The 66,171-nt window shown below is 42.7% G+C and overlaps 2 protein-coding genes across 2 annotated transcripts in view; both read left to right on the top strand.

Annotated features, from left to right (window-relative positions):
* The window catches only part of HOXD1 (homeobox D1), a 3,788-nt gene extending 2,043 nt beyond the window's left edge, over positions 1–1,745 (top strand). Inside the window, exon 2 of the mRNA XM_035112413.2 lies at positions 1–1,745. This exon is cut by the window's left edge and continues 556 nt beyond it. The gene's annotated coding sequence lies outside the window, so the exon portion shown is untranslated.
* Positions 1,746–19,128: 17,383 nt separating this feature from the next.
* MTX2 (metaxin 2) lies at positions 19,129–57,583 on the top strand. The gene is made up of 10 exons (XM_035134711.2): positions 19,129–19,372; positions 35,237–35,284; positions 36,357–36,403; positions 45,257–45,329; positions 48,832–48,908; positions 51,576–51,668; positions 52,066–52,104; positions 52,480–52,605; positions 54,452–54,528; positions 56,415–57,583. Exons 1-10 carry the CDS (start codon positions 19,141–19,143, stop codon positions 56,623–56,625), a joined length of 1,023 nt encoding a protein of 340 aa, XP_034990602.2. The 5' UTR covers positions 19,129–19,140; the 3' UTR covers positions 56,626–57,583.
* Positions 57,584–66,171: the final 8,588 nt, after the last annotated feature.

Genomic DNA, 66,171 nt, shown 5'->3' with positions numbered 1-66,171 from the left:
AGGATATTTGCTGCTTTTACGCAGAACTCGCTCAAGGCACAAATGGCACCGTCTGACTTGTTTACATTTTATTTATTTGCATTTCAGGGAAAAGCTGCTCTTAGGCCGCTGTGTGCTGCTAAACTTTGTGATTGGCCTTGCTGAGTTTATTTGACCTTAGGCTTGCTTACTCACGGGGAAGTCTCCTGGGAAAGACTAGGGGCAGAAGATCTTAAGCTTGCTCAGCTGGACCTCAGATTGCTTTGAATCTTTGTGTTTTCCTCTGTGTGTGTGTATGTGTGTGTGTATGTATGTGTTTTGGAAATAGAACCCAAGGGTGTGTGTGTGTGTGTGTGTGTGTGTGTGTGTGTATTGTACAAAAGAAACCAAAGATAGAGAGCCATGCGTTTCATAAAAGGGCTGCTCTCTTGCCTTTGAAAAGCCTTCCTTTTCAAACATTAGGCCTTGGTTTGAAATGTATTTTGAAATACTCCAGGGCTTCCCAGTGCTGCTGCTTTGAGGTGCCTGCATGTAAACGCAATCATTAGCTAGAAAGCAATCGTGGGTGACTTGAATTCCTTTTGGTTTGGGGGGCTCGGCTCTGGTTCTAAACAAATCTGTGGTCTCCAGAAACATCCAGCGCAACCAAGTGAGGCTTTCAATAAGAACGTTGGCTTAAGATGGGATTTCCAGTGTAATTAATGTCGTGCCAGTTTTTTTGTTTTTTAAATTTAAATACTGGTTTTAATTTTCCATCAATAAATGCAGTTTCTTGAAAGTGTTATGTAGCAAAGCAAAGAGATTCTGAGATGGATGGACTTCCTTTCCATTGATTGTCACTCTTTGCTTTTGGTTTTGTGTTGGCTCAGCAAAAGGCTTCTCTTAATTAAGTTTTCAGCTGGTTTCTCAAAACAAAGAACTTCTCTTTATGGTTCTTTAAATAGCCCGAGAGGTTCTTTCTTCCTTTCCTTTAACAACAACTTCTCATGAGGCCTATTTTAGTTTTTCATGGCGATCCTTCGTGTAATAAGAAGAAGTGGAAAAGAAGGTTGTGGAATAACAACCAAAGCTGGCACAGGGAGCTGAGGAGTAAGGAGGCAAGAAAAGGCCACTTTATGACTTTCAGGTAACTCCTAGACTTGGGTAATCTTAAATTGGCCACTTGATTTAGTGCAAAGTCTTCGACATTGCCCCTTAGGAATTCGAAGATAAATCGCAGAGTAATCCTAACCAGAACTAATCCTAACCATGTTTGACTGGGAACCCATTTATACGTATATGTCATTTAGTTATATCATTGTTGTTGTTGTTGTTGTTGTTGTTGATGATGATGATGATTTCTAAAGGCATCTGTACATCAACAACTGAATACTAGTCATTTTTTAAAAGAAGAACCCATGCCAGATTCTCAGGTTTTCAAGGGGTCTCTAGGTTCCCATTCTAGGCTTTTTGGAGATGGCAATGTTCCTTTGGAGGGGCACTAAGATCTGCCCCCAAGGGAACAGTTCTATAGAGCGGCACGACTCATGTCTCATGTAAGGAAGTCCAAGTCCTTGGATATTAACGCTGACTAACCTATTCCCAATCCATTAGAAAAAATATATATCAAATCCAAGTATTTTGGCACAGGCCTGCAGTCGCAGCGGAAGTAGGTCCAAGCAGATCCGTTTGGCACTTACTTCCGAGTAAACTTGAGCAGACTTGGCAGCATCTGGGGGCACCAGAGTGGAATCTGTTGCTACACTGCTGCTGAAGGCATGGGTATAGCAGGGGGGGAAGTAGGGGGTAGATGCTCCCCCCCCTAAATCAATCAAAACCAATACAAATCTGAGGTTCTGCCCCACCTAACAAAAGCCTTCTCCCCCAACAAAAGCCTGCCCCCCCCAACAAAAAACATGGCTATGCCTATAGCTGAAGGCCAGTCACACCTGGAAGAAGCTCTTCGATCTTTCATACCCCATTGCCTTAGTTGGTTGGAACTTGCTTAAACAGCTGGTGCACAATCTTTTCTAGAAAGAGGTTGCATGATCTGACTGCTACTTATATTCACATGCACAGCGCGATCCTAAGCAATTTATGGAGAAGTTTGCCTTACTGTGTTCGGAGGGGGGCATCATCGAGTACGGTTGCAATCCTAAACCACTGAACCATAGCTGCCAAGTTTTCCCTTTTCTCGCGAGGAAGCCTATTCAGCATAAGGGAAAATCCCTTAAAAAAAGGGATAACTTGGCAGCTATGCACTGAACTTAATTTTTAATGCTTGATGTTATATTATGTTTTTATATGTGTTCGGAGCCTCACAGAGTGTCTGGGGCAATCCAGTCGGATTTTTTATTTTTGTTTTTATTAATTAAAGAATTGTTTCTGAGGAACCTCATTTAGGTTCTTGTTGCCTCTAGCCTAGGACTTCAGCTTCAGATCTGAAATTACAGATATACCGTTGCCTTTGTTTTAATTTAGGGGAAACCCTGGAGCACAATCTGATCCTTCTGATCGCTGGGAGAGGCAAAGAGCAGACAAAGAGCCCGCACAATGTCTGCCTAAATGTAGCAAGAAAACGGGCTTTAATGTGCAGGGGAATATATTGTAAAATATACGACTGCTTTCATGCCGTCTTAGGCCCTTGAAGGAAGAGGGGTCAAACAGAGTTCATGCGAGTGAAGGGAGGGGGTAGGCTCCTACTCCTGCCAGTATTTCTGAATGCAAGCCTATGAGAGGAGCACAGGTCGAAAAGGCATTGGAGCATAAGCCCAACCGTGGAACCTTGCGTGTAAAGGTGTTTGCTTGAGCTCCGATGTCAAGAGAAGTGAAGTTCTTTCCCCACGGGGATAGGGACAGCAAACGGGCTAAGCCTGTTGCCCTCTCTGTCTTGCCCCACATAAAATCATAGCAGTGATAGGGGACACAAAGGCTCATCCAAACCCCCCGTAATGCAGGAATCGCAGTTAAGGAATCGCTGACAGGTGACCATCTACCTCTGTTTTGGAAAAAAAAACCAACCAATGAAGGAGCACCCACCACCTTCTGAGGTTGTCTGTTCCGGTGTCAAAGAGGCCACCCTAAAGTTCTCCCTAATGTTTAGTCGAAATCTCATCCTGCCTTTCTCTCTGTCATTGCTTCTGGTGTCTCCAGACCAGTCCATGATCCTAACTTAGCCTCAAGATGACAGTGGGTTAAGGGGATGATTTGGTGTACATTACAGAGACTTGGGTGGCCAACTTTTTTGGGGTGTGTGTGGACTTGACCCAGCTTTGCCCAGCTTGATATTCAGTACCCCATCTGTGCAGACTGGAGGGCTGGGAGGTGGGATATTGCAATCCATTCACAGAGCATTCATCTTCTTCATTAGGAAATCAGCCTACTTGGGAGCTGGGTGTGAGGGTCTGCATTTGGTGCTGGGTAAAAATAAATAAAATGGTGCTGTTAGTGTACTCCCCCTCCCACTGCCCCAACAGGAGGTCGTTTACAATGTGGTTTTGGAGGACCCTATTGGGAGAATTCACTGTCCATGTTGGAATGGCCTTGACTTGTCCAGCGCAGGACTTCATGGCCATGATGACAATGCTGGGGTGTCTCTGACTGACTCCCCCAGTAGGAGTGAAATCTGACTTTGCCCTGTACTAGCACTATAGAGGTGTAATCTGAAAACTATTTTATTTGCTCAGGACTTTGGGATATAAGTGGGTATTATCACTGACTCTGCTGCTTCTGTTTTTGAACTGTGGATGATAATGCTGTTTGTTTTTGGGTTGTTGTTTTTTTTATAAAAAAAGTTTTATGATTGTATTTACATTGTGGGATATAAAACTGATGAAATAAAATTAAGTTGCTACACAAATGAAGTGTCTTGTGCTGCTTTAAAGGTTAACTTTTCCCACTCTACAATTACATAGGATTTTGTGACATAGGCATAGCCAGGATTTATGTTGGGGGCAGAACCTCAGTTAGTTAAGTATTGTACTGCTCAGAGTGGCTAGGGCAACCCAGTAAGATGTGTGGGGTATAAATAGTAAAATGATCATTATGGAATGGGACGTCCCTATTTTCGTCGCAGAAATGTTGGATTCGCCGTGTGACAGGCTGTACAGCCAGCACATTCCTCATTTTGTTTCTCTGCAATTGCTTAAAAGCCCAATTACCACAATGCTACAGCAGACCTATTGAAAATGGTTTGGTAGGTACCTCACAATGGAACAATGACAAAGCAGGAGAGTGCTGAGATGTCTGGATTCACTTCAATACTCCTTGGCCAGGGCCAGCCTAACTGCATAAAGAGCTCAAGCAGTTGCTTGGGGTGGCAATAATGTTAGGAATGCTTATGCAGCACGATGCACTCTGAAGAACTGAGAGGGGTCTTGGGAGCTCATGGAGCTCAGGGTAGAATTCTTAGTATCACCAGGTGAGGCTGGGAAAGGCCCCTTTCTGAAACCCCAGAAAGCTGCTTCCAGTCAGCATTAACAGCACTGAACTATATTGACAGCTTCATATGTTCATACATGGCACATCTTTATGGGCTGGCAAAATACCCTGGATTAGTCTGGTTTGCATTTTGCCCCGTGGCACCTCACATCAACCCTGTATCTCAATGAATCCCTTGCTTGGTTTTTCCCATTTGATTCACCTTACTGTTTTTTGCCTTTATTGTTCCCAAGTGGAAGATCCACATAGGCACAAGAAAGGTTATGAGAACGGGAGAGTGGCATGCAGCACTGTAGCTCCCTACAAAGCGCTCTCCTGATCAGCCGCTCACAGTTGCCTACAGCCACTCTAGACTCTAGGCAATTTCCTATTACCCTGAGGGTATCTTTCTTCACTCTTTGACCTCAAGGCAGGATGGGAGAGCTGGTTCTCCAGAGTGCCCATTGAAGCACTCTGCTTCCAGAAGCTCTGAAGCACTTAACCCCCACCCCGCACTAAGGCTACAGTCATAAGCACACACTTTGGAATAAGTCCCAATGAAATAAGAGGAATTTCTTTATGCTAAGTGTTGTGGCCCACAGAGAAGTGCTTCATTAGTGCTTTGTACATGTGTTTCAACTGGGTTAGTGTTAGGTTAGCTGGGAAATTTGACATCCCTCAAACAGAAGAGCTGTGTTGGATCAGATTAATGGACCATGCAGCCCAGTGTCTTGTTTCCAGCAGTGGACAGGTTGTTGTGGAAGTCACAATTAGGTAACGATTGGCTTTCAGCCAGAGAATGGCTGGAAGTCATTGCAGGTTCTAGAGTCCAGGAGTCATGGACAGTTGCTGAGTGACATTGTTAGGTAACTTCCACACAGTAAGAGAATTATTATAATTGGAATCTGTTGAGTTTCTATTGAATTGATGAATAGCTGAATAGATGCTCTTCTGCCTTCCTGGTATATAGAGATAATGGTTGGGGAGCATTGGGAAATCTCTATGTTGCTTCCTCTGCTTTTCCATAGACCAGTCTCAAGTCTCCAAAATCACTCAGAAATTCATGTATTATAAACATTCTAAAAATATTCTTTGAAAATGATTGCTTTAAGCTTCGAAGATCCACTGGGATGCCCTTATCTTGCCGCTTTTATGGCTCATATATACATCTTTTGCCAAATGATGATTTGTTTTGATTTTTGTGTGCTGTTCTTCCAAGAAGAAAGTTGAGTTCAAAGCAGGTCACAACAATAATAAAGCACAAGAGAGGTAAATGACAGGTTAGTCAATATATCCATATGAACATATCAAATGAACAAGAAGATAGTGAAACAGCAACAGGCAATTTAAATACAAAAAAGGATGATCTCCGACATTAGTCATATTCAGAGTAAACCCAAGTTATTCAAGCTCATTGATTTCACTGGGTTTTACTCTGTGATTAATATCATCATCATCATAATCAATAATAATAGTAATAATGAAAAAAGAATGTATCATGAAATAAATACTATCATTTCTAATCAAAGAAGCTTAAAAAATGAATGAGAAGAACTGTAGAAATAATATAAAGTGGGGAAGCTAATGTGGTACCATTCAGATGCTGCTGGAGTCTAATAACTACAATTATCACCAACTAGCATGGCTATTCTTTTGCACAAGCACCACTGAACGGAAATAGCGCAAGAACACAGTAGACACGTTATCAATAGTGGGTTATCATGGGCTAGCTCTCAGATCAAAAGTGGAAACCCATTCATTTCTACACTGAAGGAAGTCCTTCCGTGGGGCTCACTTCCAAGTAAATATGCATAGGACTGCAGCCTTCCACTTTCCCTTATGGTGAAACAAAATTATGGTAGACAAAATTGAGAACTGATAGCCAGTAAAACTTGGCAAGCTCAGACAGTTCTTCCATTCATTTCAATGGTCTTGTGAAGAAGGGCCTATTTCTCGACTGTGACTATTATATACCACCTGTACTGAGACTGTTGCACAGACTTCATCTTGTACATCTTCCTAGAGTTGCCATTATTCCCATTTTACATTTTGGAGAAAGAAGGGAAAGGTATAATACAGGAATTTGCCAAAGGCCACCCAGTAAGCAGAGACGGAACCCTCAAACGGAGAAAGAGCCTTCCGACATGCTGCTCTCTCTCCCTCATGCCATATATTTCCCCGAATAAACAGATGCACATGTTGACCTTGTAGTGGGGACAGCTCTATATCCATCAAAATGACACAGCCCAAATATTGAGACTTGCTTGTAAATTATGACTGAGCCATGCAACTTTTCTTACAGCGGCTGGTGAAGGGATAAGGAATGAGAGAGGCTTTCGATGCCAGGCACTCCTTAAGGATAATTTCTTGCTATGTGATACAGGCAGTTTAATGAGGCCTTATTTGCTGATGAACAACCCAGAGAGTATAAGTGTTAGCTACTGCTCCTTTGCATTATTCTGTCAGCGAGGGGGGCCCAGAGGAATGAGATAATGCAACTCACGTGCCAATTCCTGAATAATTAAATAAAAAATGTCTGTAATATATATGGGCATATACACATGAGACAAATAAATGATAGATAAGGGTCTAGCATTCAATTCATACAACATTAAGCCCAGCAGTTGGGTGCCGCATATGTTCTACGGATGCCAAACAATTGGAAGCAGGTTGTAGGTTATGCTGCAAGGAATTAAAGCCTGGCTCAGAATTCTCAATGGAATTGGAACTCACAGAAAAGGCTTCTGCCACCATCTCCGTGAGTTCTTAACACCTCTTGATTCTCATGTTTATAAGTCTATAACGTCTAGTTGCTTGGCCTTACTTCCCCCTCCCCAGACGCTCTTTTTTTATATATAAAAAAAGCTATTTTACGTTAGGCTACAGCTTTCTTATATCTTACCAGATCACTCTCCTATGTTATACAGAATCATGGAGACACTAGTAAGAAAAGACTCAAAAATGATAATTAGGGATGCCTGAAGATAATAGATAATTTAGCAAAGCAATCTGGTCACTAGATGAAGTGAGAAACGCAGGCCAAGAGCACAGAAACAATAAGCATGTTCATGCAAAAGTACATTCTATTTGTATCAATAGATCTTACCTCCAAACATAATGTGTTTTAATAGCAAACTTGAGTGACTGAATGCCTATTGGTATGGAAATGTAATAGGGCAAATAAGAAATGAGGTAGTGGTTTCTGAATACCAGGGGAACATTTTAGATATGGAGAAGTACATATATATTCACATTAAAAGACAACAAAACATTTAGAACCCCCCCGAAACAACCTAATGATCTGTGAGCTTCCAGGGTTTAGGGAATATCAGTGGCAATTGAGTTTATAGAGATAAAGAAATACCCTTTCCCTCCTAGAAGTTTTGCCAGCACAAGAGGATTGAATCGTAGTACTAAGTGCCTGTTCTAACTGCAACACTTTTCAAATGATGGGAAAATACTGTAAGTTTCCACTTGTATAAACACTGAAGCAGCCTTATATAAAACCACGTTTCACATCTGAACAAGACAGTCCACACGCAGAGAACTGCATTTCTTTTTAGTACAGAAGCAGAAGGTCCTTTCTACCATGACACCGGCTAGAGTGAGGACCATCCTCTGAGAGTTGTCATAATTTGCTTCAGCAATAAACCTATGAGCAAGAAGGGAGAGATAGAGCAAGCAAATGGATGGACTGATGGGCAGCAGACAAAGGGAAAAGAAGGTAGAAGAAGAAAGAGATGAAAACAGAGAGATAGATGGGATGGCTAGAACCTTGGGGGGTCTCCTGTGATAGAGGCCTCCAGAGACACTTGATCTACAAGTTGAGACTTGTTACTTAGTGGTATGTTAGAGTACTCTATAATGTAACACTGTTTACGGAAATATAATTGTTTAAGTAACAAGATGGCAAATGTATATTTGCATCTAAGTCATCCTCAGAGTAGACTCACTGTAAACAATGGACTCAAAAGTTAGTCATGACTGTAATGGCTCTACTCTGAGTATCTTAGTCAGATGCAATCAATTACCTCCTCCATTGCTCTAATCTGTTGTTCCCTTCCTTACCTCAGTTTCTGCCTTTGTGAAATGGTTGTGAATGAAGAACTCTGTGATACAGTGTGTACCCAGTGAGGTGTAGTGCCTGGCAGCTCATCAACTAAGGAGATTCTTGCCTGGATGAGTCAAATCTGGATTCACAAGGACCAATCTCCAGCAGGAGATTAACCAGAAATTATTTATTGGCCATCATTAAAAACAACAACTGGGATTCAATCTCATACTGGCAAACTCAGGTAACACAATTAAACCTGATTTGTAGCTTTTGTACAATAATTCCCAGAATCAGACTTTTTGAGATAAGGAAAATGATGGGGGAAACCACTGCGAAGTGTGGGATAACACTTGCTTTGACACAATGTTGTCTAACCTCCCTGCAAGCGAAACAAAGTGAATGCTCATTAAAACGGCAACATTGTCTAACTTCCCTGCAAACAAATCGAAATGAATGCTCAATAAACAGGTCGTCTGGAAGCACCCTAAAATAAATTTCTCTGCAGCAAACTAGACTTTCCAAGATTCTTTAAGCCATGATAGATTGGTGCAGGGTTATTAATGAAAAGGGCAGCCTGCTCTAAAGTCCAGTTAAACTGAAGCACTTGAATTTGTCCCATCTGGACACTTAATTGTTACAAATTTGTCATTTTAGCTGGGAGAATTAAGTGAAACATTCAAGTTCCTCAGCTGATTGGCTCAAATAGTTTCCAGGGCAAGTAATATTTGAACATTGATTGTGACATACATTGATTAAACCAGTAAACTGGATTAAACAGTGTGTGTGCCTCAATTCAATGCACACTTATCCAAACTGAGTTCAATGGCGCTTACGACCAAGTAAGTGTGTGCCGCTATCAGGTGGCACCTCAAAAGGGCTTGAAATATATGAAGGTGTCTAGTGAAGAATGTTTCCTCACTGCTACTTTCACATATTAACATGCCTGCTGCAAAAAGCGAAGTTACAGGAAACCAGGCAGGGGGCCATCTTGGTAGTGGCACCCACCCCCGTGGAACGCCCTCCCACCAGATGTCAAGGAAATAAACAACTATCTGACTTTTAGAAGACATCTGAAGGCAGCCCTGTTTAGGGAAGTTTTTAATGTCTGATGTTTTATCGTGTTTTTAATAGTTCTGTTGGCAACTGGACAGAGTGACTGGGGAAACCCAGCCAGATGGGTGGGGTATAAATAAATAAAGAAATTAATAATAATAATAATAATAATAATAATAATTGCCAATTCTTAGGGAATGAGGGGTCTTTGACCCAACCCATAAAATATTTGAGGCCCCCCCCCCAAAAGTTGATAGGCATTGCCATTCAAATGCTGTGTGTGTACTGTGTCATGTGATAGATTATGCAGGCTTATCTGCACCCCAAATATTTATTCGTTGACACCCCTGTTTGTAAGTGAAACCCATCACATTTATTTCTCTGCAAGAACACTTAGCAAAGATTCCCCAGCTGCCCAAAACGTCTTTGAGCAGCGAACACACAGTGAAATAATAGGCAGCTGCTTCACATCATCCCTGTAAAAACACATGGTGACCCTATGGTGGTTTTACTCCTTCTGTAAAAGGGTGAGCTAGGTTTTATTGTGCAACTGCTTTTGAGATTGCAACGACTAAAGATGTGCCAGATAAAAGGAAGGGGGTTTAAAGCCATGTTTGTTTTCATACACATTCAGATGATCCAGAATAATGACTATTTCTTGCACACATTCAGATATCCTTGGAGCAATAAGCAATAAGCAGATTGCCAAACTGTTAAATTGTTTGTTGTTCCTTTGCGTTGTTCCCATGTGGCAGTCAGACTTAAAAGACACATTTGACAGGCCAATGGTGGATAACTCAGTGGGTGGAGAAGTTCCATAGTGACAGCAAAGGGAATAAACACCCACAAGGCTGGCCAAATGGCCACACCACAAACAAACACAAACAATTTAATCTGATTCAAAGTGGCTTTTTCTAAAAATACACATTGCAAACAACTTTATATATTATTGTGATGTAGCTTCAGATACATGCTGAACAGACGGATGAAATTTTGGAGAATCAAAATAATCTAAGGCAGATTATGTGAAATCAGCCACCAGCAGTCCTGTAATGCTAAATCTACACATGCAGTAGTCAGAATATGGATTGTTGCAACAATGTCTAAATTAACATATTATAGAAGAACAATTTATGATCAGCTAAATGGATTTTTAGAGCAATTGACTTTATTTGTGATGTATTGGAGCAATGCATTTCAGGATAACACAGCACTTCTGCATTACTATAATTATATATGTGTAGGATGCTCTTTAATTATATTTATGTATAAATTATTTTTGTATGGAAATCTTTTCTTCCTCTTCTAATCATAATCAAAATTCTTCTTCTTTAAAGGTACAACATGACTCCAGATTGCTTCCATCTCTCCAGCTCGAGCTATTATTAGTGAAAGTCAGTATAGCATAAAAGTTATGTGTGTCAGGCTCGGATGCATAGCTGCCAAGTTATCCCTTTTTTACAGGGATTTTCCCTTATGCTGAATAGGCTTCCTCGTGAGAAAAGGGAAGACTTGGCAGCTATGCTCGGATGACACAATGTTGTCTAACATTGATGGGTGTGTGTGTTTAAAGCCCCACTCAGCGATGAAGCACACTGGGTGACCCTGGGCTAATAGCCTTATCTCAGCCTAGCCTACCATACAGAACGCAAGAAGACTTGCTGGGCTCACCCTATCCTTTGGGCTATAATTTATTTTCACTGGTTTTAATGTTGTATTTTTAAATAACCACGACGCATCCCGGGACCTCATGGCAAAGGGTGGGCAAGAAATCTAACAAGAACAAGGTTATCTGGATAGCTCGGTTGGTTAGAGCACGGTGCTGATAACACCAAGGTTCCAGGTTCGATCCCCGAGTGGGACAGCTGCATATTCCTGCATTGCAGGGGGTTGGACTACATGATCCTCAAGGTACCCTTCCAACTCTGTGAACCTATGAACATAATAAGGCAGAGAATGAGGAGATTCAGGTATTAGAGGATTGGCAGGATAAGTATATAATAAATGAAGTATTGCCAGCAACGTAGTTTACAGTATTTGGTTTATACCCCACCTTTCCTCCAAGGAGCTCAAAGTGGCATACATAGTTCTTCCCTTCCCCATTTTGTGCTCACAACAACCTTGTGAGGTAGGTTAGACTAGGAGACAGTGACTGGCCCAAGGCCACCCCATTGAGCTTTATGGCTGAGTGGGGATAAGAACCCTTCTCTCCCAGGTCTCGAACCACTGCATCACACCGGAACTTCAATTTACTTACCTACTCCCATCTCTATTTAAGTGGCTCATCAGAACTTTTTCATATAATGTACCGGTAATCCTGGCACAGCCCAACCTATACACTTAAATGGCAGTGCGGGAATGATTAGGAACCATTGTAGATTACGGTACTATGGATTTAACAGGTTAACTGTAATTATTGGCACAGCAGTGAATCCTGGAGCTCTGTAGTACTGGATTCAAAGTATGTCATGATCAGATTCTGACTGCTGAATGTGCACTGCTTCACATGAAGTGGCATATTTCATTATTGCCAGAAATGCCTGAAAAAGAACTGAAATGAGGTAACGTGTCAGATTAATTTGATATTTCCAGTATAAACTATATCTACCATCTATGAGAAGTTATTGCAACTCCCCAGGGGCTCCCCTCACCATTGATCGCGATCCAAGATTTAAATTAGAAGAGATGAGCAGTTGGCTGAAAAGGCAGATGCTGATGATGAAGATCTTGACACAAGATTCCTGTCACATGGACAATGCTGGGCCTTTTATTATGTCTTTTTTTGTGTGTCAGTTGCAGTAGGAAACTGGACACAAGATATTATCAGCTGGGGGAAAAGTCCTTTTTATTCATGCCTGATCTGAAAGGGCGAACATTTAATTTATGTGATTGAATTCTGAGTGCCAATCTGGGATAGAGCTTGGTGTCAGGCACCCAGGCCTCGGGGCAAGCAGCAAACAGAGAGGCAGAAATCACACAGGCTGAAGTAAGTGCTGTCAATTGTTAGAAGTCAACAATTCTGATATGGGTGGAAGGGTAAAGCCCAAAGAGGGTCTGGGAATACAGGCAAAAAACAGTGCTATTTGGTAAGCTGAGGAAAGGACAGAGCTCAGCGGAAACTATGTGGTGTGGTGTAGTGGCGAGAGTACCTGAGAGACCAGGGTTCAAATCCCCAAACAGTCATGAAGTTCATTCGGTGACCTTGAGCCAGTCACTGTATTTCAGCCTATACCAAGCATGTATGTCATCTTGAGCTCCTTGGAGGAAAGCTGAGATATTAACGTAATAATAACATTCATCTATGTTGTGTGCAGACTTAAAAAGAGGGCAGGGAGGGGGGGGAATCAGCCTTGCACCTTGCTTTTCTAGCCCTGTATACCTGAAGGAGCATCTCCACCCCCCATACAGTAGTTCAGCCCAGACACCAAGGTCCAGCTCCAAGGGCCTTCTGGCAGTTACCTCATGGCGAGAAGTGAAGTTATGGGGAACTAGATAGAGACCCTTCTCGGTAGTGGCACCCACCCTGTGAAATGCCCTTGATGTTTTACTGTGGTTTTTTAAATTGTTGGAAGTCATGTTTAAATTGTTGGAAGGCAACCCAGTCAGATGGGTGGCAACTTCTTCTTCTTCTTCTTCTTCTTCTTCTTCTTCTTCTTCTTCTTCTTCTTCTTCTTCCTCTTCCTCTTCCTCCTCCTCCTCCTCCTCCTCCTCCTCCTCCTCCTCCTCCTCCTCCTCAACTGTAGTCTGATGGTGCACAGGCAAGACTTGTTGGTTCCTCTTTTCCAACAGATTGCCCAAGAGATGACAGCAGAGCTGGAACCTTTGTTAGCCAATAGCACCATGTTGGTTCTCTGCTATTGCCTGACTTAGTCCTGGCAGACCATGAACCCTGTTGAGGGTGGCCCAGATTAATAATAATAATAATAATTTATACCCCACCCTGGGTGGCTCCCAACAGAATATTAAAAACACGAAAAAGCACCAGTCATTAAAAACTTCCCTAAACAGGGCTGCCTTCAGATGTCTTCTAAAAGTCAGATAGTTGTTTATTTTCTTGACATCTGATGGGAGAGCATTTCACAGGGCAGGCGTCACCACCGAGAAGGCCCTCTGCCTGGTTCCTTGTAGCTTCACTTCTTGCAGTGAGGGGACCGCCAGAAGGCCCTTGGAGCTGGACCTCAGTGTCCAGGCTGAATGATAGGGGTGGAGACGCTCCTTCAGGTATACTGGACCGAGGCCGTTTAGGGCTTTAAAGGTCAGCACCAACCCTTTGAATTGTGCTTGGAAACATACTGGGAGCCATCGTAGGTCTTCCAGGACTGGTGTTATATGGTCACAGATAGAATTGCCTTACACATTCAATACTAAGCAATGTTGTGGCTGCGGCTGCTGCTGCTACTATTACTACCCACGTTTTATGTAATGCAATTAAGCAACAATAAATACTGTGTCCACAGAACTTCCCTGAACATAGATGTGCATGGACCAGCCCCCACTTTCACAGAAATGCAGAAATGCCTTAGAGCAAGCATCCCCAAACTCAGCCCTTCAGCTGTTTTGGGACTACAGTTCCCATCATCCCTGACCACTGGTCTTGTTAGCTAGAGATGATCAGCTGGAGGGCCGAGTTTGGGGATGCCTGCCTTAGAGTTCCACTGTTCACCATGACTTGAAAGCTTCAACAGAAATGGCATAATTTATATAGCCCACAAATTGCGCTTTATTCCACCAAGTGACACCTTTGTCTTTAAAAAACCCAGATATAAATACTGAGTGGAGAACAAACCTTTATTTAATATATAAATAGCTACTATCCATAAGGTCACATACCACTCTTCATGGTAGATACACAACCTGAGGTGAAATCCCCATAAAAATCTCTCATTAAATTGCTTCCTCCCTCTCTCCTTCATTGAGAGCTGCGAGATTAGGCCAGAGATAATGACTAGCTCACTGTGAAAATATAGTGGGGAAAGAGCCATGTTGAAATTAGATCTAGACAATGTAGTAATGAAAAGCACTGGCCAGTATTGTAACGGATGGGGGTATTTATCATAATTCTGTTCATTATGATGGATTGTTGGTTTGAGGATTAGCCACATAACTATCCAACAAATGGAAGCAAAGCATATGTTTGAAGGTGATGACATTTACAACGTAAGTCGTGACGGATGTAAAACCCGTTAGTAACATAAACAGTGTTGGCTTCTCGAATATTGCTGACAGTTTAATTCTGCTTCTGCTATTAAAATGAAATATGAAGTAAGAGGGATAGAAAGCCTGCGGACATTGGAAGTATTGGGGTATACAGCGTCAGCCATGCCGTTAGTCAATGCTGGTCAAAGTCAGATGCATGAGAGGTACTCTGGAATCAAGGTGACTTGATGTATACAGCTAAATCGTGCAGAATTGTAGGTCTCCAGTATTGTGGCTGTTCCGTAATGTGGAAGGAACCCATGAAATAATTATGCAGGAGCAGATTTTCACAAAGATACAGAACAACAAACTGTATGTTCTTAAAAAATTCAGTCATGCATCAGTGGTCTCATCAGCGCAGGACTTTGGGTCAAAAGTCGCAGGGCCCCATCAGTTTTTTTAAGGAACTGAAAATAACATTACCATCTAAAGAGCCTCACCCCATAAGACCACTAGGTTTCTCAAGTCAAATCTAAAAAAAAGTAGTATAAACACCGAAAACTAGGAAACACTGGCCTGTGAGCGCTCCAGCTGGAGAACAGCCTTTACCAAAGGTGCTATGGACTTTGAAGATGCTTGAACTCAGAACGAAAGGGAGAAACATACTAAGAGGAAGGCATGTCTGGCAAATCCTCACTGTGATCCACTCGCGCCTGGAAACCTAGGTGGAAGGACGTGTGGATCCAGAATTGGCCTCCACAGTGACTCACTGTTAAGACCGTATTCATGGAAGACAATCTTACTCAGCTACGAGTGATCGCCAAAGAAGAAGAAACCTGAAATTACTAAATTGTGTCATGATATGAATATAATTTGAGTAAAAGCCTTTTCAGATAATCACTTAACAGCACAAATTCAAGAAAGAATAGGTGTGTATGGCTTCTCACAGCTGAAGTCAATGGCTTTGGGTGTCTCACAGTGCAAATGGGAACAGAAAAGTGGCCCGCATTGGCAGTGATCAAGTTCTCAATGCAGCAATGATTCAGACATTATAAAGATACATGGGGGGAACAGAAAATGTCAGCCACTTTTCTGTTCCTGTTTGCACTGACTTCAGCCACTGACTTTAGCTGTGAGAGGGCACAAAGACCTATTCTTTTTTCTTCTAAGAAAGTTTTAATCTACATCAGTGAGTGTGTAGGGCATGAGCAGGACGATTTTACTCAGTGGCAGCCCCATAGGTTTATTATTTTATTTATTTTACAAATTTACGAACTGTTTTCCAGCCCAAGGCAGGGGTGTCAAACTCAAATTCATCGGGGGCCGCATCAGCAGTTTGGTCACCCTCAAAGGGCCGGTTGTATCTGTAGGACTATGTGTCCACTCTTTATTATCATAAATTATTGTCACTGCATTCAATTATTACTGTTTTTTGTAATAATGTAAGTAATAACTAGCTCTGAAAGCAGAAACATAGTCAGAATAATGGCAAGTAGATATTCAAATGTACAAATATTGTACAATTTATTGAAAAATGATTTTTGGTAACTGCACTGGGTGGTGGAGGCTCGCTAGGGTTTCATGCAGGACCTTTGCAGAGCTACTAGTACCTGGAGATGCTGGGGTCCTTCTGCATGCAGGACAGATGTTCTGCCAGTGAGCCACCACCCTTCACCAAGGGACTGGCTGAGGTTGACTCACTGAAGCTGCTCTCCTGGTTCCAGGGTTTAAGGGCCAGAAGTATAAAGCAGCATCCTATGTTTCTGAGGAGAGGGAGAGGGAGGGGAGGGGAGGGAGGAAGGAAGGAAGGAAGGAAGGAGGGAGTGGGAGGGAGAGAGGAAGGAAGGAAAGAGGGGAGAGAAAGAAGAGTAGGAAATAAGGAAGGGAATAAAGAAGGAAAGAAAAAGAAAGAGGGAGAGAAGACGGAAAGGGAGAAAGAAGGAAGGAAGTAGAGGGAAAGAAAGAATAAGAATGAGGGAGAGGAAGAAAGTTGGGAAGGACGGAAGGAAGGAAGGAAGGAAGGAAGAAAGAAAGAAAGAAAAGAGGGAGCAGGAGGGAGAGAGGGAGAGTAGGAAAGAAGGAATAAAGAAGGAAAGAAAAAGAAAGAGGGAGAAAAGACAGAGATAAAGAAGGAAGGAGAGGGAAAGAAAGAATAAGAACGAGAGAGAGGAAGAAAGAAAGGGAAGGGGGGGGGTCGCCGCCTTGATTCAGCGCCAGAAAAGAGCGTGAAGGGACCCAGGGGCAAAAAGCATTTCCCGTGCAGCGTGAGGCAGCGGGTCTCCATTTTAGGAGAAGTGCGTAAAGCCTCAGAGTTACACTTCGTGAGGCTGAGCCGCTGCTGAGCTCACGTTCATGAGGCTGAGCCGCGGCAGGAGGAGGAGGAGGTGAGGCAAGAGGAGGAGGAGGCAGCGGCTTGCCGGGTCGGTGCCCGGCAGCGCCGTGCAGAGAGTCCCGAGCCTCTGGGACGCAGCAGTGCTCTGTAGCACTTTGAATCCTCCTCCTCCTCCACGTGGCGCTGCTGGGTGCTTTGTCTGTGCTTCAGCAGCAGCAGCAGCAGTTTCCAGGCGCCAAGCCATGGCAGGAGGAGGAGGATTCAAAGTGCTACAGAGCACTGCTGTGTCGCAGAGGCTCGGAACTCTCCGTGCGGCGCTGCCGGGCACCGACCCAGCAAGTTGCCTCCTCCTTCTCCTGCTGTGGCTCTCGGCACTCTACGCAGCGCTGCTCCAGCCACCTTTCTACCCCCCCCCCCGGCCCCAGCTGTTTGTCGGCGCGGCGCTTCAGCAGCAAGGTCCCACTGCTGGGTACCGCTGGCTGGGGCGCTCGGCGGGCCACATGACGAGGTCTGGCGGGCCGGATTTGGCCCCCGGGCCTTGTGTTTGACACCCGTGGCCCAAGGCAACCAAGATAAAATTCAAAAAGAAACTTAAGAGAACAATTTAAATCATTTCTACACTCTAAAAAGAAAACCATTACTACATATGTACAAGTGATATTTCATAAATGGCATGATCACACCTCAGGAAAAGCCTTCTTATGCAGAAGCATTTTCAGTAGGTGTTTAAACATCATGGCACTGGGTGCCTAATTTTTGTTTATTCCAGAAGACCAGAGTGACAATACTAAAAGCCTTGTTTCTACTACAAACTAAATGCACCTATGGGGCATGGGATACTCTCAGCTGCAAGTGACCCACCTGGGGAGTGGAGCTGCTGAGCTGGCAATATTGGAACTCATTACCTAAAACAGGGGTGAGCAATTTTTTTCACCGAGGGCCGCATTCCCTTGGGAACAGCTTTCTCAGTACAACATGTCCGTGGTGGGTGAGTCCAGACCCAAAAGCAGTGGGGCAGTGGGATTCTTACCTTTGTACAGTAGGCTAAATTCTAGCCGCAAAAAACCCAGAGGTTTATAACCCCCCCCCCCAATTTCTCCATCTAGGCAAGCAAGTGGCATTATTACAGTTCCAAGGACAAAATCATGCCAGGCAAAAAGCTCTTGAGGAGGGGATGTAGCAGTGCCAGCGAGGAGTGCAACCTGGGGAAGGTGGCATGGATTGGGAAGAGTCCCGAGAGGTCTTGAGGTCTGCAGTTGGCCTGTGGACTGTAGGTTCCCCACTCCTGACCTTTTCATATTTTTAAGAAGTAACGTAAGGCCATCAAAGTTGGGATTCAATGTGGTGTTATTTCTTCAGTACCCCCTTTATTCTTGCTTTGCTTAATGACTGTTACATGCTTCAGATCAATGCTATTTTGTTATGAAGTTTTTATTTCTGGGTTACATTCTTATGGAGTGCTCTGCATGCTGCTTTGAGCAGCATATCCAGAACTAAAACCCAACTCCAGGCTTGCCTTTCCATGCTGAATTTCCAAAAAGGTTTGTGTGTGAAAGGGAGAGAGAAAGAGAAAGAGAGGATAAACCAGGATGCAAAACTTTGCTTTTCATCCTGGAAGCTTGCTACCGGTAATAATCACCGTCCTTTCCAGAGAGGTAGCTGAATTAGTCTATCACAGCAAAAACCAGCGTCTCGTGCCACCTTAGCGACTTAAAGAAAAAAAAAAAGGAAAGACATAAGATTTCATGGTCTTCATAGAATCATAAAATTGTAGAGTTGGTACCGGGGCTCCAAGGGTCATCTAGTCCAACCCCCTGCAATGCAGGAATAAATTCAGATATATAAATTGTTCTCAGCTGAGCAAAGACTTGAATTCAAAATCATGATTGGAACAGCTGAACAAATACTTGAGCGTACAGGAAAAACAGTGGGAATGTATTATTATTATTCATAGGTCTCACTCAGCCTTGGGGTTCCAGAAAAAATAGCTAATCATCATCATCATCCTCCCCGGTGTTTCAGGCAGGTTTAGCGGGCAGAGCGCCGTGGCACAGAGGGGGCATTGCGCTTTACTGCTGAAGCGCCTGAAGCCTCCCAAGGCAGCCGTGCGCGCTCTTGTCTCTCTCCCTCTCTCTTTCTCCAGGGCACCGACACCGCCAGCCGGGCGAAGGGGTGGAGCAGGCCCCGGATGCACTTCCCTCGCAGGGTTGTCGGCGCAGCCGCAGTGATCCGGTGGGTGCCCTTAACCTTGCGCGGTTTGCGGCGCGGCCCGAGGACCCGGGCGCACCGTGCGTGTGCGCGCAAGAAAGAGAGGAGAAGCGGAAGGCTACGTTCGCGGGGGAGCTGCGCCCGGCAGCCCGCCCGTCTCCCGCGTGGAAGCATGTCTTTGGTGGCGGAAGCTTTCGTTACGCAGATAGCAGGTGAGGAGGGGAAGAAGCGGCCGTAGCGGGGGCCGGAGTGAAGCAGCAGGGGCCGTGGGGGCAGCGCCCGGGCAAAATTTAGTTTGAGCACGGATAGAGGTGCGTTGCTCGCGTCCTTCCAAAAAGACGCCTTGACCTGGTGGGACTGGCTGGTCTGTGAAAGGCAAAGTGGACTCCCTATTTTTTTCTTGGGGTCTTGCTCCCTCCCACCTGGTCAGGCTGATTTGAGGGATCTTGCTTGAAAGCCTGCCTGCCTCTCCAAAAAAAGGAAAAAGGAAAAAAAGAAGCAACCGCAGCCTGACCATAGCATATCTTATAGGCCTTAAGAACTGTTTTGAGTTCTCATGGTTTGGTTGCCATAGCATCAGCAGGAACTGCTACTTTGTGGATGTTCCCTGGAGTAAAGTCATATGTTTAAAAGCTGGAGTCCTAATTTGTGGCTAGGGTCTCCTGTGACAGTGCTGGATTTATGTATAAGATAAACTAGCCATAGCTTAGGGCCCTACTCTCTTGGGGCCCCCAAAATATTTAAAGGAAAAAAACAACTGGATGTACATTTCCAAAATATAATAAAAAACAAAATAAAACCTACATACAGCAACAGTGTTTTGTGTTGTGTAGGCTCCTATGATGTAAGTCATGGGCCCCGTCTGCTAGCCTGCTCCCTAAAATATCACCCTATATCTCTCTCTATATATTATATATATAATATATATATATTCCTATATATAGGGTGCCTACATTCTGCATGTGCAAATGGCTTTAGATACCTATTAGGTCCATAAATTGCCATATAGCATATATTCAACACTAAAAAGCAGCAACAATTCATTGTTGACAAAGGACAGCTGGACATATAAAGGGCCCCATTATCTTCAGTAGCTTAGGGCCTCATCAAACCTAAATCCGGCCCTGCCTGTGGCTTCTGGGACTAGGAGTGCTAAGGCCCAGTTTAGGCTGACTTGCCAGGTGTGGGATAGCCTGGCCACAGTGACCTCACATCTGGACTACATAGTGTGCTGTATGTGGGACTGCCTTTGAAGACAATCTGGAGGCTGCGGCTAGTGTGGAATGTGACTGCTAGGCTGGTGAGCTTGGGCAGCCCAGTGGGGCCATGTGTTACCGGTCCTGAACGCCCTGCACTTTTTGCCAGTGAGCTACTGGGCCCAATTCAATACTGGAATACAAAGTCCTAAATGACTTAGGGCCTAAAAGAACTTCTTTCCTCTTCTTGAACTACGATCGGCAGGTGAGATCTTGTTAGTGCTGTTGCCACTTTTTATCAGCCTGTGACAGGGCCTTTTCAGGGGTAGCTTCCTGTTTGTGGAATGCCCTCCCTGGTGAGGTACACCTGCCTCCCTCGTTTCCAGCTTTCAGGAGGAATCTAAAAAATGTTTCTTGTTTACCCACGTGTTAGATGGCTGAAAGGTACTGTTTTTGGCAACCTTGAAATCACTGGTTGATAAAGTGTTTTTAAAATGCTTTAAAGAATGTTTTTGGTCTTGGTGTATTTTCTGCCCTGGGCTTCTTTGGGAGGATGCGTGGAATATATTCTAAGTTGAATGAATGAATGGATGAATCCAAAAAGCTGGAACAAATGGCCTGCCGAAAACTTTTTTATTGCACCAGGCCTACACAGGCAATTAAGAAAGCATATTACCACAATGGTTAACTGATGTCTGTTTTTAACTTTTTTATATGCTTTTCATTGTATGTTTTAATTATTTCCCCCCGTAAATCTAACAAAGGGAAATTTTGCCAGGCCAAAGCTGTCCTCCAAGCTAACTAGCAGCTGACGATTTAGGGCAGTGTTTCCCAACCTTGTGCCTCCAGATGTTTTGGGACTACAACTCCCACAGTTGTAGGGCACCACAGTTCAAGAAGGATACTGATAAGCTGGAACGTGTCCAGAAGAGGGCAACCAAAATGGTCAAAGGCCTGGAAACGATGCCTTATGAGGAACGGCTTAGGGAGCTGGGTATGTTTAGCCTGGAGAAGAGAAGGTTAAGGGGTGATATGATAACCATGTTCAAATATATAAAAGGATGTCATATAGAGGAGGGAGAAAGGTTGTTTTCTGCTGCTCCAGAGAAGCGGACACGGAGCAACGGATTCAAACTACAAGAAAGAAAATTCCACCTAAACATTAGGAAGAACTTCCTGACAGTAAGAGCTGTTCGGCAGTGGAATTTGCTGCCAAGGAGTGTGGTGGAGTCTCCTTTGGAGGTCTTTAAGCAGAGGCTTGACAGCCATCTGTCAGGAATGCTTTGATGGTGTTTCCTGCTTGGCAGGGGGTTGGACTGGATGGCCCTTGTGGTCTCTTCCAACTCTATGATTCTATGATTCTATGATCATCCCTAGCTAGCAAGACCCAGTGGTCAGGAATGATGGGAATTGTAGTCGGAAAACAGCTGGAGGCACAAGGTTGGGAAACACTGATTTAGGGTATACAGTATGTCCTGATCTTCTGTAATATGTATCCAGAGCAACTATAAAAAAAGAATATTCAAGAATAAAAAAATTTATATGTGAATTTATGTACATAGCTAGATATTATTGTTTTGATAATGTTATGCTTAGATCCAGTTTTTTAATTTTTTAATTTTTTTGTAAAAGAAGAAGAAGAACCTAGCCAGAAATAATACCATAGATATGTTATCCAAATCTCAGTTTATCATCAAGTATGTTGTATTCTTGAATCTGGATATAATTCACAATTTCTTTTCATTTGAACTGTCTAAATCCTTCACTAAGTGTTTGTCAGTAGAGGCACCATAGTTGACTACAGCATGTTGCTTGTTCACACTATGTGACTGCTGCATCAGCTCACAGCCACCTTTGCCAACAAAAATAATCTCTTGCAGCAGCCTATGACAGGTGTCTCTACCTCTCACCCAAAACCAGGATGTTAATCTCATTTTCTGCTTAGTTGATAAATCCTCACAAGGCTATATCATTCATCTTCTGCACAGTGAGGATGTGAAGAGGAGCAAGTCCCATTGAGTTCAGTGGGACTTTACTCCCAGGTGTAAGATTGCAGTTTGCTGTTTGGAAAATAAGGCTTCTTTACTCCCCTGAATTTGTGAAGAACGTTATTTTGGGGTGGGTTGATATACTTCTATAGCATTACAGTTTTTAAAGAGGTATCCACACATGACTAGTTCACACATAACATGTGTGCATGATTTGTTACCATGTGAATACCTGGCCTAATATATGAGACATCTTCTTTGAAAAGTGCTGAAGGAGCGTCTCTACCCGCATCGTTCAGCCCAGACAATGAGGTCCAGTGCCAAGGGCCTTCTGGCGGTTCCCTCACTGCGAGAAGTGAAGCTACAGGGAACCAGGCAGAGGGCCTTCTCGGTAGTGGCACCCGCCCTGTGGAATGCCCTCCCATCAGAGGTCAAAGAGATAAACAACTATCTGACTTTTCGAAGGCATCTGAAGGCAGCCCTGTTTAGGGAAGTCTTTAATGTTTTTTTTAAAAGAAACTTTATTTGATTATTGCGAATCATTACACAAAATCTGCAAATGTACAAATGTACAGGAGAAAAAATAAGATAAGGAATAAAAAAAACATATATATCCATACAGTTAATCAACATTTAAAATACATCAAATCCTTACCAATTTGTTTTATTGAGTTCCCCCCATTCCCTTCTTCTCAACCTTCACTAAACTGTCTTGTTAGTTTTCCTTCAGGGAAGTCTTTAATGTTTGATGTTTTATCGTGTTTTTAATATTCTGTTGAGGAAACCCAGCCAGATGGGTGAGGTGGTATTATTATTAATAATAATAATACTGGATTATCACAATTTTCTTTTTAATCTAGGATTGCTAATTCACAGTTTGTAAGTGTAAGCCAGTTTACTAGTTGTTAACAGGGCTGGCCAACTTATGAGGCAACGTGAGTGGATCGCCTCAGGCAGCAGGATCCACAAGAGCAGCAGATCCCAATGTATATTTTTATTTTGCCTTTGTTCCTGATTGTCACTCACCCCTTCTTCCCTGGTGGGGCTGGTTGTGCCATTTTGTGGTTCGCCTCAGGTGCAAAAATGTCTTGGGCTGGCCCTGGTTGTTAATGCATTCATAATTGGCCAACAGTCCCCTGGATTAATAAGACTCATTAAATACTAGCAACCTTGTACCTGGCTTTGCTCAATAATTTTAAGAATCCAAAAGTTCAGGGCAGTTTTGAAGGTTCAGTCCACCATCTTAATTCAAAATGGCACCCATTGTATCCAAACATAGAAGAACTCCTGCTCCTTGAGCTTGGGTCTCCAACTGCATACCATCAAACAACTTGCTACAATATATACAGTAGTTGATTCCCTGTGAAATACATGGATAAATACTTAAATAGTTTGGTTAGTTTTGTAATTTACAATGTAGTGCAGTGATATGAAGGGAACTTAACGGGGCCACTCTGGCCTCAGAGGTTGGCCAACCAGGCTGCTTTGGGTGATTGCATATATATGACATTAGTCCACTGGAAAGTTATTGCCACAATGCTCAGGGAATTTCCTTACTTTAGAATAAGTGACTATTTATGTTGAAATGTTTGTAAATTCTTTTCTAGAAAGTTACTCAGCACAATGCAAGGAAGTTGCTTTGCTTAGAAGCTGATAAACGTTTTTGTTACTTTGGAAATATCAGCAAAATAATAATCCTTAACTTTTGCTGCTGATACCTACTGTTAGAAGATTAAAATGGATCCCACCAAATCTTCCAGAAGATCATCTCCTGGATTGTTACATAAATCGGCAAAATCCTGTTGCACTGCAAGGACCTGTTCACCATATGGCTTGTCATAATCTAGTGTTTCAGAAGTGAGTGGAATGAAAAATATAAGAGCCAATCTGTAATTTTGGTTACAGATACATTGGTTCAAACTTTTCCTGAGCCATAAGGCTCTCTGGATGGCCTTAGATAAGTTTCTTTTTCTTTGCTTGACCTTCCTCCAAAGGTTTGTTAGGATCATAGACTTGTAGAGTTTGAAGTGACCACGAGGGTCATGCAGGAACATTTCCCCCAGTGTGGGGATCAAACCTACAACCCTGAAATTGAGAGTCGCATGCTCTACTGACTGAGCTATCCTGGCGTAAGGCCTATTGTTGTGAGAATATAATGGGGATGAATGAGAAGAACCTTGTATACACTACGCTGTGCTCCTTTGAAGGAAAGGCAGGATACAAATGTAATAAAAGAATTGGATATCCAGTACTCCTTCATATAGACAGCATTGAACATCTGAAGGCAGCCCTGTTTAGGGGAGTTTTTAATATTTGATGAATTATTGTATTTTAATCTCTTGTTGGAAGCCGCCCAGAGTGGCTGGGGAAACCCAGCCAGATGGGCGGGGTATAAATAAATAATAATAATAATTACTACTACTACTACTACAGTAGTTGAAGTTCATGCATTCATCACTCTAACCCAATGGGGCTTTAGTGTTCACACAGATGTCATTCAGGAATAGAAATACTGTAAATGAGAATCTGAATAAATACCTCTTAAAAGGATAATGGATTTATTTTCTGTTTCTCTGTTTTCTGTAATACCAGGTCCCTTGTTTTGTATGCATGGTGGTGCAGTCATAATTGAGAAAGTTTTTATATCGGTGATAAAAATGAAATTTGATTGGCTAGTAATAGAAGGTCCTGTTCATGGAAACAATCACTTTGTCACGCAGTTCCAATTAACTGAAACTGCTGTGGTGATATAGCAGCTATAAAACATTGATCTTCACTGCATGTGCATTAAAACTGCTCTAGGGTGATTATATTATATTTTAATTTTTTGAAATGTATTTAGGAGATTTTTCTTGGCCCAACATTGGGTCATGACTTCTGTCTGGATGTTGACTCTCCCCCCCCCCCCTTAATGGCCTTCATCCTCTCTGGAGAAAGTGTATACAGTCTCTCCCAGTCTTAATAGCTTTGCTTTTCATGCTTGTTCATCTGGACTCCTTTAAAAGCACAGAGAATGTTAGTTTTCTAAAACATTGCCCCCTCCACTTGGGAAGTTGCATTTGTTTGAACATGCTGAGCAGAGTCTGTTGCTCTAATGCACTAATGATTAAATAGAAAATGATGACCAAATCATTTATGAAGCGTTAAGAGGCTTTTCGTGATTATGTTGACTGGGTAATGAAGAAATCATTTGCTTGCATTTCTTTCTGCAAAATCTTACTGGTTTTAGCTGAGGAGCAGCACAACACTGCTTTCTCACACCAGGGAAGCTGTGTATTTTCCTCTGTAATGTTATAAATGGTAATCATATGCCTTTATTTCAAACTGGTTGTCACACAAGGCAGTGCCGAGTTCTGTTTCGTGGTGACGTCTAGTGTAACCTGTTCTCCCATAGACATGTGACGATTTATAGAGATTAATCGTATATGTATCACTCTCAGGATAAGAAAATGAATTTCCCATGCCACTTGGAAAGTGTACATCTTGGTTTTCAGATGGTATCAGGCCTTAATCTTTCTTAAAGCAGCAACATTGCCAAAATATCAGCTCGATAGTGTTAGGTCAGAAAAAAACTGTTGCAGATGTGATAGATTAGTGGATGCAAAGAAGAGAGAATTTTCCTAAGCTCTCATTCGCTCTTTGTAAATGGAAAAGAAAATGAGGGGATTTTCTTTTCTGTAGTTGCTGCAGTGGCTGGGGAAGAGGGACATATTTATTTACCAAAGTTGAGAGATTTCCTTTCTAATCTTATACTGTGAGAAATTACTTAAAATGAAAACAAAAGCCAGACACTCACTGCATGCTGGCTGATCCCTTATATTTGCCAGACATTCACCTTCCGAGCACCACAGAGTTGTTTAAAAATAAATCTCTTCCATGTAATTTTGATGTATGAGGTTGAGCCCTGATTGCACTCATAATAAATATGTAGAATGCCACACAAAGTGCTTTTGTAGACAAAAAGCTACCTCTCTCCACTAAGGGTTCAAGTAACAAAGCAGACAGGATAACAAATGTGCCTATGTTAAACTAAAAAAACACAGTATTAAATTGACATGTTGTACAATGTCTGCGACCAAAGTGTTGAGAAAATTTGGATATAAAAGGCAATCTCTCATATACACAGATATGTTGGAAACCTTTTCATGTAACCAGTTATGTAAGCTGCATTTCCAGTGTTTCTAATTTATATAACTTCTCCAAGGCTGAAATGGCTTTTCATTGATAAACCAATTCTTCAGATTCAGTAAAGGCAGCCTACCTTGAACAAATCTTTGGCAAGTGTCTGCCACAAACCATACCGAAAATTTGAGAGTACCTCTGTGATGTACGCTCCAGGACATACCCATCATTTGGTGGAGGTTTGCTTCTAGTCTATTAACTGTACAATCCTATACATGCCTACACAGAACTAAATCCCATGGAGTTTAGTGGGGCTTCCTCTCTTGAACCTTTGTAGGATTGAAACCCAAATAGGGCTGAGCAATATCTGGTTTTCCACATCACAATATACCACCAGATAAACATTGCGATATACCAATATATCACACTGTCTTCGTGATATACTGATATGCCACAATGTCTGAAATAAGGATGGAGCTATGTAGAGGCATTGGCTGGCTTCACAGTTTTTCTTGCATTGTGATTTTTGCATAGCACGCACATACACACAAACGCATATATGTTGCCAGGTCAAAAAATGTGAAACTGATATCACAATAAAGACTTCAAACTGATTTTGGGTGATATATAGCCCAGTCCTAACATGCATCATGATTCATGATGTATTGCCAGGTTAAAAATTATGAAACCAATATCACAATATGGACTTCAAACTGCTTTTGGACAGTATATCGATATATCGCCCAACCCTAAGCCCAAGTTGTAGAATGAGCAACAGCACAGCATAGGAAAGCAAGTAGAATTGCAAGCCTGATTATAGCCCAAGCATCCCCAAACTTCGGCCCTCCAGATGTTTTGAACTACAATTCCCATCTTCCCCGACCACTGGTCCTGTTAGCTAGGGATCATGGGAGTTGTAGGCCAAAACGTCTGGAGGGCCGCAGTTTGGGGATGCCTGTTATAGCCTATAGAGCCTGGGATTCTCTCTATATCTGTACAAGAGGGCAACTGGCAGTATGCAGAGCGCATCTTGAGCTGCATACTGGGCCATAATATCAGATATCTGTCAGCAGCATATAAGCGAGTACAGTCGTACCTTGGATCCTGAACACCTTGGTACTCGGACGTTTTGGCTCCTCAGCGCTGCAAACCTGGAAGTGATTGTTCCTGTTTGCGAATGTACTTTGGAACCCGAACGTCCGACGGGGCTTCCGTGGCTTCTGATTGGCTGCAGGAGCTTCCTGCAGCCAATCAGATGCCGTGCTTTGGTTTCCAAACGTTTTGGAAGTCGAACGGACTTCTGAGGTACGACTGTACTCTGCTTTTGGAATTATGTTATCAGACGTATATTAACAAACTGGCATTTGGGTTTATGAGGAGAGGGAAAGAGCAAAGAAAACAAGCAAGCCAGTGGAATACACTTCAGAATAATTGAACACTCATCTTGTCGAGTAGGCGACCAGGCTGTAACCCGTTATTTTTTTAAAAGGCCATGTGTTGGATCTAGAATTCACTCCTGTCAGCGAGAGCACCCCTAAGCGCAGTTGCATTCAGGGGATTCCCCTGCTAGTGGGATAGGAGGTTACTTTTTGCTAGTTTTCTCCTTACCCCTGCAGCCCCTAGTGCCATAGAGGGTTGAGTGACTTTCAGTCCTTTGGTGGCACTGGGGGTTGCAGGTGGAGGGAGAACCTGCAAAAGTCGCATTGCCTCTTTCTGCCAGCTTGATTCCTCGCCTGTATCAAAAGCCTTCCCGTTCTATCTGCAGAAGATGAACTCTGGATCCTGTGCCATGTTTTTTTTTCTTGTACCATGATCCCAGTTGAGTTTTGGGCACGGGGTTGCATGCAGAGAACTGAGCAGGAGGGAAATTTCTGCTGCTTCCATTTGCAAATGCTTGCACGAGAGCAAAGCTATAATAGATAGGTTCTGTATTATGCTCTGCTAGCAGAAAAGCATTTGGATTTTGTTGGGTGAAAAATGTAAAGAAATCGTTTGTGAAAGATATACTTCCATGAGCTTAAGTTCTCCTTTCTCATGTGGGAAGCTACCTTTGGATCCAAACTATGGATTTTAACTAGGATTTGTCATTGGGCTAGCAACTGATTTACTGTGCTATTCTCGGTAATTACTCAGAAGTAAAGTTCAGTGGCACTTGCTCTCTCTAAGTGTGTATAGGATTGCAGCCTCAGTTAGGGTGAGGAAAGATGATAGATGTGTTCACCTACTTCTGAACCCAGGAATATTTTTCATTTTCAAAATAAAGTGTCGGGGGGTGGGGGGTGGGGATCGCTACATTTTTAAGAGCCTTTGAATCTCCATCTCAATGAACTTGTTTTCTTGACCCTTTCTGGCGAAAGGTCTGAGTACATCTTGAAATTGATCGTGCCTTCATATAGGTATTTATGTTGGATGACGATGATGAGGCAGCTAATTCATAAAGGGATGTATTTGTGCATTCTTTATTGATCACTCCTAATGGATGAGAGTTCTTTTTAACTGTTGTTCCAAATCTGACTGCAGGCTTATTGAAGTACTGTAATAAAGGTTAGTTTAAAATTATCAGCCTTTTCATGGGCCTGTGAGGCAGTAGAAGTATGGTTTAAAATTAACTTTTCTATTTTTAAAGGATAGCAAACAGGTGGTAGATTTGCCTATACAGTACATCTTTCTAGGAAACAGGTCAATTTTTTAAAATCTCCTCCGGAATCCATAGCCTTCCAGATGCTGTTGGACTCCAACCTCCAGCATTGCTGATATCATCATCATTATCATCATCATCATCATCATCATTTATTTATTTCATAAAATTTACACACTGTTTGATTGAAAAATCCTCAGAGTTGTTGCAGATATGGCCACAGGTGACGGCAGTTGTGGTCTAGGAACATCTAGGTTCCACATCCCTGCCAATCTAAGTCCTGCTGGCACTAGTTCCACCTGCTGACCCAGCATGGCCCCTGCTCAGTTGGGTTGTGGAAAGTTATGCTGGGCGATCCCTGGCTGAGCCAGGATGAAGATGTGTTGTTGGTGTGGTCCAGGCTCACTGAGGACAGCCCAATAGCTGTCCATTCCAAACTTGCTCATCCTGACTGATTTTGGGTATGGATTGAGCTGGACAAGCATATTGGCAAGGCAGCTAGCTGCAGCAACGGCTTGCCTCATCGAAAGGGTATGGAGGAACGCGATGCTAACGATCAATACCAAGACGAAGGTTTACCAGGCTTGTGCGTTGAGCACGTTGCCCTAAGTGAGTTGTGGGCAACTTACAACCACCAGGAGCGACGCCTCAATGCACTGTGTCTGGATGATTTGGGGCATCATATGGCAGGACAAAGATGTCCTCTCCCAAGCCCACATTCCCAGCATGTTTTCACTCCTGTCTCAGCCATGTCCACGCTGGCTCGGTCATGTTCACAGAATGGGAGATGGCAGGTTCCCCAAGGATGTGCTCTATGGGGAGTTGCCTTGAGGCACCAGGCCTGTTGGCAGACCAACTCGGCATTATGTCTGCAAATGAGACATGGAGGTTGGCAACATCAACCCTGCCATGTGGGAATTCCTTGCAGACAACTGCAACGCCTTGAGACAGGCAATCTAAGCTGCATTCCCATAGCAGTGACCAGAGGAGGAACGACTGGTGGGAGGAGTGCAGAGAGGAGAAACGGCATGGTGCATCTGCAGCAGCATAACCAGATGCCTTCATCTGCCCCAGCTGCAACAAAACATGTCTCCCCTATATTGGTCTCTACAGCCACAGCAGGTGCTGTAACTCTCCAACGGTTTGATTTCACCCCCAAACGTGCACTCCTCCATTGTCTCCCAAGACAGATGGATGCCAACCCAGACTACCTAGCTGTGGAGAAAGATCACACAGATCAGTTCATAAAGTTCTTCTGTCTCCTGTGAATAAGGCATTAATATATATTTGCTAGAAAAGGACTTCTTTTCTCTCAAGTCTTAACTTCTACTAGCTAGGATGGCCAGAGGTCAAACTTTCATGTGTTGTCTGCCTTCATGCCGCAAAGCAGGCAATCTACATGGGCAAATTAACAAGAATATTGTGCTTGCATCAGGTATGCATGTTTGGGAAAAATAGACAGAGGTGTCTCTGTGGAGATCTACATCCAATCTTGACATTTGCAAAAAAAAAAAAATACAGTGGAACCTCGGTTTATGAACACCTCAGTTTACGAATTTTTGGTTTACAAACGCCGCGGACCCATCTGGAACGGATTAATTCACTTTCCATTACTTTCAATGGGAAAGTTCGCTTCAGTTTATGAACGCTTCAGTTTATGAACAGACTTCCGGAACCAGTTACACCCATGCTTCGGGTTAAGTACGCTTCAGGTTGAGTACTCCGCGGACCCGTCTGGAACAGATTAATTCACTTTCCATTACTTTCAATGGGAAAGTTCGCTTCAGTTTATGAACGCTTCAGTTTATGAACAGTTGACTTCCGGAACCAATTGTGTTCGTAAACCGAGGTACCACTGTACTACAAAATGCTCTAAGTCTCCAGTCTTCCAAAGGAATCCATATCCAAGCCAGCACTACTCCTGAAACTTCTCATCGCTTGGAGCAATGAGCATCATTGCAAGTCATTCTTGATGCTTCCCCCTTCAAACTAAAACCAGTTTTCATTTCTGAGTCATCAGCCATGTGCTTGGCTTTCACCCTTCCCCTCCCTTCCCCTGGTATGAGTGTGATTTAGGCGAGATGGGCAAATAACAGCTAAAGACCGAAAGAATCTAGTCGCTGAAGGATAAACTTGGTTTGACTTCATTATTAGACAAATGATAAGTTTGTGTGGACTTATTATAACATTAATCAACCTGATGGATTGGAAATATGACAGAACTGAAACAGCGTGTAATATTAGTGCCTATTATTCTACAAATTATGCCTTCACCTATTGTTCGCAAGGCAAGAGTCATGCTGTATATTAAAAAAAATGTTGTGTGCACATTTTCCCCTCTCTTGTTAAGATACCTCCCACCTCTTCACAGTTTTCATTGTTTTTCTTGCTCTTGCTAATTTGGAGGCTGTTGCCTAAAATCCAAAGATCAGAAAAAGCATGAGTAATACTGGTGAGCTGTCCTTCGTTTAAAATGAAATTTAAATTTTATTTGGGTTTATAGCCAACCCCACATTCCAAAAGCTCAGAATGGGCAACAAAAGCAACCCCCTCCCAGAAGAAAAATAATATATGGAATTCAGTAGTTTCTCCAGGGCCGTTTTAAGTGCCCCTGGCGCCGTGGTGCGCCGGATCTCTCCGGCGCCCTCCCACCCCGTTTCCCAGCGCGGCGGACGGGCAGGCACAGCGCGATCTCTCCGGCGCCCTCCTGCCCCGTTTCCCTGCGCGGTGGGCCCTCCTGGCGGGCCGGCGCCATGGTGCCCTGCGCCACCCAGCCTGCACGTAGGGCCGGCCCTGAGTTTCTCCGTGCTTCTTCTGTTTAATCCTGACCCTCAGAGGCTACCCTGAAAACTGGTCATGAAAATCTTCTGAATGCATTAATATTTCCATCAGCTTTATGGACTGACAACTCAATTATGCTATCTATTTGTATGGGTGGAATCTAGACAAGAGAAGTCCTTCAGTTCATGGAGAAAACAGGGATCCTGTAGACTCTAGAGGCTTCCTAAAGGAAGGGGGAAGGAAGAGATTTCAGTTGATTTTCCCTTATGTGACTTCCATGCTGTTCAGAAGGATCCTCCAACCTCTCTTCCGATGAACTTTTCAAGGGGCGCAGGAATTGTTTGTATTATTATTAACTACTTATTAAAAACAAGCTTCTAAAACTAATTTTTCCTTTTCAGTACTCTGTAGAAATCTTTATACAATACATTTGTGTTGCCTTTCTCGTCTCCAGAATTTATTTCTCCAGGGTGCAAGCTTTGGTGTTAAAGTAATAAATGTTGTAACGAAAGAAAGTTTCGCTATAACACTTGGCTATGATTAGTTTTTTTTCCAGGCGCATAGAGTTACAGATGTGTGTGAATGTATTTAATATTAAAGGTCAGGTTGCATTTGCGATACTAGATGCTTTACGGTCCCGTCCAACTTTTCTGAAAAGACAGGTTAGTATATTGCAAAAAGCGGAAGGGGCAAATAATTACACACTAGTGTGGTTTTGTTAGTATTCTGGTTTCTGGATCATGGAGAGAGTAATGTTTCTGACTGTAGCAAAAGCATTAGTAGTTGTGGTTAAGTTGAGCTAATCATTTAAAGTTTATTTTATATATGAAAATGATTTGTATCCTGTCTATTCAGCCAAGTGGTATCTAAGGCAGCTAAATTGAACAGTATCTTAATTGTTACTCATAGACAACGCATTTGAATGCGGATTAGTTCAGTGTGCAGTTTGGGCATTCAGGCCACCATGCCTTTTAACCACATACTGCAAAGTGTACGGTGGCTGGCAATGCTAGCATATCAGTACTGCTGATCAGTTGTTCAGTGATATGCATTTGTATGGTGCATGATGAATTGGTGAGATGCAAATTCTCAAGAGTAAAGAAAATTTATACTCCCTTGTTCCCCCTTTTAATATAGCATAGCGAAGAAATGTTGTCCGTAACTGCTTTTCACGGTGGGTTCTAAAAAGGCATCTTTCCCTGCTCCCACAGTTTTCATTGGTTAAGTCATTTCATCATCATTTTATCTGTAAGTCGCCTTTCTGCACACACACACACACACACACACACACACACACACACACACATGTGCTAAAAGTGGCTTACCAGAAAGAGAACAGCAACACATCTCAAAATCAACAATCGGAGGAGCAATTTCATCATAACAGGAAGAATGAGACAGCAGCTTAATAGCAACTATATCAATAGTATACACAGTACACATCCCGGCAACAGCAGAAATAACAAGGGAGCTTGACAGTCTTAGTTTGGTCCTGTAAACACACCTCCCATAATGTTCCTCCCACATATATTTAATGTGAATCTTATTTTTATGAATGGCTCCATATGTGTTTAGCTTTCCGGACAACTGTTTAAAAGTAAAGCTGGTTTAAAACCAAACCAAACCGACCCGACCCGACCCAACCCAAACCCCAAACCCCAAAAGTCAAACCCCAAACCCCCAAACCCCCAAAGCCAAAAGCCAAACGCCAAAAGCCAAAGCCAAAGCAAAGTGTTGTGCTTCACTTGAAAGGTTTTGGAGGGAGAGCCTGTTAAGAATATTTTAGCACTTTCTTCAGAAGGTGTACTCCCTTGCGCATGAATGCACCGTCCTTCAGCCTTTTCTTCAGTCTCTTTAACACTTGAGGGTATTTCATTCAAAAATTAAGTGTGTATTTTGATGCTTCCTTCCGCCCCTTCATCCTTTTCTCAACCATGTAAATATCAATTTGATTAACTCTTCTAAAGCATGTCATCTTCGGCAGTAACTTGTTTGCTATTTTATCTAGGCTTCATCTTTATATTATCTGGGCTTTAATTTTGCAGTGCTAGTTTGCCAGGCCTTTTCCACTTCATTGAGGTTGAAACTGAATTTGGCTTAAATGCACCTAACTTTTGCAGGGTTGTTGTTGTTGTTGTTGTTTTTAAATGCAAATGGCATCAGCTGGGTGGGGAACTGGTAACTGACAGGGTCAGAGAAGGGTGGAATCTTAACCGTTTTGTCCTGCTGGCATGTTAGACGTCATTCCCTCTTCTGAAGCTGTTTGCAGAAAGGAGAATAAATGGTTTAGGGCAATTGGATGTAGATGGGCTTACCTCTAGTAGTGGGAAGGTAGAGCAGCTCATGGCCACATGTTGTCGTGATTGGTAGGTATTTTGTGGGTTTGCTATTTTATATTGTTTTGATTTATTTATTGTGGTTAACATACTTGTAATAGTCAGTATCCAACTAAACAGATCCACTACTAGTGCAAGGATTTCTGCTTGCGAAATGCAGCTTTCCCTCTCCTCTTCCCTGCCCCACACCTTTCCAAATCTGCTCTGGATGATTGGGGGAATCCCCAAAAGAGGTTGAGGATAGGGAGGAGAAGTTCTGTGGTGCAACTGGAAACCCTTGTACTAACAGATCTATTTAGCTGGATACCACCACCCATTGTATCTTTCTTCCTCTGTTCACTGCTTTGGGGTCTTTGGGCCCCAAAGTGGTATATAAAATATATTATAACAGTAACATGCTCTAATGGTTTGGCAGATGTGCGATTTGATGTGTGTTGTTTACAGTAATAGACATGCTACGGTGGTTACGGTACATTGGAAAATGTTTGTTAAGATGTAGATCTTGACTTCTCATCCTGTCTAGGACAGGGTTTCCCAGACTTGGCTCTCCAGCTGTTTTTGGACTACAACTCCCATCATCCCTAGCTAGCAGGACCAGTGGTCAGGGATGATGGGAATTGCAGTCCAAAAACAGCTGGAGGCCCAAGTTTGGGAAACACTGGTCTAAGAGGCATTTGTGGTATGAGGTTGATTTGTGTAGCAATTTATAAAGTAAAGGGTGGCAGGGAACACTTTATAGATCTAAACCAAGCTTCCTCAACCTTGGCCCTCCAGATGTTTTTGGCCTACCACTCCCATGATCCCTAGCTACCAGGACCAGTGGTCAGGGATGATGGGAATTGTAGTCTCAAAACATCCCGAGGGCTGAGGTTGAGGAAGCCTGATCTAAACAGAGAGAGTTCTGGTGTTTTTTGTTTTTCTGTTTTTAATAATAATAAAACCCCTAATGACTAATGCTCATTTTGGCTTCTTTAAATTCTGAATGAATCCATTTGTTTTCTTTCTCCTTCTGCAGCTGCAGAACCTTGGCCTCAGAACGCAGCATTGTATCAGCCGCTGAAAGGTGAGTACTTTATTTTTTGCACTTAACGGGGGGCCTTCATTAAATATGCAGCGATGTAATTAACTGGAGCCTGGCGGGTGCGAAGGGCTGGGTGGGTAAGTGGGGGGGTGGGAGAACCTTGTTAAAATGAGCATCCTTTGTGGTGGTTGTCCGGCCATAGGTTTTGCTAAACTTGTATCTGCCAATATAAGCCGGCTTATTCATGGCCTTATAAGGTCCTTGGTTTATTATTGACTCATTATATTGGCTGCTGTAGGCAGTGTAAAATGATGTGGTTTGCAGGCCCAGTTGGCAGATTTACTGCGCCAATAGCTGAGGCAGCAGATTTTTGAAGTCTTGTGGTAAAGTGGGCTCCCGGTAAAAAGGAACTGTTAAAATGTATAGGCTAGGATGGTTCAGGCTCCCTTTAGCAGCTCTTCATATATCATCAGATCACATTATGGCCCCCATTTGGGGCTCAGCAGCCTGCTACAGTTGTCAGAAGACTGCAAAGTAATGAAGACTAATAGGTAGCAGCCCTAGTCTTCTAAGCATGGGATTTTTATTGCTGTGTACTTGTCATCTTTCTTTTGTGTGACAGACCTAGACACAGTGCGCAATATTAACTGCAAGCTGGGTTTTTTAATATATATATATATAGATTTCTGTATGCTTTTACTTTTTAGCAAGAGGAATTATGAAGTTGTTTGTTTTTATTTCTATTAGGAAATGAATAATTGCCATTTTATTTATTTTTTAAAAAAGAAAAAGCCCAAGGCATGCACATGCACGAGAACACACACACACACACACACACACACACACACACACACACACGCATATCGGTTAGGGATTTTAACTGTTGGGACCATACGATAAATTGCAGGGCAGAGCTAAAGGAAATATTTCTGAGACCACAGGCTTCCTAAAGCTACATTAATGTAATGGGGCATGTGATTCGTGTTAAATCAGTTTGTCTCCTTATGTTTGTACACCATTTATTTTTGCACCCCCAAATGAACTGCAATTATCCATTGGGGAAGGAGCCATTATTTCCAATAATTGTCCTGCACTTTATTTATTTATTTTACAGACGAACAAGTTTTGCTTTCTGATAATGCTGCCTGCCTTGCTGTTCAGGTAAAAGCATCGTTCTACTTTCCTACTTGGCAGATGTTAATGTATCCGAGAATAACTGGCCCCATCCACTGAACATTTCATTAATGCATGCCCTACTGAAATGAAAAAGACTTTTTGCACCGTTGTGTTGTATTGTGTTCCCGTTGGATGTACACTGGCAATGCCCTTTTCTCTCTGGAGGCATAGCAAAAATGCGAAGCAAAATATTTTATCACGCTTCAGCTGCGTCTAGACAACGTGGTAAGCCACAAACCATGGCTTACCGTGAAAGGGTAGTATGCCAATGTTTGCTTCCGAATTGTTCCCACCGTGCTTATTGTGTAGCATGAGTAGGAATAACAAACTACAAGCCTTGGCGTTCCGTGAGGTCCAAACCAGCCCTTGTGGCTTGTTTCTCTCCAAGCGTGCTATGACCCGGAAGCCAAGAACAAACCTTGGATTCAGATTGCGGTTTCTTTGAAAAGAAACGTCACAGTCGCTGTGCATCACATTAAGTCCTGGCTCATGGTTTGCTGCTTCCTCTTGCATTAGGGCAGCAACGCACTGATGGATGATTGGGTAGCATGAACTCAGATGCCATTCTGTCATGGCAAGCCATGGTTTATGGCTCGCCACGGCATCCAAACGGGACCGCTGTCCCCCCACCTTAGTTATTGTCAGTGACATTTGGGCCAGTCATCCACGACAAGACGTACTTTTTGAGAGAGGAGCAGCAGGACACAAGGTAGCAAGCGGCAATATTGTCCCTAACACAGGATGAGCTCATGTGTTTTATCCAGAACCCTACGAGCACAGCATTAGATGTCTTGCAATCTGCACTGGCTCAAAGCAGGGCCTTAAGTGTAGCTGCCCCTCATAGACTCGATAGAATTGTAGAGTTGGAAGGGACCCCAAGGATCATCTAGTCCAACCGCCTGCAATGCCGGAATCTTAGCTGGATGAACAGGTCTCTGCCTTGAGTGCCTGTTTAGTATTGGTGTTTTTTTTTATCTGCTGCTATTTTGTGTGTATTTTAAAACTATTTTTTAGCTGTTTTTATTGCCCTCTGTCCATTGCCTTGGGATGTGTGTGCAAGGAGATAAATAAACAGACAATAATATACCCATATACACACACAGGCTTCCATATCTGTAGGCTTCCCACTGGTGTCATTTGGATATTTATCCTCTGCTATATTTTATAGCTGGACCCCCCCCCCCCGGCAAGTTCATGCTTTTGCAGTCAGAGGAGTATTTGTATACAAAATTAAACCTTTATACTCTGTAAAAGTTTATATGCAAGAACTAGCAGTCTCTGGTGCCTTATTCACAATTAAAATTGGGTAGAATGCCCAGTTTTTCCATAAGCATTTGCTGAAGAAGTGGTTTGGATTACCATTACATGCAAACGGAGCCCAAGTCGAAGTGAAAAAGGATAATTTATGTACCATAGAGGGCAGATACAAACTTAATACTACCGGTACTTGGAATTGTACTACAGTCGTACCATGCTTGATGAACGCCTTGCGACTTGAACGTTTTGGCTCCCGAATGCCGCAAACGCGGAAGTGAGTGTTCTGGTTTGTGAACGTTCTTTGGAACCCGAACGTCCAATGCGGCTCTTGCGGCTTCCATGGCTTCCGATTGGCTGCAGGAGCTTCAATCAAATGGCTGCAGCCAATCGGAAGCTGCGCCTTGGTTTCCGAACATTTTGGAAGTTGAACGGACTTCCGAAACGGATTTCATTTGACTTCCGAGGTACCACTGTACTTGGAATTTGAAACAAACAGATGTGAACTACCCTGAGACCTCTTGTGTATAGGGTGGTATATAAATTCAATGAATAATAATAGTAATGTCTTCAGAGCTGAACAGCGCTGTTAAAAATGTGTTTTGTTTTCTCTTTTCTCATTTATAAATAGGAAGCGGGGAGGGAACAGCGATGTAACTGTTGGCAGTGTTGAAAAAACAAAGTTCATAATCGTTTTGAAATGTTTCCATGTTCTGTGTTAAAATGACACTCTAAAATGTAAGCAAACTATGTGAAATGTAAAAAAGACCAAAAACCGAGGGTGATAGCCAGCCTTAGTCATACAGTACTCAAGAGTAGACTTCATGAATTCAATGGACTTGAAAGTCTATTGATTTTAATAGGTCCACTCGTTGGACGTTGATCTAGGACAAGTAAATATATAAGAACTTAGTGAAATTTACTGCACAATCCTATACATGACTACTCAGAAGTAAGTCCCACAGAGGCAGGAATCCTACGCAGATGTATTTGGGAATAAGACCTACTGTGTCTAAAGGGGAGTTTCTTCTGAGTAAACATGTACAGGATTGTGCTTATCAGAAGGCATACAAAGATGTAAAGGTTTATTAAAAGTAAAACATAATAATAAAGCCCAAAATATAAAAAGTCGCATTCAGAGAAATGTTTGAAAAAAGCCAGAAATTTACATGGTAGTACAACTATGCTGCAATCTTTAAAAAAAGGGTTTTTCAACTTTTAATTCAAAAAGGGGTGTTAGATGGGGGAAGTGAATAAAGCACATATATAATACTAATTTTGATGGGTGACACTGATCACAAGCACCCACAATTATGGGGTGCAATTGTAGTTAATAATATTGATTTCCACTAGTGTGGAAAGCGCTGTTATTTTGATTAGCAAATATTAGTGTAATATATAATCATTTTAACTAATCCTTGGATAAAGAAGTAGATTACACCGTTAAAAGTTTTAAACCCTATATTATAGTTTTCGGAATACACATGTGTATATAGAGCAAGTGTTAATAATTACGTTCATCAGCATAATAATCTTTTTAAAACAAGGTCCCCCCCAAAGGAGTATATTGTTTGATTATTTCAATTCTGTTGTTCTACACATGTCACTTAGATGATAAATTAACCATAATATATCAAAAGAACTTCTTTATCTTCAATATTCTTTGGTCTGACAAGTGATAGTAGCCATGACTATAAATATGATTTCAACAGATATCTGATTTTAAACTTTATGGAACAATTTTCTTTGATGTAAGGGGATGGTATCTGTTTTAAGAATCTTTATTAAGAATACACTACTGATTCCTTTTAAAAAAAACATACTTATTTTTCTGAATAATAATATTGCCCCAATCTGTTAAGGTTAGTTTACTAGCTATTTTTAAGCAATGACTAATGAAAATATCAGTCTGGTTATCTCTTTCTGATGTTCAGACTTGCATGTTGTGGTGGAGACAATGGTAATTATTATTTACTGAATTTATATACCACCCTATACCCGGAGGTCTCAGGGCAGGTTCACAGAACAAAACAATCCATTCTCTGCTTACATCTTGGTTAGATTGATGTGAAGCTTAGTTGCATACCACCCATAATGTGGAATGTGTTTCTTGTGGAGCTGCTTGATATATGGCCAGGCCATACAAAATTTGCCAGGTGCCAGGTGCATTTTGCACCTGGCTATCAGCCACTTGTGACCAAGTTAAGATGCTTGGGCACCAGAATGGCTCCTGATGTCTCCAGGGTATCCTTGGATCCCCAGCTAGGAGGGTCAGCTGTCAGGGATTCTGGGAGCTGCAGTCCAATAACATCTGGAGGCAGGTGGTTGGGAAGGTCATAATTTACAACAAGAGCCCCTTTCAGACATTTGGAAGGAGGGAGTTTCTGAAAGTATTTAAGAAGAGAGTGGCAAGCTTTGTCTCCCCACCCCTGGACACGTTCTGTCATACACCTGCAAGGCACTCCTGAGCATCTGAAAGGGACTCGGGACGTTGATTAATCTGTGGTGTTTCAACCCTTCTCTCTTTCTCTCAGTGTGTGTGTCTCTTGTTAATTTGTGAGTTTCACTATGAAGGTAAATAAGTTCTGCCACATGACCCGGAAAGCTGTCTGTGGACAAACACCAGCTTCCTTGGCCTGAAAGCAAGATGAGCACCATAACTCCATAGTCACCTTTGACTGGACTTAACCATCCAGGGGTCCTTTGCCTTACATCCAAATACTGGAGTTTAAATGATCCAGGATTGCAAAAGCTTATACTCTACCCGTAACTCCATTGCAGGCATATTAGTCCTTGTGGTACAAACTTTGAGGTAGCTCAATAGCAAAAGCCACAGCCATTTCATACTGAGTCCAGAGTTACCCAAATTTAACCATTCCGTTCTGTTTTTTTATTCCTACCCCCAGAAGATTTAAGTTGAAAGCTAGCTTCATTAGAATTCACAATAGTGGTTTGATATAGGCCCCAGATTGTTGTTTAGTTGTTTAGTCGTGTCCGACTCTTCGTGACCCCATGGATCAGAGCATGGCAGGCACTCCTGTCTTCCACTGCCTCCCACAGTTTGGTCAGACTCATGTTGGTAGCTTCGAGAACACTGTCCAACCATCTCGTCCTCTGTCAACCCCTTCTCCTAGTGCCCTCCATCTTTCCCAACATCAGGGTCTTCTCCAGGGAGTCTTCTCTTCTCATGAGGTGGCCAAAGTATTGGAGCCTCAGCTTCACGATCTGTCCCAGATACCATTCATTTACTAGCGAAGTTCAGTTTTATCACTATTGAATATGAGAAATTGAAAAAAGGGGGAGGTACACCAATTAAATGGGTTGAATTTTGAATAGCTTCCATTTAGAAGCTATTTCTTTGCATGTGAGGGCAAATATATTTAGTACCAGTTCAATATGATCCACTTCTACCTTACTGTGCGAATAGCTAACAGTTAAGGAAGGCTGCATGAGTCTACTTAGGTGTTTTTTTTCTCAGTCTGATTTCTTGCTGTTTAAAAAATGGGATATGCTTGATAGTGTGAAAGATTTAGGCTGCAATCCTAATCAGTGGGGCTGGCTTCTGAGTAGACATTGCACTATTAGTATTGTTTCAGCTGTTCTTTTTCCATATGTTCTTCCTGCTTGAAATCAAGGGTACCAGAGCATCTTGAAAAATAATTCCCAGCCTCTCTTTTTCTTGCCAAAGTGCAGGGGTTTTTAAACACTGGAGAAGTCAGGCTCTTGTCACTTAGCTTTCTGAGGGTTGTAGCCAGTGTTAGTCTTACTCAGAGTAGAAGCACTGAAATTAATGGACATGACTAATTTTACACAATTAAAATTATTGGACCTCTTTCTGAGTAGAATTTAATTGGATACAACCTTTTGTCTTTTTTTGCACCATGAACCAGGAACACTCTGTAATAACATTGTTGGCATCTATCTGACTTGAGGGACAATGGAGTGTGCCTCTGGGGGTGAAGTCAAACTGATGTGTTAGCAGCACTGAAGTGACTTCCCTGGGGTGCAAGTGTGTATGGATTTGAAGGGAGCCATCTTTTGTAAGGGGCTTCCTTATAGTGAGTCTCGCATAGCACAGAGAGTCACATCCCACAGGCCTGGACAGAAGTCCCTTGTAGCCCTTTCTACCTGAAATAATTTGCAACTGGCAGTGCAGCAAATTGAGATGTTTCAGAGTACAGTGGTACCTCCGGTTACGAACTTAATTCGTTCAGGAGGTCTGTTCTTAAGCTGAAACCGCTTGTAACATGAGGTGCGCTTTTGCTAATGGCGCCTCCCGCTGCTGCTGTGCTGCCGGCACGCGACTTCCGCTCGCATCCCCGGACAAAGTTCGCAACAAGGGCTATCTACTTCCAGGTTAGCGGAGCTCATAACCCACAGCGTTTGCAAGGAGGACGGTACATAACATGAGGTTCCACTGTATGTCACCCTGCCACTAGCGAGCTGAGAGGCCCTTCTAACCAGCTGTATATGTCGCCTGCCAACCCAGTCCTCTCAAATGCGGGCCATAACATTACTTAGTCATTGCAACAGGATGGCATGGGCACTAGCCAATTGGAGACCATGATGTTAGCACAACCGTATTCCACGCAGTGCTCCAAACTGCATTATTTCCCAGAGTTGAGGCAGTAGGAATGGATCTCTCTGTTCCCCTGAAACAGAAACACGATGGAGGAAAATGTTGCTGTGTAAGAGGAACTCTCAGGACGCATTTGAAGGTCAGCAGCTTGCTTTTTTGTTAAGAATGAAAAAGAAGACTGTTTTGTGTATTGCTATGTAGGAAAAAAAAGACAACTCTGCAGGCAACCTGGTCTTAATTTTACTGATTTGTGACTTGTAATGTGAATTTATAAATTCAACTTTGTGACCTAAAACTGTGCTTGTTGCTCTTCACGAGAGAGAGAGGAGAGAGAGAGAGAGGAAGAGAGAGAGAGAGAGAGAGAGAGAGTCTGAACAGTATAATGAAAGCCTGACAATCTATTCTTTAACCAGAATAATAGCTGGAATTCTTCATGATTAGAAATACAGTATCAACATAATCGATTTAACAACATTACATTGTAGCTGAAAATAGACTGAAATCCCTAGCCAGGCATCCACTGTGTCTGAGCGAAACATCTTTCATATGGTTCTAAGATGAAATTACCCCTGAATGAATAGCATCTTCATTTATCTTCAAAACCTCCTCTGTGTTACCAGTGAGTCTACCCTTCTCACATTCTGCAGCAGGAATTACATTATACCATTATAGCAGCATTCCAGTGCAGTGTAAAATAGATTGTTTTGGAAAATGAACCTGGCTTTGCAATAAATTACATTTACAGGTACAAAGGAATTTGTTACTTTGTTTAAAGTAGTCACAAATACAATTAAACTCTTAATTTATGTTAAACTACAAATGTGGCTATTACCATAACTGGATTAGGAATATAATCTGTCACTCCAAGTACGATACTGAACAGTTTTCATTTATAATTGCAGACAGACTTTTCACTTTACAGGGTCTGCTACTGCTTGATAGGAAAGCTGGAATATTTCGTACATTTGTCCAGGGTTTGTTTTTTTTTAAAAAAAAAAATTCAGACACGCTTTTCCACCCCAGATAAATGGGAGAATAATCCCTCAAGTGTCATTACCCAGCTTCCCCTTTGTTGTGCTTTTCATGGAGGAGAACAAGAGGAAAAAGCAAACGCCCCCTTTTTTCTCCCCTGTCACGCTGGCATTTTCTGGAGCTGCGTTTAAAATATTACTCATTGTGATTTAACTTGAATCTGTTTCAATATATTTGTAAGATCAATAGTGTGCAGCTTAAAAAAACAAAAAGCAGCTTGGTACATGGGCGTCCCATGTACTCTTGTTCCTTTAGGGCAGTGATGTCCAAACTCGGCCCTCCAGCTGTTTTGGGACTACAATTCCCATCATCCCTGACCACTGGTCCTGTTAGCTAGGGATGATGGGAGTTGTAGTCCCAAAACAGCTGGAGGGCCAAGTTTGGCCATCACTGCTGTAGGGGCACATTCTCTCCTATCTCCGATTGCCGAACCCATGTCTGAATGTTTGTGAGATCCTTATGCTTTGCTACTGTGCATGAATTTGTGGACCAGGGCACAAAGGGTGTGTTGGCCAAAGTGCTTCACTGTCACCTTTCTCTTCATTCGTGTCTCCCTAATTTTCTATTGTGGCAAAAGAGCCCTCTCTGGGATTTGATCCACACGGTGCAACCTAGACAGGACTTTGCTTCAGATGTGGAGCTTCTGTCCAGGGGCTTCAGGAGAGACAAAGAACACCTTTCTGGTTGGCTAGAAGAGGCCAAATAGATGTCTCACAGTCCAGGGTCCTCCAATCCACAGTTTCAGATCTTAATGATTCTAATCCAGGCATCCCCAAACTGCGGCCCTCCAGATGTTTTGGCCTACAACTCCCATGATCCCTAGCTAACAGGACCAGTGGTTGGGGAAGATGGGAATTGTAGTCCAAAACATCTGGAGGGCCAAAGTTTGGGGATGCCCGTTCTAATCCATTTGTGGAGCCAGGATTTAGCCTTTAGGCAGCTCAGCTGACTAATGTTAGGGGACACAGGTGCATGTCACCTTCCTGTTCTATAGGCTGAGCACTCTTCATGCTTGACAACTGGTGTTGGGGAAAGAGCACATTTCTCTGTGCTTCATAAGTTTAAATGCAAAGTGGGCTGTCATTTAGTTTGTGGGTAGAGTTGGATGAAAAAAACACACACACCATTGTTTGCAAATAGATTTAAGCCTGGAAGGATAGCTAAAAGCAGCAATGTTTGCACTGGTTGTGTTCTCATTCATTCATTTTAAAGTTGCAGGAATCATTACTTCCAAACCAGGAAATATAACAAACAAAGTATGAAACAATAAGTGAAAGAAAGTAAGCAAAAACACACTTCATGTAAAATGTTTCTCATTTTCAGTATGGTATAGAGAAAGGGAATATAATTGTCGCCAACAATTTATTTGCATGCTGCTTCTCTAGGTTATGCTCAAAGCAGATGACCAAAACAGTATATACAAATGTTAAAAACAATCTTAAGTGTGTGAAATATATTTCATTATATCGAAATCCTGACTTGCGAGCTAGCAGAAGCGTAATAATTACAAAATTTCCTAAACATATGAAAAGTACTCGTGTCGAAAATGAGAACAGTCGCCGATATCTGCATTTAGCTAACAAATTTATTCACAAATTAATCCAAATCACTAAGATATCGGCAATAAAAAATGCATTAATGTTGAAGCGTTACAATTTAAACCAGTTAAACTTACTCAAAGGCCATTAAAACAGCAGGCTGTCTTGGTTATGCAAAAATAATTGAATAAAGAATACAGACCATCTTTGGTACTAATGTATTTGCTGTAACAGCAACTAGAGTAGTAAAAATGGGAATTTTGGTGTGCAAAATGTTGGAACCTTATACTGACAAGTCCGATATTTACCTGCTTTGGCAACCAGCTTTTCGAAAAACCTATATTGTAGGTTGAAACTCCTGACAATTTTAATTTTTAAAAATTTTGCCTTCAGATAACCAGTGCAATCTTTTCATTTGCTCTGCTTTATTTTCAGGCCTTTTTGCAAATGTGCAACCTGCCAGTCCAGGTGGTTTGTAGGGCAAATGCTGAATATATGTCCCCATCTGGTAAGTGCAACACTCATTTACATTACACCTGTGGTTGGAAACTATGGCAACAGTATCTCATCATGCAGACCATGAATGCATGTGAGCTTGCATCTTGTTTTGCTAGAAAGGAATGAAAATAATGTGTTTCTACCTTTTTATTTGCTTGCATTATTGTTGTTGTTTAGTCGTTTAGTCGTGTCCGACTCTTCGTGACCCCGAAGAGCTTCCATTATAACAGTAGGCTTAGAGCCAGGGCAGACAGTTCCGTGTGTTTAAGTACTGAATGATTCAAATCATAGTGAATGGGGTTGCGAGAGTCTGATTTTTAACTTCAAAAGGAGCCCATGGAGAGCTAGATATTGGAAAAACTTAGAAGGGGCCTCTCTAACAAAAAGGGACAATAAGTTATGGCAGCTAGAATTTGATGAAAAACAGGCCAGCCTCTGAGGCTGGCTTGAGAATTGATGTGCATGGACCCTTTTTTGTGGTGGTTTGGTGCAGTTTTATTACATTCACAGCTCCAAATTACCGCAAAGGACTTCACTCTTCCTACCAGCTTTTCTGACTTTTCTGAATATCGTTTGCTTCATCCTCCATAGACAACTGGGGCTTTGACGACTGATTGGAAATTGACCCTGTTTCCTGATGCAGACTTAATCTTTTGTAGAGGACGATATAATGATAAAAATTAATTTATAGAGGGAGGACCCATGAGTGATATTGTTTATTATCAGTGAGGAGTTTCCCATATTGCTGGAGTTTTATTACAGTGTGAAACAGATGAAACAGTGTGCCCAGTCCCTTAAATTTATCTCCTGGGTGTTTCTTTTCCTTAGGACGTGAAACCAAGAGGGGAGTCTCTGTTGCTTAACAGAGTTAACTCAGTAATGTTCATTCATTTCCGTGGGTCTGCACTGAGTAAAAATTACTTGAATTATCACCTTTTGGCTGTGAAAGCCCCTTCCCTTTTATGGGATTCTGTTGCTGAGGGTTTCATGCTTGGCTCTGCTTTCATTCTGTCCATCTGTTAAGAGCCTTCTGAGAGCACTGAAATGCTGACTCCTGCCGCAGAAACACCAAAAGATCATTCTTTATATAGTAGCTTTGTGGAAGTAAAGTCTGGATCGATAAAACCATTGAGAGGTCTGTAAGCTCAAAAAGACCCTGCATTCTTTTTGCAATGCATGCCATAGTGCAGATGCATCGATTCTTGTGACTGCTACTTTGAACCTGAGTAAAGCTCTATAGACAGCTAGACAGCATTAACTATTCAGGGGCTGTGTTTGCATGTCATGCAAAGCCATATTTTCAAGTTGGTTTGTTTCAAACAAGCCATAGTTTAATGTTAGCCACAGTGTTTCTGCTGGGACTGAAAGACAAACTGTGGTTAAGCAAAACCAGAAACCAAAAGCTTACTAACTCCTCTGCCTGGGAGAAGCAGGGGGAGCAGACAAGTCCAAGAGTTGCCTAGGTTCATTCATGTTGCACCAAACGAGGAGTGGGGAACATGAATAGCACTGGACTCCAATTCCCATGAGCCCCAGCCAGCAAGGCTAATGGTTAGGGATGATGGGAGTTGTGGTCTAGCATTGTTTGCAGTGCACCACATTGACTACCCTTGGTTTAGTATGATGTGCAAATGTGACAATTGTGCCTTTAAAACATTATAGTGGTACCTCTGGTTAAGAACTTGATTCGTTCCGGAGGTCCATTCTTAACCTGAAACTGTTCTTAACCTGAAGCACCACTTTAGCTAATGGGGCCTCCTGCTGCCGCCGGGCCGCTGGAGCACAATTTATGTTCTCATCCTGAAGCAAAGTTCTTAACCTGAGATACTATGTTTGGTTTAGCGGAGTTTGTAACCTGAAGCGTTTGTAACCTGAGGTACCACTGTAAATCTTCTTTCTTGGCAGCAATAAAAAACTAGAACAAGGAACGAAGTCCTTCACCAAATAGACTGATTACTCAAGGAGGGTCAGGATTACATACTATCTCAACCTCAGATATCTATGAAGTTCCTTTCTGTGCTCAGTTTTCTCCAGCTGAGCAGCACCAAAGGTTGTACATGAAACTAAAACCAAGCCCTTGGAGGGCCATTTCTGTTTTACAGCTCTCACGGTCAGACCAGGGTTTGAATCTTCCCTCAGCCATGAAGCTCAGTGGGTGACCTTGGGCCAGTCACCATCTCTTTGCCAGCCTAACTCTCAGGGTTGTTGTGAGGCTGAAATGTGGAGGAGGAGAACCATGTACACCACCTTGAGGTCCTTGGAAGATAAAGGTGGCCTAAAAATGCAATAAATAAAATTAAAAAGTATATAATACACACACCTAATGGGTGTAGTTTGCCTGATTTAAGTGGTGATACCCCCACAAAACTGACACACAACAATATTCAAGGCTACAATATTCAGTTAACCTGCAAGTAGGAGTTAACATATGAGCAGCAGATAATATTATAAAGAAAGAAAGATTAGAGACAAAAATGTGTGGAATATCAGGATATGCAGCAGATCAAGGTTGGCATTGAATGCCATGGAGAGATGGATTTGGACGTCTTAAGGACAGAGTAAAGTGATGGACAATGTATGAAGTATGTATAAAAGTGGACGTTTCACTTCCACGCTTGCAGCAGATATCACGTAGGTGTCCTAGCAGTCTTTGATCAATTGTTACGCTACTGAGTCTAATTGGATTATTTAATGCCTAGAAGAATACACCAGGCATCCCCAAACTGCGGCCCTCCAGATGTTTTGGCCTACAACTCCCATGATCCCCAGCTAACAGGACCAGTGGTCAGGGATGATGGGAATTGTAGTCCAAAACATCTGGAGGGCCGAAGTTTGGGGATGCCTGGAATACACTGACAACTAGTTGACGTAGTCGAAGGGTGGCAGTCAGTTGTCACTGCAGGCTTACAGCACAAAAAGGAGGCAGATGTATTGGAAGATGGGCAGCTCTCGGGTTCAGTGGTGTGCTATATCTGAAGACTCTTTTAAGGTGCACTGTAGCAAACCCCCCCCCCAATTTCTCTGCTGTGATTTTGGGACTTTTGGTAAACATGGGATTTTGGTAAGCATGGGAAGCTTTTGCAGGGAGATGCCCATCTACTTCTTGTGTATGTGGCTGAGGGTGTTCAGTCCAGAGTTCCCTGAGTCTGCTTGTCGGGTATGCAGAGGGTCAGGGTGGGCTGTGCAGATCACAGAATGAGTGCGATGGAGAGCATCTCGTTGCAAAAGGACACAAAGGAATTCAGGTATCCAACACTGATCCACATGTTTTAATTGCTTCCAAGCGTTTGCGTTTCACGGGGCTTTATATTTAGGATGGGATATACCATCAGTGCCTGGAACAAAAGCCAAAAGTATATTTTTCATACTAGCTATAAAGGCAGAAGCTTTGGCACATCCCCCCTCCCCTAACATGGCATTTGTTGAACTCTTGCTGATTTCATCTAGCAACCTCTCAAATTAATTAGATCAATGAGTTTAAAGTGTGCTGTTTTTCCTTCTTTCACTCGCAGGGAAAGTGCCCTTTATTCACGTAGGAAATCAAGTTGTTTCTGAACTTGGCCCCATTGTCCAGTTTGTAAAAGCCAAGGTAAGGTGCATATACAAAACCTATTTTTCCTCAGCAAATTCTTGTTTTAGCAGTTGTGCTAATTAAGTTTGTGTTGATAAAATTATTCTGGTGACTTAATAAAGTAGAACCAGAGCTCTGGAAGACAAGATAGCATCATTTATTTTGCATAGTAAGGCTTCTTCTAATGGCTCAGAACGAAAATAATTTATTAATAAGCTTTAGGAAAGGTTCCAGTTTAGCGGGGGGGGGGGGGGGAGAGCTTTCCAGGCTCACATCTGCAGAAGGATATTTTTGCAGCTGTTCATTTAAACTTTTTAACTCTTGAGGGAAAGGTTTTACTACCCTGTCATGTCCCTTATTCCTTTCTCGTCAGATGAGTAAATCTGGTGCCCTTAAAAATCCAGGGCAGAATCTTTTCTTGGTGTGAAATATTGCCTGTGCGAGAGAGACAGAGACAGGGAGAGATTGTATGTGTGTGTGAATGAATGCAGAATAGGTAACATGAAATGCTTTTGTTTTTGTCCTTTTTATGGACCAGAGGGGCATGGATATATCATTCGCTTGTGCACCTGTATTTTTCTGAGGGCTTCCTTCTCAGAAAGAGGCGCCCACAGGTAGTACAGCTTCAGGCAATCTTAGAGGAAGTTGATCACTTGGATTCATCCCAGTCTTTCTCCAGACCTGGTCATGGCATTGAAACCCTGGTTAATAACATTAGTTAGGACAGGTATGCAGGGAGTGTCACCCTGTTCGTTCTCCTTGAGCTCTTGGAGCCTGTCGGTACTGTAGAGAGAGGGAGAAGGGGTTGGGGGTACTGTGTTTCAGTGACTCTTCTTCTACTTCCATTTCCGGAAAGTAATTAGGGGGGTGGGGCTCCTGTTCGGCACCACGGGAGTTGTCCTGTGGTGTCCTACAGAGTTCCACCTTGTCCCGAATGCTATTTAACATCTGTATCCTGGTTTCTTACCTATGGTCCATTGATCCCTAGATCGTCCATGGATGGGCATCAGGGGTCTGTGAGCCAGATGCAAGAAACAATAAAATAAAACAAATGGTTTCATTTCCTTCCTGTTACTTTGAAGTGCTCCAAGGTGTGCTTTTATTTCAACTAATCACACAGTCATTTAAGCATCTAGTAGACGAGCATATGTCTTCGATTTCTCCTGTCCTTTTTCTAATTCTGTCCCTGTGGCCAAATTTCATCATGGTTTATTCCAGTCAGTTATTCTGGTCAGTCTTTTTAGTTGAGATACTATAGGTTGACAATTCTATATATATATATAAACTTGAACGCTGCTGCTTTTATCAAAGGAATGTGTTAGAATGTTGTCTGAATGGGAAAAGTTATTTGAAGACAGTAGCCCTTCTGATCCTGCACTCTCTAGAAGATTGCTGCATGTTGGTTCCTGCCATTTTGGCAGGCCTGGAAGTTGCACTTACTCCTTGGCTTCCACACACTAGTTGTTACGGAACAGAGATTCACTTTGTTTGAATTTTAAAATTCCACATAATCAATGTTCACGTTCCTGCTTTCTTTAGCCCTGTGGATCAATGCCGGTGCATTTTTATAAGGCATCTGCATCATCATAATTTACTTAGGTTTATTTACAAGGAGGCTGTGGTATTTAGAAAGGCTACTTGGCTTTAAAGCAGAAGCAAAACAGGCGGATAGTTGGGAATCCTGCATACTGGTGTACCTTGCACTTTTCAGCTTTACAGTCATACCTCGGTTTACGGCCGCAATTTGTTCCGGGGAGCCGGTCGCTCCCCGAGTACGTCGTAAATGGAGCGGCGCTTCTGCGCATGCATGCGCTGCGCAGATCGCTTCTGCGCATTCGCGCACTGCGGAACCCGGATGTAAACACTTCCGGGTCTGCAGCGGTCGCAAACCGATTGGTCGCAAACCGTGGTGGTCGTAAACCGAGGTATGACTGTAAAATATTGCATTTCAAACTACTGTATAGGATCCAACATTGCACTAGCAGATGTGACAGGATTTCATTTCGCTTCCCTCTTGTCTTCAACCTCCACACTTGTTCTGGAGGGTTCCCCAACTCCCTGGACGAGATTTTTGGGGTGCATGGGTTGAGAGAGGTGGGTGGAGAGAGGTGGGAAGTCCCCTTTAAGCAAGCAGAAGTCAATTGTGCAAGCAGGACACAATAATTGGGTATTGCCCAGTACTTTTTGTAAATATATAAGATTTATTATAGAGCTATATATACATAGTCGTACCTTGGATCCCGAACGCCTTGCAAGTCTAACGTTTTGGCTCCCGAATGCCACAAACCCGGAAGTGAGTGTTCCGGTTTGCAAACGTTCTTTGGAACCTGAACGTGCGATGCAGCTTCTGATTGGCTGCAGGAGCTTCCTGCAGCCAATCAGAAGCTGCGCCTTTGTTTCTGAACGTTTTGGAAGCCGAACGGACTTCCGGGACGGATTCCGTTCCACTTCCGGGGTACCACTGTAATAGGAACATTGCAGTATTTGTTTCATTTTTCTCTGTGAAACTTCAGTTGCCTTTATAAAGCATCTACAGCATTTTAACGTGTAATGTTGCAATGTGGGGAGCTTTTGGAGTGAGCCAGAGCCCTGGACTTGAGTGGGCTTTGGAAAGGACCCAAACGGATCGTTTTCCCTGCCCTTCCTTTTCTCACCCCCCCCTTTCTCTCTCTCTCCTTGCCTAAGGGCCATTCACTTAGTGATGGGTTGGATGAAGTCCAAAAAGCTGAGATGAAAGCCTACATGGAATTAGTCAATAATATGCTTTTGACAGCAGAGGTATGGCAAAACACTAGTAATTTGTCAGTCTTGTGAAATGAATGATATTGGGGAGTGGAGGGTGGGGTGGGGGGAAACAGAATGCTGTTTTCTTTGTGATGCTGCAATCGAGTTCCTAACTACTTTATTTTTTAATAAAACACAAGGGTGGGCTTACGGTTCCAGCTAGGTTCAAAAAGCAGCACGCCGCTAATTTACATATTGCAATCTCAATTCCGTTTTCTCTGTCAAATGGGATTTTGTGGCTGCTCCATGACAGAACTGGCAACCACCTTTCTGTGTTCTAAATATGATTATTAATGGCTTGCTTGGTAGGGAGGGAAGACAAAGCTGCGAGGAATAAGCTGTCTGTGTAACCTCACATGTTATGAAATTTTAGTATTCCTTGGTTTCCTAGCTGTATCTTCAGTGGTGTGATGATGCTACAGTCCAGGAGGTGAGTGATTCTGCAACATTTATCTTAATTAAATTTTAATGAGAAAACACTTTTGCTCACAATTGCAAGTCCCTACTCATAAATGAAACATAGAGATTTATACCACTAATGATACCATATTTTTTTCACTTTAATTTTGCTTGCACACACATTTTGGGGGAGCTCTATGCCATTACTGGATACCATGGTTTCAAAGTGAAAAAGGTTTTTAATATGATTTTAAAAGCTTTTTTTTTAGCTGCAAGTTATAAATAATTGCATAAAATGGTTTACGAAAACAGTGCCTTGGCAATAAAAGCCACAGCATCTTTTGTTGTTGTTGTTGTTGTTGTTGTTGTTGTTGTTGTAAAAGTGACATTTTTTCCCACTTTAAAGATTACCCATCCAAGATACGGATCTCCTTATCCTTGGCCCCTGAATCGTATTCTGGCCTATCAGAAACAATGGGAGGTCCGACGTAAAATGAAAGCTATTGGCTGGGGCAGCAAGTCGTTTGATCAGGTCAGTCGGTCATGCGCCAAACCTGAATGGTTCATATAGTAATGAAATATCAAAAAAACAAGGCCACAAGGATGTGTTGGTTTCTTAGTGCATGTGCACACATGTGCACACATACACATAATCTTAGAGCAGTTGCCACGTGATTAAAGAAATTTTGTCAATAAATCGTATGAGTTTCAGGCTGCAACCCTAAACAGAACTCTTGCGAAATAAGGCTAATTTGAGCACAGTGGGTCTTAACCTCTGAGAGACCTGCATTGGCTCCCAGTACGTTTCCGAGCACAATTCAAAGTGTTGGTGCTGACCTTTAAAGCCCTCAACGGCCTTGGCCCAGTATACCCGAAGGAGCGTCTCCACCCCCATTGTTCTGCTGAGGTCCAGCTCCAAGGGCCTTCTGGCGGTTCACTCACTGCGAGAAGTGAGGTTGCAGGGAACCAGGCACAGGGCCTTCTTGGTAGTGGTGCCTGCCCTGTGGAACGCCCTCCCACCAGATGCCAAGGAAATAAACAACTATCTGACTTTTAGAAGACATCTGAAGGCAGCCCTGTTTAGGGAAGTTTTTAATGACTGGTGCTTTTTCGTGTTTTTAATATTCTGTTGGAAGCTGCCCAGAGTGGCTGCGGAAACCCAGCCAGATGGGTGGGGTATAAATAAATAAAGAAATAAATAATAATAATAATTGCCAATTCTTAGGGAATGAGGGGTCTTTGACCCAACCCATAAAATATTTGAGCCCCCCCCCAAAAGTTGATAGGCATTGCCATTCAAATGGTGTGTGTGTACTGTGTCATATGATAGATTATGCAGGCTTATCTGCACCCCAAATATTTATTCGTTGACACCCCTGTTTGTAAGTGAAACCCATCACATTTATTTCTCTGCAAGAAATGGCTGCGGAAACCCAGCCAGATAGACGGAGTATAAATAAATAAATAAATAATAAATAAAATTTATTAAGCATGTGTAGGATTGTGCTGCTTAGTCAGCTGATTTAAATCTGCATGTAAATGAAATGGTTGGGTTGAATCCAGAGGAGCTTCCTCTTCCAGATCCGTCCTCATTATTCTCAAGAAGGAAGCTTCTTCTGTGCTAGCAAAAAGAAAAAAGAAAAGAAAGGCCCCTCACTGGAAATAGAGGTCCCATCCACACCGTATGTTGAAAGCACATTGGAAGCGCATGGCTTCTCCCAAAGAATCCTGCAAAGGAAATGGCATTGTCCATGGGGATTCCCATGGTGATGTCCTCAGTATGCTCCTCATGGCATGTTTCAGCTGAATTAGGAATTTTACCCGTTTCCCCTATTTTAATAATTAAAAGCTGCCTAAAGAGCTAGTATTAAAAATGTGGTTGGAGAGAGAGACCTGCTCGTGAAGTTCTTTAGTGTGTGCAACTGGGATCTTTTCTTTCTGGTGCCAGAAGTTGATCAACTGCTTCTCCGGAGGGTCTTCTCCCCTTTGGACTGAAGAGGTTTGCATAGAGAATAGCATATGTGACTCTACGTATCTTGGCTAAAGACTAGCTACAGCTATAGAAACGTGCCAATTGTATTGGTCGTTCCTGTATGCTGAGAAATCCCCAAGAGCTGCTTCATGTTGCACACACAGTGTTTGTACCAGAATAAAGAGCAATCCCCCTCCCCGAACCACATTGGGCACAAAAATGAATCTCTGCATACCTGAAGCTGTTTTGCGTCTCACTTCAGCTTCCACCTGCAAGGCTTTTCTATTTGAAGTGCAAATTACTCTGGTATCTACATTCTGTTCTAAAGACGCAGCTAGTTTTTTGTGGTCCAACCTGGCCAAAAAATAAATAAAATTGCATTCTGCTTTCTGTTTGCCTTTTTTAGGTGCTAGAAGACGTAGATCAGTGTTGCCAAGCCCTTTCTCAAAGGCTTGGAACACAGCAGTATTTCTTCAATAAGAAGTAAGTTGCTTTCATGTTTATATTAAGGAGTTTTTAGCCATTGGTGGTTGTGGGGTGCTTATTGAGCCTAGGAAGGCAATACCTCTCCCCACCAAAAAACTGCACCTCCTTCACTGCCCTTTGCATTTTTGTTATGTTTTATGATCTGTGATATTGTGCGTGTTGATGCTGGTCTGTGACCGTACTAATAAATTCATTCATTCATTCATTCACTGCACCTCCTTTCCCAAATGAATGGGTGTGGGGAGTCTGTTCTGCCACGTCCTTCCCATCTTTCCCCCCACCTCACCCTCTTTTATCTGAGCCATATCCAAGGGCAAGCCAGGCGTTGTTTGCACTGCTGGAACTAGGACTGGGCCTAGGCTGGGGAAAAGACTTTCTCACCCTATAGCTCGGGGGCAGCCAATGTGGTGACCCTTCAGGTGTACAGCTCTCATCATCTCTGTTTGCTCTTCTGACTGGGACTGAGGGGAGCTGGTAGTCCAGCAACATCTAAAGCAGGCTTCCTCAAACTCGGCCCTCCAGATGTTTTGAGACTACAGTTCCCATCATCCCTGACCACTGGTCCCGCTCGCTAGGGATCATGGGAGTTGTAGGCCAAAAACATCTGGAGGGCTGAGGTCGAGGAAGCCTGATCTAAAGGGTGCCATAGTTTATCAACCAAACACTGGCAGTGTTTACTGCAGATAGCCCCTGGGAGCCACAAAAGGAAGCTCTGCGGTATAGCCCTGCGGTATGTACGGATAGTTTAATTTGAGCTCTGCTACTCCCTGGCTGGGTTTAGGATTGCTCTGACTATACATTGGTAGGTTCGAAGTTCAAATACTGCTTTCGAGAATGGCACAACCGCATATGAATACCGGTATGCAAAAATGATTCCAGTACTAGGAAGCCCAAGATACATTGATGATAAAATGTGACGTGTGTAGAGTATTCCTGGAGTGGAAGTGCTATCGCCACTGCTTCCATTATTCCCTATGCTGCGGAATTGCCTTGACAACCAAATCCGAAGCAAAGAGTAGAAATGGGTTCATGTTTTTATTTTGTGGATGCCTTTACTCTTTTGAGCTCCAAACACTAATTCTCCTCCAGTTCATTTAGCCCCTAAATGTCATTCTTATAGTGCAAAACAACAACAACAGAGAATCCCCTTTAATGTAAGCCAGCTCTCTTCCTTTTCAATGTTTCCCAAACTTGGGCCTCCAGCTGCTTTTGGACTACAACTCCCATCATCCTTAGCTAACAGGACCAGTGGTCAGGGATGATGGGAGTTGTAGTCTGAAACATCTAGATACCCACATTTGGGAAACACTGCTCTAGAGTATAGGGGTGGGATGCAGAAAGCAAAAAGGTGCAATTTTTTAAAACTGGCAGTGACTGCCTAATAACCAGCCACCCAGTGTGCCAGCCTCGTCTAGTCTGCCTCTAATCTACTACCTCTCCAACCCTTACAAAGGAGCACAAAACGGCCATGCAAGTCTTGTTCCCTGCCTGCCCCAGTGGCAGAGGAACAGGATAGTAGTAGACAACATCGGAAGATGTCTTCTACCAAGTCAGATCACTGGTCCATAGAGCTCAGGACTGATGGCACTGATTGCTAGCGGTTCTCCAGGATTTGGGGAAATTCCCACCCTTACTTTGAGACACCAAGAGCTGAAATGGGGATCTTTGAAAGCAAAGTATATACACTGAACAATGATCCTTCCCTGAGGGTTATTGCTGTTCTTATGGATCCCCTCCCCAGTGGTGTCTGGTAGAATTTTGTCCTTTAAAATGACAGTTCAGCACACTCTGTGGTCTATATGTGGAGCTTCTACTGATGCTTAGTATGAAATGCAATGGTTTATTTGTCTCTTTTCAGAATATTGTTTCCCCTTTACTCCTAGGCCAACTGAATTAGATGCTTTGGTGTTTGGGCACCTGTTTACAATCCTTACTACCCAGCTGATCAGTGACGAACTATCGGAGAAAGTGAAAGGCTACAGCAACCTCATTGCATTTTGCAGAAGAATAGAGCAGCACTACTTTGAGGGGCACAACAAAGACAGCTTGGCAACTGTTCCATCTCCGACGTTGAGGCGGTCATTGATGACCTGAATGATTTTTGGTGGCAAAAATTTGGCAAATGGATCTTTGGTTTTTGCATTGTTTAAGAGAGACTAGTAACGACTTTGGAAAATTGGATGAACTGCACACTTTCTGTTTGAAAACTGCCAAAACTGTTGTAGCCCAAGAGAATGTCCTTGTGACTAATTCTACAAACACATATTATGATGAAATGATTAGAGAGGGCTTTGTTGTAATATTAGCCTGCATGCTGTTTTAACGTAACTCTAAAGTGTCCTTGAAAAACAACATTGTACCAGAATTCAACAACAATAAAATTTATGACAACTCTGCAAAAACCTTTCTGCAATCTTTCCTTTTGCATTCTCTTGGGGTCTCCAGATTCTTACAGCAATTTTCATTTTATTCTGTAGAGTTAAAAGTTGAATACATGATTCAAACTCACCCAGAATAAAATATATCTAACAAGTCATCATTAAGAAGGATTAAGAAGAAATTCCTTACAGGCCAGATTTAATAAACACCCTAGCCCAGGCATTCCAAACTTTGGCCGTCCAGATGTTTTGGGCTACAATTCCCTTCTTCCGCAACCACTGGTCCTGTTAGCTAGGGATCATGGCAGTTGTAGGCAAAAACATATGGAGGGCCGCAGTTTGGGGATGCCTTGACCTAGCCTCATCTCCTCTCCTCCATGGCTTGAAGTGCCATGAAAGTTTCTTCTCTGCCTTAAATTTTGTATATGTCTGTAAATAAGCACAGTTTGCAAATAAGAGTTTTCTAACCTTTCCTCTAAATCTTGTTTATTACATGCGGGGTTTAGCTGATCATTTAGGATTTGCCTTGCTTCAGGATTATTAGATCAAAAACAAACTCTCAAAAACTTAGTCAAAATAGAATAATCAAATCCCATTCAGAGCAATCCCTTTTGCCCTTCTCAGATTGATAAACCCAGCTAGCTCAGCTTTGGTGTCACTCAAAATCAAAGGGGTTTTCAGTGTTTTGGGTTTTTTTTTTTAACTGCTCAGATTTGAATTCTTCATAGAAAAATAATTATTCAAATATGGAACAACCACCATAGGTTCTTGCCTATGCTTCCCTTGCCCAGTTTATTTTATTCTTTGTGTAACGTGGTGGCTCTCTTTGTTGTTATTTTTCTTGTGTTGGTGTTGTTCGGATATGTTTCTTGTTTGAATCGCCAGTAATCTCTTGGATGCCAATTTGCAGCAGAAAATGACTGTATGTTCTTGTTCAGCAGCATCCCATCAACCTTTTAACTTCTTCTTAAAGTCTGACACTATGCATTAACTCAGTTTGGAAGTGTCTTTCAGATTAGAAACCCCAGCTATCTAGAAACGATTTAGCAAGAGAATACTGATCTATTATAAGCAAATAAAGCATGCACAAATCTATTTGAGCCACTCAGGCTGCACTTAAGGATATGGAGATGAGTGAATTATGTTGCAAATTCAATAACTAAAGGAAGATGAGCTGCAGGGGTGTAAGACTATTGCGAATAAATATTTTTTTTTTGTAAACTAAGCTGTCTTCTTCTCAGTCCCCCGCATCACCCCATTTTCCGTTGCTCTAATTGAGTTATCAGAACACAGCATTTGCATTAGGTTAAGAATCAGGAACACTTGTTCAAAGGATATAGGACTAAGTACTTCCTACGCTCTTTTAATTCGGAGGAAGTGGCATTCCAATAACTAATGCAATCATGTTGCCTTGAGTATATATGCCTTGTTTAAAAAGCTTAGGGTTTCGAAGTTTGGAAAATTAATTTTGAAACCTAATCAAGCTGCCGTAAAACGAAGTTTGGAAGCACCATTGAATTGCAATGCATTCTTAACAGCAGCAAGGAATGGAAACTGTGCGCACTTCATACCACTGATAGTTAGAATTGTAATCTTTAATGAGTGTAATTAATCCATTAAAGGTTTAGGCTGCAGTTTAGACCGACAATTGATTAATCAGGTTGTTACTTGCACTGCAGAAAAAGCTTCCCTTACTCTGCTGCCCAATCCCCCTGGCACTTGCTAATACCCTTTCCCCATCCCCAGCTTGTCCATGTTCCTGTGAACAGTGGGGAAGAGGCCTGCATGGATGTCATTCCTTTCTTTAAAGACTTGCCTGATTCCTAAAGCAGTGTGCCCATGTAGGAGACTGCTCCCCTCACTTGAGGACAATGCTTGTGCTCTTTCCTGGTTCCCTTGGCAGCTTAAATTGTGCTGAGGAGGCGTCCAGCGGCTGCTCCGTTTGGCGGATCCCCCGCCGCCCGAGAGCTCAATAGAGCGATCGTGAGCCGGCGGGGTTGAACCGCGGGAGCCATTTTGGGCCACATCTTACCTCCGGGAAGCGAAGCTCCGAGTCCTGACCCGGCAAGCGGCGGATTCTTCCGATTTGAAATTAAAGATCCTTAAAGAAGTAAGTGGAACTTTGATCTGAATCCTAAATTTGCTGATTGGAAAATAGGAGAGACTTTAAAGAAACGGAAGCCGGTCTCTTCCTAATGGGAAACTGGGAGGCGTTTGGGAAAAAAAAAATCCTAAGCCGAATAACGAAAGAATTTGAAACTGTGGACCCGAGAGGGAAAAAAGACTTTTTGGAACCATCTCAGCCCCTGAGTCCGGCACCCCTTGAGGTACAGCGGCATTAAGGGGAAGAGTGTTTTGACAGCTGTCAAAAGCTGTCAAACTGTCAAAAGACCGGGTGGATTGATTGCACTGCTGTGAACAGGAAAAATTGTTTGAAAATGTGAAAGAACTATTTAAATTGGAAGTAAGAATGGATTTGGGACTGAGTTAAGAATTAAGAAAAAGAACAGCCAAAATGGAGTCGATCGTCTGAGAAAGGAATTTTCCAGTACCCATTGTTCCCTACCCCCTGTTTATCTGCGGTCACGAGAGGTATGAAAACAAAGCTGTCTCGAGCCTTTCAGGAGACTGTGTTGAACTACTTGCTGTCATGGGAAGATTTTTACAAGGAACGGCAACATCCCAACTTACCACCAGTTGAGATTGAAGTCCAAGTCCAGGACTTAGAGGATAATTTAAATTTGGAGATTGCTGATTTTGAGACTGTGTGTGAGGAGAAACAACTGGAAGAGGACTTGGACTATGACAAATTTGTTTGGGATGAAGCAAGATATGATTTCCAAAAGGAAGAAAAACAAGCAGAACAAGAAGATGAGAGACAAAGGGACTTAAAGTCTAATGGAATTGAAGATCCTGGAGGGGTTAAAATGTGGAGTGGGGTTTTTGTGGGATGGGAAGGACAGGGGCAGGGGGGGGGCAAAGGCCTGGAGATGGATTTGGGAAAGAATGGGTGTGGGGTAAAAACTTTAGTTAAAAGGTATTGTTTTGGTTTCTGAAAGACGGTCTTCGAAATCTTGGCATGACAATGGAAACGCTGAACCAATTGGGGGAAAAAGACTTAGGGAGAGGAGATGGAATGTAAATAAGAAGGGGGAAAAAAGTTATGTTTCCTTAAGGGAGTATAAGAATGGCTTGGAGAGAATTTTTAAGTTACTGTAAATTATTGTAGGTCAAGTGAGGTGTTTAGGCAGAAAGCTGCCTGCCCCCCTCTCCTTACTCTGAGGCACTCAGTGGCAGGGGGTGCTCAGATGGGTGAGGAGGAAATGGAACCTTGGAAGTGCTGTGCTCTGCAGGCACCTCTCGTGGCAGGAGGGGACCTGTGGGAGGGCAGCATGAAAAAGGAGGAGGATTGAGTTAATATTATAAGATTAAGTTTTGAAACTGAGTTGGAAAATTCGCCACTAGTAATCAGAATTTGTTAGGAAAACCATGAGGAAGACTATCGAGGGAGTCGCAATTAAGATGTTAAAATAATAAGAACTGGGAAGTTTGAACTCTTCCCAATTTTCCCTTTGTTCTTTTTTGTTTTCTTCTCTTTTCTTTTTTTCTTTCTCTTTCTTCTAGGTTTATTAATATGATTATGAAAGAGTTGGGGGATGCAGATCCCCATAACCCCTTCCTCCCTGTTCTCTCAGTGGCAGGGGGGGGGATATGGAGGGAGGAGGGAGGGGGGAAGCAGAACTCAATCCACAATTGGACCCCTTTGTTTCCTAAAGCACACGGGTCCTACTGGTGGCAGAAGTGGACCGGTGTGTGGAGGGAAAAGGAAGGGACAGTGTTATATTATATGTCTTGTTTGTGTATGCCTTATTTGAAAAATAATAAAAATCTTTTTTTAAAAAAAAATAAATTGTGCTGAGGAAGGGGTGGAAGTAGGCTACCAGACAGTGTCATAGACTGGTTGGATGCAGAAGAATGATGAGAGGAACTAGCTGGGGAACCAGTAAGGGAAGAAGGCTCAGAGCCCAGGGAGCGGTGGTGGGGCGACAAGTGGTCAGAGGGAGAAGATAGGGAAGAGGAGCTGTTGGAAGCTGAAGTTGGGAGAGTCTGTGGCAGAGAGACGTCCAAAATCAGAGGCAGAAGCTGAAGCAGGTGAGTGGGAGGAAGGAGGCCAGTAGGCAGAGATGAGTTAGGCGTTTCCCCCTCCTGTTGCGACAAGTTTCCCTCCCCACATCTCCCAGAACCAGAAGAGGGATGAATAGGGTGGAGCAGTGGCAGGCTACACACAGGTATAGTCCCTGATTGCTTGGAAAAAGTCCTGGAGTGGAGGGGACTTAGAGGAGGAGGTGTGGCAATTGCAAACCAATGTGATGGTCAGTGATCTACCCTGCTGAAATTCAATGTTCTGCACCAGTTACATACTTCTTGAAAATTCCTCCAGAAGTAACATTATACAGAACCAATTCACTTATCTGGTGTGAACATATACAATGTCCATGAGTGATAGTCAACTAAGTTTTACTTGGAGTAAAATTGGAGAAATTAGTGTGCATGAGTAAGTTAGGTCCATTAATTTCATCAATATTATCTATCTATTATCTCATTGCATAAGATTTCTACAACACTTGATTGGTTTTTTTTATATAAAAAAACCATAGTTTATAGAAAGAATAAAACAATACTGTACAATTATTGATAAAACTAGTTACAAACAACAGTTTTAAACACCCCCAAAATTAAAAAAAGCAATAAACTAAAAATGGATTGAAAGGTCCACCAACATTTTAGATATCTGGGTAGACCTGTATAAACAAAAATATTTTTAGCAGGCACTGAATAGAACAACAACAACAACAACAACAACAACAACAACAACAACAACAACAACAACATTTGTACCCCGCCTATTTGGCTGGGTTTCCCTAGCCAGTCTGGGCGGCTACCTACAAAATATTAAAGTGCAGTGTACAGTGTACAGAGTACAGTGAAGGAGGCCGTCTGATGTCAACAGACAGGGAGTTCCAAGGGGTAATATCAAAAACTCATGTCTACATTAAAATATGTATATGTGTTGAATTTATGTTTTGTGGTACAGCTTTCTTAAGCTCCCTTTGGGTCTATTCCTCTGATTTAGCTGAAACATTCTTCTTTGAACCAGCATTTGGCAACCAGCCTGGAGATAATGGGGATCTCATTTCAGATACCCTGAAAAGGTTTCTGTACTTGTACAAGGTGCTGGAGTCATTCTTGCCTCTTGCCTCCTTCAATTTGACCCTTTTGTGCCCTTCTGCATGGACGTTGCTGGAGCATGTCAGGTGGAGCTCTTTGATCCATGCTGACTTCGTAGTTTGTAAACTGCGTACAGGTTCATTTACAATCAAGCCATGTGTGTGCGTGATTTTGATAAGTTTTTAGCATTTTAACTTTAGTATGTTTTAAACCAGGCATAGGCAAACTCGGCCCTCCAGATGTTTTGGGACTACAACTCCCATCATCCCTAGCTAACAGGACCAGTGGCCAGGGATGATGGGAATTGTAGTCTCAAAAACATCTGGAGGGCCAGGTTTGCCTATGCCTGACCTAGATCCTTTTTCTCCTAATGCAGCTTTGAGGTCTTAGGTAAAACCTTTAAGCTGGAAAGAAACATTTTTGGCCGGGGGTGGGGTAGGGGGAGGAAGAGAGAACAGGCATTGTTTTCCCCCTTTCTGTCCATCCTCTATAGGAATTGGGCATGGTCCTCATTCTAGCCCATGGGATGTGGCTCCATCATGATTACTTTGCTGCATAGACATCAAATCACTTGCATGGGTACCAATTCCCTTGGTAGCAAATTACATCATGATTAATAGTTAATTAGGGGGCATCTGAGCAACTTGCCTTGAATAGATGGATGTTGTCTTGAAAGCAATGAATGGGCCTCTAAGCATGTTAGTGATAATTAAGCATTTGCATATTAAAAGGTAAAGGGACCCTGACCATTAGGTCCAGGCGTGACTGACTCTGGGGTTGCGCGCTCATCTCGCATTATTGGCCGAGGGAGCCGGCGTACAGCTTCCAGGTCATGTGGCCAGCATGACAAAGCCGCTTCTGGCAAACCAGAGCAGCACATGGAAACGCCATTTACCTTCCCGCTGTAGCGGTTCCTATTTATCTACTTGCATTTTGACGTGCTTTCGAACTGTTAGGTTGGCAGGAGCTGGGACCAATCACAGGGATTCGAACCGCTGACCTTCTGATCAGCAAGCCCTAGGCTCAGTGGTTTAACCCACAGCGCCACCTGGGTCCCCTCATTTGCATATTACTTCATAACCATTCTGCGGTTGTCAAGGAAGTAACTATGCTTAGGGCCCAAGCCATAACCTATTTCAGCATCAGAGTCAACTTCTGCTGCAGTTTGGGCTTTATTCACCTTTATTGCTCTGGTGCTGTTCTATTTACATATGTATCTCTCCATCTTTACAGGGTGCATGCACAAAGAAAAATCCTGATAGATGTGTGCCAGTATTCCTGTTCACAGGCAAATAAACTTGGGAGCAGAATACTGCTAAATCAACACTCTTGCACCTTCCTGAGTGTTATATATTCAGTGGTCTGTGTTTGCTTGAGCTTGAGTCTGGACTAAGGATTCTGAGCCCCTGTGCTCTGATTTGATACATGATATCCAATCACAGAACGTTTCAGGATTTGGGCCTCTGCCATTGGCCCTTAAACTCTGAGTTACGATTCGCAGCTTGGAAGTTTAGACAGCCAATCACGTTGGGAGTGGGAGTAGCCCAGGCCTTCAGAAATGTTTGTCTGTGTTGTCCAGTTCTGTTAGTTCAATAAAGGTTCTTCTTGTTATCCCTGTGTCTTGCCTCATGGGAACCCACCTACACTTCACTGAGTACATCTCCGCTGCCACTATGGCTTAAATGGCAGACCCACCTACTTATGAGAGGAAGAGGAGAAATGTGTCACTTGCATTCCAAAGGCAAGTTTTGGTGGAAAATTCTCTGATAATGAATGGGGTTTAAACTCGAAAAATTAGAATATCGTGGAAAAGTGCATTTATTTCAGTAATGCAACTTAAAAGGTGAAACCAATATATGAGATAGATGCATGACATGCAAAGCAAGATATGTCAAGCCTTTATTTGTTATAATTGTAATTATTTGTCGTTAGGCGGGTCAATTATAAATGGAATGTACCGTAGTTAATGAAATGTAATAGCGATGTTTATTTTTGATTATTTTTGTATTATTGTAACTATTTGTTTTATTACTGTGGAATTTCGAAAATAAAGCATTTGCGTGTGGGGGAGTTGCATTACTGAAATAAATGCACTTTTTGACGATATTCTAATTTTTTGGGTTTCACCTGTATGTGTAGAGAGACAAAATGTCCTCACAGGTTTTAGGCTACTTAAGCTAAATAAAAGGTTGTGGGCCTGCGACAGAACAGATCGTCTTATTCTGACACACAAAAGAGCAGTTGTGTTAAGAGCCGAAATATTTTAGGATTTCTATGTGGTTATCAAAAATACCCTGCCTGTCTGTCCCAACAACGTGACCCCCTCAAGTGGATGGTGCAAAACTTAAAATAAAATGCTATAAAAATCAAAATACATAATATTAAAAGGAGTTCAGTAGAAGCTGCTACAGGCGGCAAGAGCGCATACAAAACTCAGGTATCGAAGCCCAAATTCATGGTGCAACTCTACTGCTTGTGGGCTTCTCAAAGGCATCCGGTGTCAGCCACTGTGAGAACAGGATGGTGGACAAGATGGGCTTTTGGCCTGATGGGAATTGGAGTCCAACAATCTCCGAAGGGCCATAGGTTTTCCCAGGGCCGTCTTAAACGCCCCTGCCGCTGTGGTGCGCCTGGTTTCCCAGCGCGGTGGGCGCAGCGGCGGGCGGGCGGGCAGGCACAGCGCGATCTCTCTGGTGCCCTCCCGCCCCGTTTCCCAGCGTGGTGGGCGGCTGCACCTTTCTGGCGGGCCGGCGCCATGGTGCCCTGCGCCACCGGTGGTCTACCTAGAGCCGGGCCTGGGTTTTCCACCAATTGGTAGGGAAACTACTGCAGCACTACAGCTGGACTTGCTTGTGCAATACAGCTGGGTTTTTGAACCTGATTCCAAAGATTCAAAGAACATTATTTTATCCATTCCTCCTTACTTCCCAATGTGACTTGCTTCAAATTTCAATGTCCCAGTTCCTGAAATCAATCACCAATGGAAAATTCTCAGATTCTTAAATTTAATATTTGGAAACTTAATGCAAAATTTTCATTTCACTAGCACTGAAGAGTTGCTTAAAAAGTTGACCTGCCAACCCATACCAACATGCTACTGGAATGTCTTACGTCAGCATTGAATAGCGTTTATTAAACTAACTCACAATTGCCAGACAGTCTTCTCTTACTGTTGAGTTTTGGCCAATGTTCAAGCTACAGTAAGGACGACTACGAAAAGGAAGTTTATGCAGGTTTGTGTCAAAACACAATATCTAATAAGACATTAAAAACATTTTTGTGTTTGGAAAGCCAGTAGGTAAATCACTTGATCAGAATCAGATTGATTCCCCCCCATCTCCCCTTGGTTGTCCTTCCACTTTAAAAAGTTGTGCATCACACTGGATTAATCTTCCTTTTCTCCTTATAGCGTTAAGGGTGTTTTAAGAGGCGCCAGACAACCCCTGGTGCCCTTTGCTACCCTTCCCTTCAAATTCATTCATCCTGGGTTTCAAATTGCTGTTTTGCGGCACTAAATCTCATCTCGCTGCCAATCCACCCACATACACACGCGGGCCGCATGCACACACACATGCGCAGCCGCACACTAATTCCAGCAGGTCAAAATCTGACCTTGATTGGAAGAAAATCTATCGAGTCAAATATTCACAGCAGAACGCTTCTGCCTGGCTACATGTCAGAAGCCATCTTGCTACAAATGCTTCACACACCTTGGAGTGCAGCTTGTGGAACTGATGAGGTGAAGAGTACTGCACAGCATTCCTGCGCTGGTAATCACAGGCCTGAAGAAACACATACATCATCTGCCACATGGGCTGGCGTTTCAAGTTGGGGGGGGAATTGTAAAAAAAACCTTCACATTGTGTAAAGCGTTGGACAAATGATGGCCATATGCATGTTTGTCTCTACACAGATGGCTCTGCAGCCTTGGCCTGGTGGGAGGGGAAGGAAGGAAGGCAAAAAAAAAGGGCTGAGCTAGGCTTTCAACGGAGAAGCAGCTTCGTAGTGGTGACACAGTGTATGTCCTTTGCAA

The sequence above is a fragment of the Zootoca vivipara genome, chromosome 1, assembly GCF_963506605.1.
Source record: "Zootoca vivipara chromosome 1, rZooViv1.1, whole genome shotgun sequence".
In the NCBI taxonomy this organism is placed as follows: domain Eukaryota; kingdom Metazoa; phylum Chordata; class Lepidosauria; order Squamata; family Lacertidae; genus Zootoca; species Zootoca vivipara.
Note: the sequence above shows the minus strand (reverse complement) of the source record. Positions and strands in the feature narration are given on the sequence as shown.

Bases quoted from the DNA above. Each gene is read 5' to 3' on its own strand.
- MTX2 (XM_035134711.2), top strand. From the start codon at position 19,141: ATGCACTTCCCTCGCAGGGTTGTCGGCGCAGCCGCAGTGATCCGGTGG. The intron at 48,909-51,575 runs GTAAGGTGCATA...TCCTTGCCTAAG, and splicing joins TCCAGTTTGTAAAAGCCAAG to GGCCATTCACTTAGTGATGG. The intron at 52,606-54,451 runs GTCAGTCGGTCA...TGCCTTTTTTAG, and splicing joins GCAGCAAGTCGTTTGATCAG to GTGCTAGAAGACGTAGATCA.